This window comes from Thamnophis elegans, chromosome 16, assembly GCF_009769535.1.
Source record: "Thamnophis elegans isolate rThaEle1 chromosome 16, rThaEle1.pri, whole genome shotgun sequence".
In the NCBI taxonomy this organism is placed as follows: Eukaryota; Metazoa; Chordata; class Lepidosauria; order Squamata; family Colubridae; genus Thamnophis; species Thamnophis elegans.
Genome location: NC_045556.1, coordinates 35,103,378 through 35,173,752, shown reverse-complemented (window position 1 = coordinate 35,173,752; position 70,375 = coordinate 35,103,378). Strand labels below are relative to the sequence as shown.

The 70,375-nt window shown below is 46.9% G+C and overlaps 2 protein-coding genes across 3 annotated transcripts in view; one reads left to right on the top strand and one right to left on the bottom strand.

Moving 5' to 3' along the window:
- Positions 1-19,419: 19,419 nt before the first annotated feature.
- Positions 19,420-59,353, bottom strand: GAPVD1 (GTPase activating protein and VPS9 domains 1). 2 transcript variants are annotated; one of them, XM_032232853.1, is made up of 26 exons: positions 59,293-59,353; positions 51,663-51,890; positions 49,090-49,933; positions 47,791-47,880; positions 47,306-47,440; positions 45,469-45,658; positions 42,440-42,600; positions 41,594-41,723; positions 41,213-41,338; positions 39,409-39,582; positions 37,858-37,998; positions 35,915-36,049; positions 34,315-34,434; positions 33,081-33,158; positions 32,612-32,976; positions 31,769-31,856; positions 30,686-30,766; positions 30,222-30,344; positions 30,004-30,118; positions 28,671-28,780; positions 27,862-28,021; positions 27,497-27,684; positions 24,899-25,112; positions 24,075-24,147; positions 22,373-22,570; positions 19,420-20,812 (listed from the first exon to the last, which is right to left on the bottom strand). In XM_032232853.1, the coding sequence occupies exons 2-26, from the start codon at positions 51,845-51,847 to the stop codon at positions 20,672-20,674; spliced, it is 4,365 nt and encodes a 1,454-aa protein (XP_032088744.1). In that variant the 5' UTR covers positions 51,848-51,890; positions 59,293-59,353; the 3' UTR covers positions 19,420-20,671. The 2 variants fall into 2 exon arrangements, with proteins under 2 accessions (XP_032088744.1, XP_032088745.1); XM_032232854.1 differs by having other exon boundaries at positions 41,657-41,723.
- A 7,539-nt stretch (positions 59,354-66,892) lies between these two features.
- HSPA5 (heat shock protein family A (Hsp70) member 5) overlaps positions 66,893-70,375 on the top strand; it is a 6,460-nt gene continuing 2,977 nt past the window's right edge. The window contains exons 1-4 of the mRNA XM_032233045.1: positions 66,893-66,999; positions 68,466-68,623; positions 69,202-69,433; positions 70,338-70,375. The exon at positions 70,338-70,375 is cut by the window's right edge and continues 100 nt beyond it. Coding sequence (XP_032088936.1) covers positions 68,505-68,623; positions 69,202-69,433; positions 70,338-70,375 — 389 coding nt within the window. The 5' untranslated portion in view covers positions 66,893-66,999; positions 68,466-68,504. The remainder of the gene's footprint in view (positions 67,000-68,465; positions 68,624-69,201; positions 69,434-70,337) is intronic.

The following is a 70,375-nucleotide window of genomic DNA, read 5'->3' as shown; positions in this document are numbered from 1 at the left end:
CTAGTGATTCCCCCAAAGTCATACAGCCAGCCTTTATGCCTAAAGCAAGACTAGAAGTCTCCATCGCCTGGGGATTGGCCCAAAGACATCCAACCAGCTTTAGGGCCTAAGGAAGAACTAGAACCATCTCCTGGTGATTGGCCCAAAGCCACCCAGCTGGCTCTGGACTCACTCTCTCCTGGTTCCTCAAACATCTGCATAACCTGCTAGAGTTTGACACAGTGGCCATAGCGTATTCGTTGTTTGGCGGGGACTTTTCGTTACGTTATGTGGGTTTTTTTTTAAAGAGGTGGTAAGAATTAAGGGATTGTCTAGATATTAAGGGGATGCTGTTCCTTTCAGATGGATCCAGAAGAAGACCTTAATTCACTCTACTGCTTTTGTGGTGTAAGGCAGGGGTCGGCAACCTTAAACACTCATAGAGCCACAAAGGTCCTAACCGGAAGCCCCCCACTCAATTCTGGAGACAACTGGAAGTCTGGTTCCCCCACCATAGAGTCTCCTCCTAGTGCGACATCCTTTTTGCTGACTGGAAGTCCGGTTCCCCCACCATGGAGTCTCCTCCTAGTGCGGCATCCTTTTTGCTGACTGGAAATCTGGTTCCCCCACCATAGAGTCTCCTCCTAGCACGGCATCCTTTTTCCTCTACCTGCCCTAACCGAAAGCCTTATCCATTGTGGAGCTGACCAGAAAACCCGCTCCTTGCCATAGGGTCTCCTCCTGGTGCGCTGTGCTCCCCCCCCCCATCACCAAACCGGAAGCTCCATTCAAAATTGCAGCACTGACCGGCGACAGGGAGCCACAGCAGAGGGATGAAAGAGCCACATGCAGCTCCAGAGCCGTGGGTTGCTCACCCCTGCTCTAAGGTCAAGAAGTGAGGTGTTTTTCAGCACCATGGAGAGCAGCACCCTCCGAGATTAGGAAATTTGGATGCAACAAAATTGGCTGGCCCTTCCCAGAGGGAGACTAGCAGCCACAGAACAGTCCTCAAATACAAAACACCCCCCCTAAAATATCAAAAGCATGCTTCCCACTCCTCAAAAATAAAAATTCCCTTCAGCTCTCCACATTTTCCTTCTTCTAAAGCTTGTCTGCGAAGGCCGCTTCAGCACCGAATTATATTTTGCATCTCTGTTCTCTCCCGCATGCGCAGACATCGTCATCAGCCACGAGGACTAGCGTCTTGCTGAATCCAATGAACGCAAATGCGAGCAGCAAAACCGACCTCTTGTTTTGAAGGTGGGGACGCCCAGATAACCATAACGGAAAGGACTGTTTCTAAGTCACTTGTTCTCAGCCCCTTTGTAACATTGAAACCGTCGCTAAATGAATGGTGGTGAGGACCACCTGTATATCTCTCTTTTTTAAAAAATGCATTCAGCAATTCCCAAGTCTTGTTTATTTTCTCATCCCTCTCTCTCTCTCTCTCCCACTCTTTCGCTTAATTAAGTGGTGGGGGGGAGAGAAAGACAGAACCCAAAGTGCTGTTGGGAAGACGAGAGACGTCCAGCTCCTTGTCAATCTGGGCTTTTTCCAATTGATAGCCTAACACCTTCATTTGGAGAAGAGCCTGCCACTCCCGTTCAAATTAATCGCAACTCTTCCCTTTCATTATTATGATTAAAAGGACCTCGGCGAAGGTTGAAGCCTACGTGATTCGTGGCTTAAAAGCTTGCCGTCGTCAGGCGAAGATGGCTTCGCTTTCCCCTGTCTGGTTTGTGATGACAGCTCAGGAAAAACACAGGATGAAACATTTAAGAGGGACGGTTGCAGGAATTGGGTAGGTCTAGTCCATTGCAAAAAAAGGACCAAATTTGTCATGGCAGTCTTCCAATATTTGAGGGGATGCCCCGAACAACGGGGCCAATCCATTCTCCAAAGCACCTGAAGGCAGGACAAGAAACAACAGATAGAAGCTCATCAAGGAGGGGAGCAACCTAGGAGGAATTTCCTAACAGTGAGAACAATTAACCAGTGGAACAACAGGCCTCCACAAGTTATGAGTGCCCCAACACTGGAGGTTTTTAAGAAGAGATTGGACAGCCCCTTGTCCAGAATGGTAGGTCTCCTGGTTGGACTAGAAGACCTCCAAAGTCCCTTCCAACTCTTGTTATTCTGAAAAAGCTACACACCCTTGTTCAGAACAATAAAACAAGTTGCTTATATTACAGTGGTTAAAATAAACCAAGGGGGTGGGGGAGGAAACCAAGAAAGAAAGAAAAAAAGTAAGAATATGATGCATATACTCCGCAATAAAGCTAGAACTTTAGGTACTAAAATACATCCCCAAAACTGGTTTTGGCTTATCGGCAGGTAGGGTTACCTGCAACTATATACAGTAATATTTTTAAGTACTTGTATAAGGATACTAAGGAGCGCGGTGGCTCAGTGGCTAAGATGCTGAGCTGGTCGGCAGTTTGGCGGTTTGAATCCCTAGCGCTGCATAACGGAGTGAGCTCCCGTGACTTGTCCCAGCTTCTGCCAACCTAGTAGTTTGAAAGCATGTAAAAGTAAAAACTGAAGAAGCGGTTAGAAGATTCGAGGCCGTTATAATGAATTTATTGGATACTAGCCGATAACCTGGCATTGTCAGGTATTTATTTATAGGGGGGAAATGTCCGGATCAAACGTAATTTCTAATGTTGGATTTTCCCCCTTACCAGAGGGAGCCCCCTTGTGGAGTACTGTGAAGCTGTTACCATGGCAACTCCACTGTAGAAGCCATTTTACGGCAGTACAGTAGAAGCCATTTGAAGGCACAACAGGTTGCATCTTATCAGAACACACACACCCGGGGAGGGTGTTAGGGGTGTCTTACCCCCCCCCCCCCCAGTATTTGTCTCCAGAGAATACGTCATCTGTGTATGGTTTGGTTAAAATTGCTCGAGGCATTCCAGAGTTATGCTGGAACATGCATATATAATATATGCGTTCTATTCTTAGGTAGGTAGGTAGCAGGGGTGGGTTTCAACCGGTTCGCGGTGGTCCCTGCGAACCGGTTGGTCGGCGAACCCGGAAGTAAGTAACTTCCGGGAATGGCGAAGGGCACGCCCGCCCGCCCGCGGTCCTTACCCGGTTTTGACGAGTTCTGCGCTTCCGCGCATGCGCAGGACGCATACAGTGCCTGCGCGATCCTCCAGGAGCAGCTGGAGCGTCGCGCAGACACTAGTACGCATGCGTGCACCGCGCGCGTGCACGAGGATGCTGCCGGCCCCATTCCAACCGAACCGGTTGGAACGGGGCGAGAAACCCACCCCTGGTAGGTAGGTAGGTAGGTAGGTAGGTAGGTAGGTAGATGATAGATAGATAGATAGATAGATAGATAGATAGATAGATAGATAGATAGATAGATAATAGATTTGTAGATAGATAGATAGATAGATAATAGATTTGTAGATAGATAGATAGATAGATAGATAGATTTGTAGATAGATATAGATAATAGATTTGTAGATATAGATAGATGATAGATAGATAGATAGATAGATAATAGATTTGTAGATAGATAGATAGATAGATAGATAGATAGATAGATAGATTTGTAGATAGATATAGATAATAGATTTATAGATTTGTAGATAGATAGATAATAGATTTGTAGATAGATAGATAGAGATAGATAGATAGATAGATAGATAGATAGATTTGTAGATAGATAGATTTGTAGATAGATAGATAGAAGATTTGTAGATAGATAGATAGATAGATAGATAGATAGATAGATAGATTTGTAGATAGATTTGTAGATAGATAGAAGATTTGTAGATAGATAGATAGATGATAGATAGATAGATAGATAGATAGATAGATAGATAGATAGATAGATAGATAGGATAAGAAGAAGCAGAAGAAGAACAGGAAGAGGAGGAGAAGGAGGAGAATAAGAAGCAGAAGAACAGAAGAAGAATAGGAGGAGGAGGAGGAGGAGGAGGAGAGAAGGGTAAGAGGGAGACTTATCTGCTAAAAAAACCAAACCAACCGGCAGCTCTTCACGCATCCCATCTCTCTAAATTTGCTAAATTCACTTTGAAAGCTATCTCAGCCAGTGGGGTCTCTCGTTCTCTCCTGACAGCAAATTACTGGGGCTGTTCTGTGTGGTGAAAAATGTTTTTTTTTTCCTCCCCTACCTCTCTTTTACATCTGTTTGGAACGAATTGACAATCGAACACAATTGGATCGCTCTGAGCTGGTACCATTTAGAAATAAAGTTCCTCCTTCCCCTTTCTCCATGGGGCTGGATTGCAGTTGTGTCCTTAAGCGGTTACGGTATCCAATTACATAACCAAGCGAACAAACTCACAACCAAAATATCAACGCAGGGGAGGCCTCTTCTCCCAAATAAAGAAAGCTGGAAGTTGTCCCACTGTCACAGGCTTCTAAAGTTACTGAACTTATCCAGATATTAATTTTTTTTCAAGTTTTACGCTGTCCACGGGTCACGGAATAGAGTTTTCCTAACACTGAATTGCATACTGTGTTTATTTTATTTGTCATCCAGCCTTACAGGTAACTCAAGGTGGGTAAGCCTACCTAATGTCCCTTCATCCTCCTATTTTTTCCAAGAACAACAATCCTGTGGGTTGCATTGGGCTGAAAGAGAGGGACTGGCTCAAAATCACTTCGCTGTTTTTTTATGCCTAAGGTGGGACTAGAACTCACTGTCTCCTGGTGATTGGCCCAAAGTCACTCAGATGTCTTTCGTGGCTAAGGCAGGACTAGAACTCACCATCTCCTGTTTTCTAGCCCGGTGCCTTACCCACTAGACCAAACGGGCTCTCTTCCTTTAATCCCAATCTGACACTACTAAGAATTCTGGTTGTTGAAATTCAGATATCTGAAAATTGGCCAGGTTTGATGACTGTGCTGCTCTGGAATGATCCAGCTGTCTGTTTTCTTGGGGAGAAAGTGCAAAAAAATAAAAATAAAAAAACCAGACAAAAATTGGTTTCCATCCGTCTGTCTCTGCCTGTTTTCCAGCTTGGTTTCAATTTTTCTGTAACTGTGAAATCAGTTACATTAAGGAAAGGGTAAGAAATGTGCTTCCTATTAGGCCGAAGGAAGAAATGAAACATGACACAAGGCTACACAAAATCCATACTCACATATACTGTATATCCCCAGACCTAAGAACTGGATTTAAAGGAAAATAGGCAGTCAGGCAGGCAGGCAGGCAGGCAGGCAGACTAGATAGATAGATAGATAGATAGATAGATAGATAGATAGATAGATAGATAGATAGATAGATAGATAGATAGATAGATAGATAGATAGATAGATAGATAGATAGATAGATAGATAGATAGATAGATAGATAGATAGATAGATGAGATTGGAGATAGATGATAGATAGATGATAGATAGATAGATAGATAGATAGATAGATAGATAGATAGATAGAAGATAGATAGATAGATAGATAGATAGATAGATAGATGATAGATAGATAGATAGATAGATAGATAGATAGATAGATAGATAGATAGATAGAAGATAGATAGATAGATAGATAGATAGATAGATGAGATTGGAGATAGATGATAGATAGATGATAGATAGATAGATAGAAGATAGATAGATAGATAGAAGATAGATAGATAGATAGATAGATAGATAGATAGATAGATAGATAGATAGATGAGATTGGAGATAGATGATAGATAGATGATAGATAGATAGATAGATAGATAGATAGATAGATAGATAGATAGATAGATAGATGAGATTGGAGATAGAGGAGATTGGAGATGATAGAGATAGATGGATGGATGGATGGATGGATGGATGGATGGATGGATAGAGATAGATAGTAGCAATAGCAGTAGACTTATATACCGCTTCATAGGGCTTTCAGCCCTCTCTAAGCGGTTTACAGAGAGTCAGCATATTGCCCCCAACAATCTGGGTCCTCATTTTACCCACCTCGGAAGGATGGAAGGCTGAGTCAACCCTGAGCCGGTGAGATTTGAACCGCTGAACTGCTGATCTAGCAGTAGCCTGCAGTGCTGCATTTAACCACTGCGCCACCTTGGCTCTAGAAATAGATGATAGATAGTAGAAATAGATGATAGATAGATAGAGATAGGTAGATAGATAGATGAGATTGGAGATAGATAGATAGATAGATAGATAGATAGATAGATAGATAGATAGATAGATAGATAGACAGACAGACAGACAGACAGACGTGATTGGATGGATGGATGGATGGATGGATGGATGGATGGATGGATGGATGGATGGATGAGATTGGAGATAGATGGGTGGTTGGATGGATGGGTGGGCAGGTAGGTAGGTAGGTAGATATAGATAGACAGACAGACAGATAGATGAGAGAGAGAGAGAGATGATAGAAAGATCTTTGAGAGACACACATAGAGATGGATGAAAGATAGATAGATGAGAGAGAGAGAGTTGGAAAACACAGAAAGACATTCATAGTGAGAAGGTGGTTTCAAGAAACTCTGCTCTATCTTTTCCCTGTTTGGTTTTAATGATTCCTGACATCCTGTCGGCCATATTGCCAAGTGTCTTCCTGAGAAATGGAGGAACAGATTGCCTTCTTGACAGCAAAGAGGAGGAAGGGAGGGGAAGGTGTGAAGCAGAGAAAAAGTGAGGAAGAAAAACTGTACCAACCCCAAAAGCTTCCTCCTCCCTCCCTCCCCCCTCTCTCTCCCTTCTCTTTATCTTGCTCCCTGATTCTCTCTGTCTCTCCTTCTCTCCTCTCTCATCACTCTCTTTCTCTATCTTGCTCCCTGTTTCTTTCTCTCTTGCTCTGTTTCTCTCTCCTCTCTGTCTCTTTCTCTCTGTCTCTCTCTTCTCTCTCGCTCTTCCTGTTTCTCTTTCTCTTGCTCCCTGTCTCTCAGTCTCTTCTATTTCCTCTCTCTTTCTCTCTCTCTCCTTGTCTCTCCTTTCTCTCTCCTCTCTCTGTCTCTTCTCTTTCTCTCCCTTTTTTTTCCTCTCTCTCCCTGTCTTTGGGAATGCATCCATTCAGTTTTTAACAAGTTGGGTTTAAGCAGGACGTATGAACCCGTGTGCTGTAGGAAAAAGAGCAGGCGGACCTGGGCAGGGGAGTTAAGCAAGTCATCAGCCTAAAATCGTTACATTCCCACAAATAGTCCAACTCTAATCCCTCTCGAATTCCATTAAACTCTTGCCTGGCACCAATTCAGTGCTGGCCATTAGTTAACTAGTTTTTGTGTATAGCCTTGAGCAATACATTTTCTGAACTGCACACTTAACCTATGGTCCTTTTTTCAGAGGTGTGGGATTGTTGTTAAAGAGACAGTTTGGTCTAGTGGTTACGGCATCAGGCTAGAAACCAGGCGGCCACGAATCTAGTCCTGCCTTAGGCATGAAAACCGACTGGGTGACTTTGGGCCAAACACTAGGAGATAGTGAGTTCTAGTCCCACCTTTGGCACAAAGCCAGCTCAGGGACCTTGGGCCAGCCATTCCCCACCAGCCCTAAGAAGGAAGCAATGGCAAACCACTTCTGGACAAAAAAATACCTTGCCAAGAAAACAGCAGGGAATAAATAATCCATCTTCGTGAATCGGACCCAATCAAATGGAAGAAAAATAATAATAATAATAATGCAAGTTCAACTTCAATTCTATTATCCTATCAACAAATTCTCTGCCTCCCCTCCACCATTTCAAAACTCCCAAATTTCTCTGTCTGGTGGATGCAGTTCTCTGCCTATTTACATAAGTACCCGAGGCTGTTTTCCCATCTTTATGCATTAGCTTGGCGTAAATATACACGAGAATTATTTCAACACTAATTCTGTTTGAAAACATTCGAACCGTGCCTGTATATTCCTGGCTAAAAGCATGTCCCTTGAGTGGTACGCGTATTTTGTTTCTTTTTTTAAAAAAAAAAATCTGCATTTATAGTTTAACATCACATTTATAAGTAATCTAGGTCTGGGATCTAATGCCTCCTTTTTAAAAAGCTTTAAAAATTTATAGTGTTTATCGCAAACATTTACGCAATCTTACAAAATGATTTGTAGTGAGCAGAAATGCTTTAGGAGGACGATGAGAAATGAGAAAAAAGGGTTTTTTTGAGGGGGGGGGATTCTCCTTCCAACGAATAGGGAAACGTTCTGATTTGGCATACTTTTCTATGGAATTTCCCCCCATAAAGAAATCTGTAGAATAGTTCATCAATGCGTTTCGCTTTATATAAATGCTCCGTATGATTGACTCCTTTGATATATTTTTTTTAAATAATGGAAAGAGTTTTAATAAAGGAGAATATTTGTAGCCCAGCCTTGAAACGAAGGACCCTCGGCAGTTTTTTTTATAGACATCTCATGATCCAACTAGGTAATGTCATCAGTGCCAGAGTGAGGTTTGTTCCCTGTTTATATAGAGAGAGTCGCTCTGAGTTGGTTGTTTCCTCGCAGAGGCTTCATGATCCAAAACTAGGTAACCTCATTGGTTATTTCCTCCACTTGATTTTCCTTTCTTAACCTCACTTGACTGACTCTCAATCTCCTTTTCGAGACTATCCTTTGCATGGAACTTTTAATACTATGCCTTTCCTGGTCGTTTCGAGGATAACAGAATAGAAAGTTGGAAGGCACTTCAGAGGTCATGTAGTCCAACCTCCTTCTCAAGCAGGAGATCCTATACTGTCCAGTCTCTTCTTCAAAACCTCCATTGATGGAGCGCCCACAACTTCTAGAGCAAGGAGTTCCACCGATTCATTGTTCTCACTGTCGGGAAATTATTTCTATGTTGCTTCTCTCCTTGGTTAGTTTCCACCCATTGCTCCTTGTCCTGCTTTCAGGTGTTTTGGAGAATAGCTTGACTCCCTCTTCTTTGGGGCAGCCCCTGAGAGATTGGAAGACTGCTATCAAGTCAGCCCTGGTCCTTCTCTTCGTTAGGGGAGACATATCCAATTCCTGCAACCATTCTTCTTCGTATGCTTTAGCCTCCTAAATCATCGAAACGAACGCTAGGTGGCTCAGTGGCTAAGACGCTGAGCTTGCCGATCAGAAAGGTTGGCGTTTCGGCGGTTCAAATCCCTACTACAGGTCTATTTGCGTGAGCAGGGGGTTGGACTAGATGACCTCTTCCAACTCTGTTGCTGTTATTTATTATCTCTGTTGCTCTTCTCTGCCCTCTTTCCCGAAAAGGAGCAGGCGTTGGTCTTTGAAAAAACAAGTCACTGATCTGTACGCACCACGGAAAAACCCAATTGGGAGAAGAATGGCCTCTTATTTTTCTCCCCTTACAAAATCTGGGGCAGGATGGGGTGGGGGGGTCTTTTCTATGTGAATAGCTGGCACCAGGTCGGAGTCCTTTTTATTAAATTCACCAGCCTGTTCACTGGCATTATTCCGCAGCAGGGACCCTCTCCAAGCCATTACTGATTCTCCAGGAGGGGATCTTAAGTGCAATTCTGCCTTGCTTTCTCAATCTCCGTTCTGGCTTGCCTCTCTATTGTATCAAAAGCTTCCCCCCCCCCAACTCTCTCTCTTTTGCATTTGCTTTCTAGACCCCCCTCCCCAAATATCCAACATCTTAACTTTGGAAACGGAGGTGAATTCTCCTCCCGGCTCCCAACGCTGAAGGCCTCCTCCTCGCCATGTCGAAAGTTTCTCTCTCGTTCCCTCCCCGTGTCTGAAATCCTGATTATTTGCCACTAAAGTCTCAATCTCTCTCTCTCTCTCTCCCCACATCTCTGGAAAGGCTGCCCTCCCGCTGGGAAACAGAAGGCATCCCCTGCCCTTTCTGATTGGAATTGCATTGCCCCCGGGGTTGCAACCCAGCCTGAGAAGGAGACCTACTGATGGAAATCTAATCTAATTACTGCAATGGCAAGGAATGGGTTTGTGGTAATGACACTTGGAGTGGGGTTTTTTTTTTCCCCCCCCTGGCAAAACTTCCCTTCACTTCCGCCCCCCCCAATCCGCCCTTTTCTTCTTCTCTTCCTTCCAACGTTAAAAATCTTTCGAGAATGGAAGAAAGCTTTCTATTTGAATCAGAGAAAAGAATGTCTCTGGAATATATCTAGGGGTACAGAGCCAGTTTGGCTTGTCGGTTGAGGCACGAGGCTGGAAAGAGGGAGACTGAGAGTTCTAGTTTTAGGCATAAAACCCAACTGGTTGACTTTGGGCCAATGGCCAGGAGACGGTGAATTCTAGTCCTGCCTTAAGCATAGAACCCAACTGGGTGACTTTGGGCCTATCACCAGGAGACGGTGAATTCTAGTCCTGCCTTAGGCATAAAATCCAACTGGGTGACTTTGGGCCAATGACCAGGAGACGGTGAATTCTAGTCCTGCCTTAGGCATAAAATCCAACTGGGTGACTTTGGGCCAATGACCAGGAGACGGTGAATTCTAGTCCTGCCTTAGGCATAAAAGCCAACTGGTTGACTTTGGGCCAATGACCAGGAGACGGTGAATTCTAGTCCTGCCTTAAGCATAGAACCCAACTGGGTAACTTTGGGCCAATGACCAGGAGACAGTGAATTCTAGTCCTGCCTTAGGCATAAAATCCAACTGGGTGACTTTGGGCCAATGACCAGGGGACGGTGAATTCTAGTCCTGCCTTAGGCATAAAAGCCAACTGGTTGACTTTGGGCCAATCACTAGGAGATGGTGAGTTCTAGTCCTGCCTTAAGCATAAAAGCCAACTGGTTGACTTTGGGCCAATCACCAGGAGACAGTGAATTCTAGTCCTGCCTTAAGCATAGAACCCAACTGGGTAACTTTGGGCCAATCACTAGGAGACAGTGAGTTCTAGTCCTGCCTTAGGCATAAAACCCAACTGGGTGACTTTGGGCGTATCACCAGGAGACGGTGAATTCTAGTCCTGCCTTAAGCATAGAACCCAACTGGGTGACTTTGGGCCAATGACCCGGAGACAGTGAATTCTAGTCCTGCCTTAGGCATAAAAGCCAACTGGTTGACTTTGGGCCAATGGCCAGGAGACGGTGAATTCTAGTCCTGCCTTAAGCATAGAACCCAACTGGGTGACTTTGGGCCAATGACCAGGAGATGGTGAGTTCTAGTCCTGCCTTAGGCATAAAACCCAACTGGCTGACTTTGGGCCTATCACCAGGAGACGGTGAATTCTAGTCCTGCCTTAGGCATAAAATCCAACTGGGTGACTTTGGGCCAATGACCAGGAGATGGTGAATTCTAGTCCTGCCTTAGCCCTGAAAGTCAATTGGGTGACTTTGGGCCAATCACCAGGAGACAGTGAATTCTAGTCCTGCCTTAAGCATGAAAACCGGTTGGGTGACTTTGAGCCAATCAGCAAGAGAGCAGACCTCTCATAGCTGTTCATCATGTTCTCATTCGCCGCAGTGGATGCTGGGGTTTTTCTCTTTGCAACGTTTCGGGGACCACACGCTACCTTGGGAAAACCTTTTGGGGGAAACAGGGCGAAACGTCTAACCAATCGCAAATGAGAGGATGCAGCCCAAGGGTGCACACACACACACACACAAACACACAAACACACACACACACCGTGCCCCCCTTCCCATTTCACCTTCCTTACACCGTCAAGGTCAGTGAGATTGAGCGGCTGCCTCTTCTGCCCCTGGAGGATGCAACCAAGGAAAAGGAAGGAGAAGAAAAGTGTCTTCCGGCATTCAGAATCCGGAGCTGCGATGCCCCCCAGGGAAAGCATCCTCCTTTCCTTCTTGGGCTCAGCCCATTAGTCATAAAGAGGTGAGCTAGAAAAGCAATGGCCAGGTCTCGGGGGGAGCAGGGCAAATGCTGATCTCTTGAAATTCCAGGTAGGAAAAGGAAAGAAAAGAAAAAGAAATAGTGAGAGGAGGAGGGGAGGGAGGAGAAGAGAATATTTTTAACTCAGGATTGAACTGTGGGGTCGGCTTGGTGGTTTTCTTGCAGGGCGCTGAGGATGTTACCTAGCTTGGTAATGAAAGGTCTGCAAGGAAAGCACCAGGTTCAGAGAGCACCAAGGAGAGGGAGGGAGGGAGGGAGGGAAGGAAGGAAGGAAGGAAGGAAGGAAACGGTATAGGGTTTCCTGCCTAGGCAGAGGGTTGGACTACAAGACGTCTAAGGTCCCTTCCAACTCTTGCTATTGTATAGGAAGGAAGGAAGGGAGGGAGGGAGGAAGGAAGGAAGGAAAGAAAAAAGATGAAAAACAGAGGAGGGAGGGAGGAAGAAGGAAGGAGAAGGAGGGAGAGAGGAAGGAAGGAAGGAGGGAGGAAGAAGTAAAGGGAAGGTGCGAGAGAAAGGAAGGAAGGAATGAGGAAAAAAGAGAGAAGGAGGGAGAGAGGAAGGAAGGAAAAAAAGATGAGAAGCAGAGAAGGAGGGAGGGAGGAAGAAGTAAAGGGAAGGTGGGAGGAAGGAAGGAAAAAAGATGAAAAGGAGGGAGGGAGGAAGAAGTAAAGAGAAGGAGGGAGGGAGGAAGGAAGGAAGGAAAAAAGATGAAAAACAGGAGGGAGGGAGGAAGAAGTGAGAAGGAGGGAGAGAGGAAGGAAGGAAAAAAGATGAAAAACAGAGAAGGAGGGAGGGAGGAAGAAGTAAGGAGAAGGAGGGAGAGAGGAAGGAAGGAAGGAAGGAAGGAAGGAAGGAAGGAAGGAAGGAAGGAAGGAAGGAAGGAAGGAAGGAAAAAAGATGAAAAAGAGAAGGAGGGAGGAAGAAGTAAAGGGGTGGGAGAGAAAGGAAGGAAGGAAGGAATGAGGAAAAAAGAGAGAAGGAGGGAGAGAGGAAGGAAGGAAAAAAAGATGAGAAGCAGAGAAGGAGGGAGGGAGGAAGAAGTAAAGGGAAGGAGTGAGAGAGAGGAAGGAAGGAAGGAAGCCCATCATAACTTCAGACGGTCGCTGAGCAAGGACTACCTGTGTACAGCCTTTTATATTTAGCACCTGGCATTGAATGGCCTGCAATAATTTTTGCAATACCTTGAAACCTTTAGAATTTGCTGCCTTTTAAACATCCAGCCTCCCTTTGATCTTCCCGTCTCTTTTTAAAATCTGTCCGTCCCCTCGTCCCCCCACCCACCCAAAAAGCTGGGAAGCCTTTATAAATAGCTCGCTGCTGCCCTCTTGAGGCCCCGGGGCTCAACTCCTACCCTGAGAAAAAAGGGCTGGTCCAAATTTAACCTCTTTGGGGGCTTCTGCTGGATAAGATCATCCCCCCCCCGCCCCCCCGGCAGCAAACTCTACTCCTGGCAAACTCAGTTAGTGAGCCTCTGGTTAGAGAGCTGTAAGCCAAAATCAAGGCTGTGGTTTTCCCAGTTGCAATGGACGGCTGTGAAGGTTGGACCATCAGGAAGGCTGAGCGCCAAAGAATGGAGGCCTTTGGACTCTGGTGCTGGAGAAGACTCCTGCATTGAGTCCCTTGGACTGCAAGGCCATCCAACCGGTCAGTCCTAGAGGAGATCAACCCTGGCTGCTCTCTAGAAGGCCAGATCCTGAAGAGGAAACGCAAAGACTTTGGCCACCTGATGAGAAGGAAGAAGGACTCCCTGGAGAAGAGCCTTATGCTGGGAAGGATGGAGGGCAAAAGAAGGGGACGGCAGAGGAAGAGGGGGCTAGATGGAGTCACCTGACAATTAGAACATGGACAACTCACAGCAACGATCTATCTATCATCTATCTATCTATCTATCTATCTATCTATCTATCTATCTATCTATCTATCTATCTATCTATCTATCTATCTATCTATCTATCATCTATCTATCATCTCCCTCCCTCCAATCCTTTGGCCATCTAATGAGAAGGAAGGACTCCCTGGAGAAGAGCCTCATGCTGGGAACGATGGCAAAAGAAGAAGGGGATGGCAGAGAAGGAGGTGGCTGGATGGAGTCACCAAAGCAGTCGGCGTGAGCTTTAATGGACTCCAGAGGATGGCAGAGGACAGGAAGGCCTGGAGGAACGTTGTCCAGGGGGGTCGCGATGGGTCGGACACGACTTTGCGACTAACAACAAAGCCAAAGCGGATACCTTTGGAGACAGAGATGGATTGGAGCTACGGTGAGGTGTGCAAAAAATAAATGAGGAAAATTCTTTTAAAAAAGATATTTGCCTTCTCAAAAGTCGTAAGGAAACTCCACTTTCGAAGGATGTCAACTTTTCTTGAATGAACAGCGACTAAGGATTGTCAGGATTAAGGAGTTAAGGATTAAGTCCTTACACACTACAATCCAGGGGCTGTGCAGGCACAGAGATGGGCTTCCTTATGACTTTCTCCCAGCGTTCAAATGTAGGCAGGGTCTGAATGAGGAGGCTCTGCAGATGATTACTGCATCTCCAGCACGGATTCAGCTGCGCCCAGCAGGATGTCCTTTATGGAGCTGGAGCGGGTGGGTGGGTGGGTGGGTGGGGGAGGACTCCCCATTGGCGTTTTCTTCTGCAGATGAAGGATCAGCCCTTGCAATGGGACTCTTGTGGAGAGCAACAAAGAGTATGGGGAGAGGAGGGGAGGAAAGGGAAGGGAAAGAAAGGAGGGGAGGGCAGATGAAAGGGGAAAGAAAGGAAATGACAAATAAAGGGGGAAGGGAAAAAAGATGAAAAGGGAGGGGAAGAAGGAAAGGAAAGGAGGAAAAGGAAGGAAAAGACAGGTGAAAGGAAAGGAGATGAAAGAGGAAAGGAAGGGGAAGGAAGGGAAGGAAAGAAGGAAAGGACAGATGAAAGGGAAAGGAAAGGAGGAAAAGAAAGGAAAGGACAGATGAAAGGAAAGGACAGATGAAAGAGGAAAGGAAGGGAAAGGAAGGGAAGGAAAGAAGGAAAGGAAAGGACATATAAAAGGGAAAGGAAAGAAAGGAAAGGAGGAAAAAAGGAAAAGACGAAAGAGAAAAGGAAGTGAAAGAAAGGGAAGGAAAGGGCAGATGAAAGGGAAAGGAAAGAAGGAAAAGAAAGGAGGAAAAGAAAGGAAAAGACAGGTGAAAGGAAAGGACAGATGAAAGAGGAAAGGAAGTGAAAGAAAGGAAAGGAAAATGAAGCCTGTTTAGCTTCTGAATCCAAGCAAAGATTGGCTTGATATGAAGCTCCTTCCGTGTCCTCCAAATTATTGGACCCTCCCAACAAAACCAGAAAAATCTCTGATTTGATAGCCCAACTGAGATGGAGCCGATTTCATCCTTCACTTGAAAGTTTGGGTTTGTTTTTTTTTTAATTTCCCTTTCCTTTCTTTTCTTTCTTTCCCCCCTCACAACAGATTTCCTCCAGTCACAAAATGAGATTATGATTGTAAATTAAAGTGTAATTAGGCTTTATGCTTTTATATTCATTAACTCTTCCCTGTTAATGATGCAAAGGCTGACGATGTGGGGGGGGGGGGAGTGGAAGGAAACGGGGCCTGATGAAAATCACATCCAGAAAATAGAAGTGTGATTTAGATAATGGCCGGAATGTATTGTTCCTTGCACGTAATTAAACAAATGCTCCCATTTCAGCTTAGGAAAAAAAGAAGAGGGGGAATGGATGTTGAGTAACCCTGGACAAGGAGATCTGAAACGGATTGGGATGAAACGCTGGTCCGGGGAGATACACACCCGGAAGACAAGCAGGGGGAAGGGGAGATGGAGGGGTACTGAAACCTCACAGGCAGAAGGAAGAGGAGCGGCTTCAGAGAGGATTTTTGGACAGGTCCCAACACATTGGATGCTTCTTCCTTTAAAAAAAAAATTGAGGGGGTCTCGCTGGAGGCGAACTCATGAACGCAGCCCTGTGGCTTCCTTGGCAGCAGCGTGGAAAAGATTGTTAAGCAGAACAACAGAGTTGAAAGGGAGCTGGGAGGTCTTCTAGTCCAACCCCCTGCTTAGGCAGGGAACCCTACACCACTTCAGACAAAGGGTTATCCAACATCTTCTTAAAAACTTCCACTGTTGGTGGTCTGAGCGAGGCTTCCCGGGAGCATGAAAAAACTCCTTGTCCCGACAAAAACCCCTTTTATTAATTTACCGTGAATTCCTCTCATTCACATCCAGCAAAGTCTTTCGAGGGAGGATTTACGGTCACAGACCTTATCTGGCTTGGAGAGCTGCCAGGACAATATCTGCAGAACTTGGCAAGGACCCTTGGAGAGTCACGAACCAATGAAGCAAACTAATTGTCTCTTGCAAACTCCAATCCCCTTTCGCTCCTCTTTTATGCCCTCTGGGAAGGCCATTCATCGTCCACCTGTGGCCTTATTCCCAAGTCGACTCCTGTTCTTTAGCTGTTCCCTTCATCTGGCCACTCTGCGCATTCGCACACTGGAAATAGGCTCCAGCTGTTCTTCTGCCTCATTGATGTCTGACTCTGAAGGCAGCTGATAACTGTCAGACGGCCCTGGCTCCCTCTCTGCCTCCGACACAGAGCCCTCATCCAAGCCTTCCCCAGACTCCAGGACTGGCCCATCTTCCTCCCCAATCTCCTCACTGTCCGAATCTGCTGCCAGCTGTGCTGGCTGCCAGCTGGCCACAACAGTTAGAGCATTCACAACCTCTGGAGGCAAGCCGTTCTATTGATTAGTTCTAGATTGGATTTCTCTTTGATAAGGTTCCATCCATTGCTTCTTGTTCTATTTATAAAATACATTGACTCCTTCCTTCCTTCCTTCCTTCCTTCTCCAGCCTGATAGGCTCTTGAGTTGCTTCTCTGAATGAACAAAAGGAGTATCTGCCATGAAAAATGACGGGAGAATTCAATAACAGTCGGTGGTCCTCCTTCCAGAGTGCATATTTTTCCCTTCTTCCCCCTTCCCCCAAAAGACAAGCGACTCCTGGACATCTCCCTGGGTTTTCTTCCTGAGCTTGTTGGCTCAAGATGCATCTCCCCCTTCCCCAAATTCACCCTTGCAGGTATATGATTTAATGAAAGGCACAATAAGAAGTGAGACAATTAGGATTTCTGCCTCATTATCATGGTAATCTTATCAGTGGGATAATGAGGTATTAATGGAGATTTAATGTGCCTCTCATAACACAATCCCTTGGAGACAACTCATAAGGAAATTGCCGTAAATCCACTTAATGATAGAAAGGTCCCTCAACACCGTCTTCAAGGGGATGAAAAATGTGGGCGGTGGGCCTCAAGGTCATCTGGCAACTAAGACCAGGCCAAGATGTGGCAAAGGGCACTCTGGCTGGTCCCCACTTTCTCACAAAACGGCCTTCCTGGTGGCAAGGAATCCCTTCCCCTTTTATCTATTTAGAATGAGAGAGTTGAAAGGGGCCTTGGAGGTCTTCTAGTCCAACCCCCTGCTCAGGCAGGAGACCCTACACCCTACTACAGACAAATGGATACCCTACATCATCTTAAAATCTTCCAGTGTTGGAGCATTCACAGCTTCTGGAGGCAAATCATTCCATTGATTAATTGTTCTGTCAGGAAATTTCTCCTCAGTTCTAGGTTGCTTCTCTCCTTGATTAGTTTCCATCCATTGCTTCTTGTTTTGCCTTCAAGTGCTTGGGGGAATAGCTTGACTCCTTCTTCTTTGGGGCAGCCCCTGAGATATTGGAAGACTGCTATCCTGTCTCCCCTGGTCCTTCTTTTCATTAAACTACACATGCCCGGTTCCTGCAACCATTGTTTGTATGTTCCAATCCCCTAATCCTCTTTGTTGCTCTTCTCTGCACTCTTTCTCAGCATCCTTCAACCGCTCTTCATACTTCTTCTTCCCCTTCTGTCTTCCTTCCCTTCCCCCTCTTTCCTTCCTTTCTGCCTTTCTTCCTCTCCCTCCTTTCCAACTTTCTTTCCCTTTCCTATCCTCCTCCCTCTTCCTTCCTTCCTTTCCTTCTTCCTTTTCATTTCCCTTCCCTCCTCCCTCCCTCCATTCATGGATGGAGTACTTGTCTTGAAATTTCCTCCGAATTTTTCCAAGAAGAAAAGCACGTAGCCTTGTAGAGAAGGAACTTTTAAATGAAGAGGAAAATCGTTTTTTTGTATTGTACTTTTTCTATTTTCTATTTCTTGCTCGTGTTTCCATTGGATTCCCTGCTATTCTGACATTCAGGTGGGAAAATGCAGGCCAGGCGAGGATCGTTTCAGAGCAAAATGTCCTTACTGACGTATAATAAAGTTCTAAATGGAATCAGTCGATAAAATTTAAAAAAAAAACAGATTGCATTGTACCCCTTCTAATAGATATATAAAAAAAATCATAGACTAAACCATGGCGAATGTAGAATCTTAGGACTTTTTACAGGGAAAAAATTGAAATCATGAATTGGTGTTATTTATAGATCTTTTTAAAATGGAATTTAGTTTGTCTCTGTAGAGGAAGAGCTGAGCTTAGGTTTTATATGTATTTGCTGTAAAAGAAATTTGATTATTTTGTGTGTGTGTGAGAGAGAGTGTGTGCACCTTTGTTTCTCTCTTTATTTTTATTTTATTTGCACTTGTCAGCCGTTTTCCTTCTCTATTCCATCTTCTATTTTCTCTCTTGACTCTTAAGTTTGTATTATAAAATACAATACAAAGTTATATGAAAAAAGAGCAGAAACTAACCGAGGCGTAGTAAGAGGATATGGCCACTAGGTGGTGCTCTAAACCCACCAACCTAACCCAGAGGACTTGATAGCCAGGGATTAAACTGATTTCAATGGTTAAGCAGACATTTAACCAGGATTCCTGAGCTGGGTGCAAGGGTGACATCATCATGCCCTTCCCATTGCATTGTCTTGGCTCCCAAGCAGCCCAATGTAGCCTGGCTCCTGCCAATCAAGCCCAAAATCTCTGATGCTAAGCGAGACCGTTGTTAAGTGAATCAATGCGGTCGTTAAAGCTAGCAATACGGCTTGTTAAGTGAAACTGGCTTCCCAACTGACTCTGCTTGTCAGAAAGTCGCAAAAGGGGATCGCGTGGGACACTGCCACCGTCATAAATACGAGTCAGTGGCCAAAACATCCGAATATCGAGTGCATTGACCGTTGGGATTTTGCAACGATGGCTCACTTTTTTCAGCGCCGTTAACTTCAAATTGTCGCTAATTGAATTGTTGTAAGTTAAAAGTCAGGGACGCGGTGGCTCAGTGGCTAAGACACTGAGCTTGTCAATCAGAAAGGCCGACAGTTCAGCGGTTCGAATCCCCAGTGCCGCGTAACGGAGGGAGCTCCCGTGACTTGTCCCAGAATCTGCCAACCTAGCAGTTCGAAAGCAGGTAAAAAAATGCAAGTAGAAAAATAGGAACCACCTTTGGTGGGAAGGGAACAGTGTTCTGTGCGCCTTCGCCATTGAGTCATGCCGGCCACATGACCACGGAGACGTCTTCGGACAGCGCTGGCTCTTCGGCTTTGAAACGGAGATGAGCACCGCCCCCTAGAGTCGGTAACGACTAGCACAGATGTGCAAGGGAAAGCTTTACCTTTAAGTTAAAGTCTTGAGAGACTCAAAATGAAACGTACACGAAGCAACCAGATTATTAAAGACTTCGCCCAAACGCCTGCAGTATGTTTTGTTTTTTTTAATAGGAATAATCAAAATATATATTACAGTTTCTGGTTTTCGTCGGGGAGGGGAAAAAAGTTCATTTGGGATTTGTACAGTATACACAGTCTTCCAGAAGGAAAAAGCAAAGGTATCGAGACTTTTTTTATATATATAGATATATATAGATATAGATATATATGTATATATAAATATATATATATATATATTACCATTTCTTTGCCACAATCCCTTTTGTTTCTAACTTCCTGCCTTGTGCAACAGACAAATACTGAAAGGCTCTGTCGAATTTCGTTTGGAAAAAGAAAAAAAAAAATACCCCCAAAAAGAAAAAAAAACCTAGACCGATGAGAACTGAGAAAACGAAACAACCCTCCCCCCCCCAAAAAAAAAACCCCACCCCACTTCGGGTGACTTCCAGTGTTAGTAAATTTTCACATTTTAAAAATAAATACGTGGGCTTTGATCTCCCCTCTCCCTCCAAAAGGGAGAAAGGGAGGGGGGGAAAAATCAGCTTTAAATTCAGTAGGCAGTCATAAGCATTGATCTGGAGAAATTGTGTCCCGACTCGAATCCGTGGGCCGCCCGAGATATCCGGCCGTTCGCACAACCACCGGACAGCAAAGAGTTTCCCATTCGTGCGATTTGATCATGATTGAAACGTTTCCCTTTTCGGCTTTTTTTTTTTTTTTTTGCTTCCTGCAAGCTCTTCCCTTCCGGCTTTGGAGGGGAGGGGGCTCTCTTCTTTTCACCACCCCACCCCCCCCACCCCCACCAGAAGATGCAGGCGAATGAAAAAGATGGTTAAGAAACCTCCGTCTTCGCTCCCAGCCCAGATTGACAAATAAAAAATATTGTGGCTTTATTACTATTCTTATTACTGGAGAAAGGAAAGGGAAATCATCCCGGGGAAAGGAAGAAACTTCTCCGTCCGTTGAGATTCCCAGGGACAACAAAAAAAAAAAGAGAGAGTCAGAGACTTCGGGGAGATTCCAAGATTCCTTATAAAATATGGTCCCTTTTGGAATCTCACGCTAGTTCCTAAACGAAAAAGCAGGAAGAGGGGCGGAAAAGAAACCTTTTCTTTTGGATACAAAAATAATAATAATGAGAAACGCATCCCAGCACTCCTATTAGTCGGATTAATACCGTATTTACACAGAGGGAAGGCGAGGGGTTTCCCTTTCCAATGCTGGCATCTCTCCGGTGGGGACCAGGAGAAATACATTCGTGAGGAGCTTCTACGTGGCCTCAGGGTGTCTCCCCCACCACCCCACCCCCCGGAGCAGGAAAGGCCGGCTGGGCTCACTTGCGTTCATCGATGGTCTTGATGAACTCCACGGCTGCGGTGAACTGCATCCACCAATACGATTCCTCCCCGGTTAAAGAGTTGGCGTAGAAGCTGCTAATGTACTGGACGGTGGAGAGGAGGCAAGGAGGGTTGGCCTGGGCAGGAAATCAGGAGAGAGTCCCATGGATTAATCAATAAACGGGCTTGTCTCCATCTCTGGAAGGCCACTGGCTCTTCAGGGAACGGTGGGAGGAGGTTAAAGTTCCAGCGGAAGGTATCTCCACGGTCGGGAAGGGGGGAGAGAGGGGGGGGCAACAACAACAACCCCGTGACCCGTCAAAACCGCGCTCGACTAAGCCGCGCCCGATTAAACCACGTCGCTGACGTCATCAACAGGGCGACAACAGCCAGCGTGGAGAAAGAAGGGCGCTTTAAATAGCGCTTTGAAAGCAAGCCGATTCAAGTTAAGGTAAGGGTTAGCTTTAGGGTTAGCTTTAGGGTTAGGTTAAGGGTTAGGGTTAGGTTTAGGTTTAGGGGGGTTAGGTTTAGGTTTAGGGGTTAATTTTAGGTTTAGGGTTTACAGCGTGCTTCTGTCTCCGCGCTGTTGTCGCCCTTTTGATGACATCAGTGTCGGGCGCGGTTTAGTCGAGCGCAGTTTTGTGGTGGAACCCAACAACCCGCCCGCTAACTGTGACTCTATTCGGGAGTGGACAACACTCAAAACAGAAAGGGGGAGGGGGGTTCTGCCCTTTCTCTCTTGCAACTTTTGCGGGGGGGGGAGGGGACAGAGCAGGATGTCGGGGGTGGGATCATGATTTCTCAATAATGTACAGAGGAGGGAGGAAGGAGGGAGAAAAGGAAGGAAGGAATCTAGTTATAAGTGAGGAAGGAAGGAAGGAAGGAAGGAAGGAAGGAATCTAGTTATGTGAGGAAGGAAGAAAGGAAGGAAGGAAGATGAGAAAGAGAGAAGGAGACAGAGAGAGAAAGGAAAGAAGGGTTAAGAGAGAAAAATATGGAAGAGAATGAGAAAGATTCCAGCACAAAGAGAAGGAGGGAGAGAGGAACCTAGTTATAAAGGAAGGAAGGAAGGAAGGAAGGAAGGAAGGAATATGAGAAAGAGGGAAGGAGACAGAGAGAGAAAGGAAAGAAGGGTTAGAGAAAAATATGGAAGAGAATGAGAAAGATTCCAGCAGCAAGGGAAGGAGGGAACCTAGTTGTAAAGTGAGGAAGAAAGGAAGGAATATGAGAAAGGGGGAAGGAGACAGGGAGAGAAAGAAAGAAAAGAAGGGCTATGAGAGAAAAATATGGAAGAGAAAGATTCCAGCAGCAAGGGAGGGAGGGAGGAAGGAAGGAATAAAAAAGAAAAGATGAATAGGAAAAGATTTGGAGAGTGAATTAGACCAGGGATGGAGGATGGGACGAAGGAAGGCTGATCTGACACAAAAGCTTCGTCTAATTAAATGCGACAAAGGACAAAAAAATTAAGTCCACTTTTGCAAAACCCTTCCGGGTGAAGAGAAACGCTCCCTTCTCTACCAACGCAAACATCAATTAAACCAACCCAGTTTGAATCTTGCGCTGCTGGTTTGGGAGATGGTTCAATTCTCCCTCCCACTCCCCCTGCACCCCCCCCCCAAAAAAAAGACAACCTCTAGGGACGACACCTTGGAAGTTACCCCTGGAGGAAGAAACCCCTTATGGTAGCTTCTCCTTACCTTGATGAGGACAAAAACGAGCACTGGAACGAAATCGTCCGCTCCGGGCACCGAGTCCTCGTTGGCCAAACTCAAGAGGTTCATGATGGTCGAACACATCCGCAAGACGCACTGGAGTTTGTCTCGGGGAGTCTTGTAGGCACTGATGGTGCAGATCTCGGCCTGGGCCGATGGCCAGGGGGCTTCCCGCAGGTAGACCTGGGAGGGAAGGAGGCGTTTGGCTCTTGAGGGACCTCATCCAAGTTGGGTGGAGAAGGTTCCAGATGGACGACTTCAATTCCCAGCATTCTCCGCAACGCGTGTTGGGGGAATACTGGGATTTGGAGCCCCCAGGTTTGAAGGACACCCAGGTTGTCTCGAGATAGAAAACTGTTCTGACCTCGGCTTCCCCAGCAGCACGAACCTGAGTTCCCGTCCTGAGAAATCCCTGTTATTGAACTGACAGTGAATTCCTCTCCAGCAAAGTCTTTCCTCTCCCACAGCCTTTCAAGGTAGTTCACCATTACTGACCTTGATCGGGCTTGGAGAGTGGCCAGGCCGGTATCTTTCAGACGCCGCAATACTTGGCCAGAATGCAGGAATGAACTAATGGTCTCCTGCAAACTCCCCTCCCCTTTCTCCCCTCTTTTTTTCCCTCTGGGAGAGGCCAGAGGAGAAAACCCCCTTTTATTAATTGACTGTGAATTCTGCTCATTCACCTCCAGCAAAGTCTTTCAAGGGAGGATTTACAGTCACAGACCTTATCTGGCTTGGAGAGCTGCCAGGCGGATCTCTGCAAAACTTGGCAAGGAGTCTCGGAGAGTCACGAACCAATTGAGTGAACTCATGGTCTCCTGCAAACTCCACTCCCCTTTCGCTCCTCTTTCATTTCCTCTGGGAGGGGCCATTCACCGTCCACCTGTGGCCTTCCTCCCAAGTCGACCCCTGTTCTTTAGCTGTTCCCTTAATCTGGCAACTCTGTGCATGTGCACACTGGGAACAGGCTCCAGCTGTTCGTCTGTCTCACTGATGTCTGACTCTGAAGGCAGCTGATAACTGGCATACGGCCCTGGCCCCCTCTCTGCCTCCGACACAGAGCCCTCATCAGAGCCTCCCCCAGACTCCAGGACTGGCCCATCTTCCTCCCCAACCTCCTCACTGTCCAAATCTGCCACCAGCTCTGCTGGCGGGCCACAATCAAAAAATCAAGCCACAGGTATCCACCTCCATAGTCATGTCTTCCCCCCACTACAGACTGTCCTCAACTTATGGCCCCAAGGGAGCCGGAAATTTCTAACTGCTAAAGAGATAGTTGTCCTGTGAGTTTCATGCCCCATTTTATGCCCATTCTGGCCACTGTTGTTTTAAGTGGATCCCTGTGGTTGTTAAGTTAGCAATGAGGCCCGGGTCCAGCGAATCGGGCTTCTTCCATTTACTTTGGTCAGAAGGTCGCAAAAGGGGACCGTGTGGCCCCTTGCGACCATCGTAAATAGGAGCCAGCTGCCAAGCGCCCGAATTGCGAAACATGGGCAAGGTTGTATTGCCGAAACACCAGTCGTAAGTCACCAAAAAGTCACTAACTATTGGGTTACAACCTGCCAGCCTTCCCCTCTTCCCTGCTCCCCAACTGGCTGGCTCATTTTTGCACAGGTTTTAATCACGCTTCCCCTTGTAGCATGCCGGATTCTGCAACCGGAAGGGATCTTTTGAGATGAGGGATTACCTCTGGGATCTGGAGAGCTTTATGGTTGGCAGTCACCACTTTGGACAATCTCTGGATGTGGTCATGAAGAAGCCTGGCAATAAACGAAAGGAGGAGGAGGAGGAGTGTCACTTCCTTTTCTCTTTGTTACGTCTCTCCCCAAATCTCTTGGGCAACGCAGGCGAGCCTCATCTTACGACCATAACTTAGAATTTCCACTCCTAAGGTGGTTGCTAAGGGAGCCACGTCCGATTTTACGACCTTTCCCTCCCCTTGCTGTGAAAGTGAAGCAAACCACCGCAGTTCGGTGAATGATAAGGTCGTTAAGCGAAACCGGCTTCCCTGGTTTCATTTTGCTTGTCGGAAGCCAGCTGAGATAGGAGTGGGTGCGGCGGCCTAGGGGTGGCGCTCTCGCCTCACAATCAGGAGGCTGTGAGTTGGATCCTAGGTAGAGGGTGATAGTTCCTCTCTCTGGGGACGATGAGAATGGAGCTGCTGAACAAAACTCCGCCCTGGCGACAGGAAGAGCATCCGGCCAATAAACCAAATCCCACCCTGCAAGTGATTATGGGCTCATTAAAGGTGATGATAATGATTTCGTTACCCAACTAGGTAACATCATCAGGGCTAGAAATGTCTACAAGAGAACCACCAAGCACGGAGAGCACCGAGGACCCCTTCGTTTCGACCCCGAGCTGCAGATATCCCCCTCGACTGAAACTCAGGAGGGTAGGGTGAGACCACATAGAGTCTCCCCTGAAAAGAGCCGCCCCCCTCCCAACCTCCGTGTGGGCTGAAGACCCCGAGGACGGCAAGGAGGAGACTCGGCCGGCGAGCAGACTCACTGATCCCGCAGGATGTCCCCATCCTGGTTGGGGTAGAAGGCGAGCTTGAAGATGCGGTTCATGACGCTGCGTTCGATCACCAGCTGGGCGTCCTGCATCTGCTCCTCGCTGGCGTTCTGCCAGATGACGTCCTGGGCCATCGCCCCGTAGAGGAACTGCAGGAAGTCTTCCACCTGGGCCGTTTTGTCGTCCGCCGCCGTCAGCTTCTGGAAATCTTTGGGCAAGGAACAGCGAGGGTCAGCGCTAGCAACAGCCCTTACACTTACAGTAGGTCACAGAAGTACCCCCCACTTCACATTTTGTCAATATTATAGATATAGATATAGATACTTTATTTGTATGCCGCCCTTTTCCCTGAGGGGACTCAGGGCGGCTCACAATTCAGGGGGAGGGAAGGACAAACAAGTTACAAACACGAAAACAATACATCATTAAAAGAGCACAACAGTCATACTATTCGAGTGGGGTTGAAATCTTTAGCCCCAGGCCTGTCGGGACAGCCAGGACTTAAGGGCTACGCGGAAGGCCTGGAGGGTGGTGAGGGTTCGAATCTCCACGGGGAGTTCGTTCCAGAGGGTCGGAGCAGCCACAGAGAAGGCTCTCCTCCGGGTAGTTGCCAGCCGACATTGGCCGGCTGATGGAATTCGGAGGAGGCCTAATCTATGGGATCTAATTGGCCTAGTGGAGGTGATTGGCAGTAGGCGGTCTCTCAAGTACCCAGATCCAATACCATGCAGGGCTTTGTAGGTGACAAGTAGTACCTTGAAGCGCAACCGGAGATCAACAGGCAGCCAGTGCAGCTCGCGGAGGATAGGTGTTACGTGGGTGAAACGAGGTGCGCCCACGATCACTCGCGCGGCTGCATTCTGGACCAGCTGAAGTCACCGAATACTCTTCAAGGGCAGCCCCATGTAGAGCACATTGCAGTATTCCAGCCTAGAGGATATTTAATATTTAATATTTAACTCTATCTGGCTGTGTGCTACGTTATTTTGAGGGGACAGCACATTTACACTGTTATACCAGCTGCCTACTCACTACTTGACATTGTAGCTAAGTGTCACTTCTTCAGTGTTGTCCCATGAAAAGATATCCTTAAATATTGACAAAATGTGAGGGGGTGTGCTCTTGATATACTGTATATTTGCTGGAACTGGGTATGTCTAGCCTGATGAAAAGAAGGACCAGAGGAGACATGATAGCAGTCTTCCAATATCTCAGGGGCTGCCACAAAGAAGAGGGAGTCGAGCTATTCTCCAAAGCAGTGGTCACCAACCAGGGGTCTGCAGAAAAATTATTTTGCTTTTTTTAAATATTGTAGTAAATACAATTCATCTTTTTAAAAAAAAACTTGTAAGTGTGGTCCGCGGGATTTAAAATTATGAATTGAGTGAGGCAGAGGAACAGCTGGAGCCTTTTCCCGGTGTGCGCATGCGCAGAGCTGCTAGAAGAAAAGAACAGCTCAGAAATCAGGGTCGACTTGGGAGTAAAGCCACTTGGGAGGGTGAATGGCCCCTCCCCATAGGGAATAAGAGAGGAGCGAAAAGGGAGGGGGCTTTTGCAGGAAACAATTCGTTAGTTCGTTTCAGGAGTGTGAAGATCTGTCCATGAATCTCGGGAGACTCTGTGCCCAGCCTTTCCTTGCACAGCGCCTCAATTGGAAAATATTTACATGGCAGCTTTCCAAGATAGATGAGGTCTGTGGTCATAAAAATTCCTTTGAAAGACTGTTTGCCAGGCGTTTGCCTGAATGTGCATGAGAGGAATTCACATTCGTTTAATAAAAGGGGTTTTGTTGGGACCAGGACTCTGCCTCCTGCTTTTTGGGGAAACCTAGATCAGAACACTCACTGCCAAAATTTCATTAACAGAAGAGAGAAGTCCGTTCTTCCCCATCTCCCCCACCTTCCCTTCCTCAGAGACCCCAACCCTTGAGCCTTTTCCAAGTATATAAAACTGGAGTTTTGAGTGGAAAGGGGGGTGGTTTCCTCTACGTCTTGGCCCTGCCCAATTTCTTAATTCAAATTTAATTCAATGAGACCAATCATCATTTTCCCATCCTTAGGCTGTCAAGTATAAGTATAATCATTATTTGTCATTGTACTTAAATACAATGAAATTGGTCAAACCTTCCGGCCGAGCCAATTAGACAAAGAGGATTAGGGGACTGGAGGCTAAAACATATGAAGAACGGTTGTAGAAACTGAGAAGGTCTAGTTTGATGAAAAGAAGAACTAGGGGAGACATGATAGCAGCCTTCCAACATCTCAGGGGCTGCCCCAAAGAAGAGGGAGTCAAGCTATTCTCCAAGGCACCTGAGGGCAGGACAAGAAGCAATGGGTGGAAACTAATTAAGGAGAGAAGCAACTTAGAACTGAGGAGGAATTTCCTGACAGTGAGAACAATTAATCGGTGGAACAGAAGTTGCCTCCAGAAGTTGTGAATGCCCCAACACTGGAAATCTTTAAGAAGATGTTGGATAGCCATTTGTCTGAAGTGTTGTAGGGTTTCCTGCCTAGGCAGGGGGGTTGGACTAGAAGACCTCCAAGGTCCCTTCCAACTCTGCTCTTGTATCTGTATTGCATTGAAACTCCTCACCCTGAATGAACGCTCGGATCTTGGATTCTTTGCTCTCCAGGAGCAACCGGACGCAGACGGTGGTGAAGTAGTGGTTGGCCACTTCCTTGTCCCGCAGGACTCGCTGCAGCAGCCGTTCCAGGTGGGCTTGGGTGGTCTGGAGGCCCTGGCGACAACGGGTCAGGTAGGTGAAGTAAGGGGCCCGTTTCCTGCAACAGACCAAGACGGCAGGCCGACTTTAGCAGAAGGTCCCACCCTTGACATTCAGAGATGGGTCGTTTTGACCAGAAGGGACAACACACTATGCCCCCCCTCCTCCAGGATGCCCCCATGAGCCTCTGCCCCAAATATCCGTTTTGAAAAGGGGAGACGGAGGGATTTTGAACCTGTAATCCTCAGCGATCGAGGCCAGCAATTTCCGGCACGTCTGGTTGTCAAACCGCCCGACGCAGCGCATGGTCTCCTGGAGCTGGGCCATCAGGTTCTTGTCCTGGAGGTTGATGGCTTCAGCCAGCTGGACTTTGAGGAAGCAGACGATTTCGTTGTCTGAAAGAAAGAAGGGAGGGAGGAGATGGAGGGAAGAGAGAGGAGGAAGGAAAAAAGGAGCAAGGGGAGGAGAAGAGAGAGAGAGAGAGGAGGAGGAGAAAGAAAAAAGGAAGGAAGGGGAGGAGAGGAGAGGAGAAGAGAAGAGAGGGAAAGGGGGAGAGGAGAAAGAAAAAAGGAGCAAAGGAAGAAGAGAGAGAAAAGGAGAGAGGAGAGGAAAGAAAACATGAAGGAAGGGGAGGGGAGGAGAGGAGAAGAGAGAAAGGGAAAAGGGGAGAGGAGAAGAGGAAGAAAAAAGGAGCAAAAGGAGGAGAAGAGAGAAAAAGGGAAAGGGAGAGAGGAGAAAGAAAAAATGAAGGAAGGGGAGGAGAGGAGAAGAGAAAGAGAGAGAGAGAGAGAGAGAAGAAAGAAAAAAGGAAGGAAGGGGAGGAGAGGAGAGAGAAAAGGAAAGGGGGAGAGGAGAGAAAATAACAGAGGAGAGGAGAAGAATGAATTGGGGGGAAATGAGGAGTTTCTTTGCAATTGCCCCCCAAATGGAGCGGGTGAGGGGTGGGCAGATCAGAAGTCTTTGCAGCCTCCCTTTCCATGGGGAGGGGAAGGGAGTGAGCCTCCGTGGGGGGAGGGGGCCAGGGCGGGGCCACCGGGGCTTCACCTTCGGGGTCCGTGTGATCGGGGAGGCCGTTCCGCGTGGAGTGGGGCAAGACGGGGAAAGCGATGGAGTCGGCGGAGCAGAGGGCCAGGCGCAGCTTCTTCTTGGCGTCCCTGTCGGGAGCAAAAGATGGGCGTGAGTAGAGGGCAGGGGGAGGAGGAGGAGGAGGAGGAGTGGTGCTACAAAAGTATTCTTTGCCAAAGCAATAGCAGTGAAGAAAAGCTTTGGTGAGTAATTAGTATTTCCTTCCTTCTTTCCCCACCATCTCTTTCTCCTTCCTTCCTTCCCTTAATTACTACTTCCCTTCCACCTCTCCCTCCTTAGCTCCTTTCCTTCCTTCCTTTTTTCTCCTCCTCTCCCTCCCTCCTTTTCTTCCCTTCTACCACTCCCTCTTCCCCCCTTTCCTTGTTTCCTTCCTTCATTACTTACTACTTCCATTCCACCTCTCCCTCCTTCCATTTATCTCCCTCCCTCTTTTCTTCTCTTCCATCTCTCCCTCCCTACTTTCCTTCCTTCCTTCATTATTTACTACATCCATTCCACCTCTCCCTCCTCCCATTTACCCTCTCCATCTTCCCTTCCACCTCTCCCTTCCTCCCTTCCTACTTCCCTTCCATCTCTCCTTCCTTCCATTTTCCCCCTCCATCTCTCTCCCTCCCTCTTTCCTTCATTTCCACCTCTCCCTCCTTCCCTCCCTTCCTTTTTTCCCCATCTCTCCCTCCCTCTTCCCTTCCCTTTTCCCTTTCCTTCCTTCCTACTTCCCTTTCACCTCTCCCTTTTTCCTACCCTTCCACCTCTCCTGCACTCCCTCCTTCCATTTTCCCCTCCATCTCTCCCTCCCTCTTTCCTTCCTTTCCACCTCTCCCTCCTTCCCTCCCTTACTTCCCCCCCTCCATCTCTCCCTCCCTCTTCCCGTCATTTCCTTCTTTCCTACTTCCCTTTCACCTCTTCCTTTTTCCGTCCTTCCATTCCTTCCTTTTTTCCCCTCCATCTCTCTCCCTCTTTCCTACCCTTCCACCTCTCCCGCCCTCCATCCTTTCCTTCCTACTTCCCTTCCACTTCTCCCTTCCTTCCAGATTTCCATGTGCACACACACACAGACACACAAAGCCCCCACCACCACCACTTTATCAGTTTTCATTCATCCCAAGGTCCTTAAGCCTGCAAAGACCAGCCAAGGAAAGAAATGACCAATGAATCTGACGCAAGAAGAAGAATCAGACCTGCTCCTCTGCCAGGGGCCCCCTATCCACTAAAAAGAAAGCTGGGGGCATCTTCTCCCCCAACCCCCTCCATGCAATCTCCCCAGGCTGGTGCTTGAGCCCCCCGGAGGCACCTGTAGGAGAAAGTGGAGTCCTGCGGTTGAGCTGCCTGGCTGGCCGAATCCGGCATGTCATCGGCCGAGATGTTCTGCAAGGCGTCGTGGAGGCTCTCGTTGTCCCCAATGGCTTCTGGGGGGGGGGGGGGAAGGCATTTGACAGGGTAAGCGTGTCTTTATCTTTCTCCCGCCCGCCTGCCGAAGGGAAGGGGTGAACGGCGAGAGGGGAGACTCACCGGTGCTGTCATAATTCACGGCGGCCCCCTCGCAAGGGCTGGCGCGCTTGATGGCGTTCCTGTACTTGTCCAGAATGTCTTCAGCCGCCTGGGCTTGAGTGCTCAGCCGAGGGCTGGAGTCGTCTGACGGATCAAACCAAACAGTCAAATGTTTTGGGCACCTGGAATCGTTCCAAGGCCTGAATGACCCTGGATAAAGTCTCCTTCCTCCTTCCTTTGGCTCTCAAAATTAGTAACCAGCTAAACCCACCGTGGAGGGGAAAAAAAGAGGATGGCTGGAGATCTAAACACGACACTGAATTATGTTCCCCCAAAATATGAGAAATGTAAGAGAAGGAGAAGCAGAGACTGTCAGAATATTCATGAACGAACCCGCAATGGGTAGGCTCGTAATTCAAGGGTTATTTGCGAAGTGATAGGAAGGTTAGCAAGAACGGGCTAGAAGGACTGAAACCCCTACAAACCTTGGAGAGAGGGAAATCGGTCGGGCACAAAGTCATCCTTCTCCTTGTCTTGTTTTTCTTTTTTTCTAAACGGAATTTGAGCTGGGAAGTAAGCAGGTAATATGTTTTAGTTGGTACTAGATCCCTTTTTTGCATGGAAAGAAAGAGAAAGGAAGGAGAAAGAAAGAAAGAAAGAAAGAAAGGAAAGAAGGAAAGGAAGGGAGGGAGGAGAAGGAGGAAGGGGAAGGAGAGAGAAGTTGAGACAGAATGGAGGGAAGGGGAAGGAAGGGAAGAAAGGAGAAGGGAATGAGGGAAGAAAGGAGGAGGGAAGGAAAGGAGGAGGGAGCTACAGAGAAGGAAGGAAATGGAGGGAGGGAGGGAGGAGGGAGGAAGAAAGAAAAAGAAAAAAGAAAGGAAGGCAGGAAGGAAGGAGAAAGAAAGAAAGAAAGAAAGAAAGAAGGAAAGGAAGGGAGGGAGGGGAGGGAGGAAGGGGAAGGAGAGAGAAGAAAGATGAGACAGAATGGAGGGAAGGAAGGGAAGAAAGGAGAAGGGAATGAGGGAAGAAAGAAGGAGGGAGATGGGAATGAAGGAGGAGGGAAGGAACGGAGGAGGGAACTACCGAGAAGGAAGGAAATGGAGGGAGGCGGAAGGAAGAAATAAAAAGAAAAAAGGAAGGAAGGAAGGAAGGAAGGAAGGAAAAAGAAAGAAAGAAAGAAAGAAGGAAGGAAAGACGGACAATGAAAGAGAGAAGGAAGATGAGAGAAGGGAGGGAAGGGGAAGGAAAGGAAGAAAGGAGAAGGGAATGAGGGAAGAAAGGAGGAGGGAGATGGGAATGAAGGAGGAGGGAAGGAAAGGAAGAGGGAGCTACAGAGAAGGAAGGGAATGGAGGGAGGGAGGAAGAAGAAAAAAAAGAAAAAAGAAAGAAATGACAGCAGGAAGGAAAAAGAAAGAAAGAAAGAAAGAAAGAAGGAAGGAAAATGAAAGAGAGAGAAGGAAGATGAGAGAAGGGAGGGAAGGAGATGGAAATGAGTTGAATGTTTCTCTTTGTTGAAAATGGAAGATTTAAAAAAAATAAAAGTCATAACAACTGAAGTATGGCTTCACCTTTGGGCATGGCTGAAACGAAACGCTTCCTCCACCAGGGTTTGTTTCGGTCTGATTTTTCGTCATCGCTGTCCTTCCGGTCTTCAATCTATGGGTAGGGAGAAATTAGGCTGAGCTGGGTTACAACGGGTAGGAAGATCTACCTTCCCCCGGGCAGTTGTGAAAACAGGAAGGGACTGAATAGTACATTGCCAAGAGATTCAGACATGGTAGCATAAAAGTCAGAAAGAAGGCAAACAAGCAGAGAGGGAGGGAACGAAAGAAAGAAGGAAGGAAGCAAAAGTGAAAGGAAGGAAAGTGTTGTGGCCTGCCAGCAGAGCTGGCGGCAGATTCAGACAGTGAGGAGGTTGAGGAGGAAGATGAGCCAGTCCTGGAGTCTGGGGAAGGGTCTGAGGAGGGATCTGTGTCGGAGGCAGAGAGGGGGCCAGGGCCGTCTGACAGTTATCAGCTGCCTTCGGAGTCAGACATCAGTGAGGCAGAAGAACAGCTGGAGCCTGTTCCCAGTGTGCGCATGCACAGAGCAGCCAGACGAAAGGAAGAGCTAAAGAACAGGGCCCTCCCAGAGGGAATAAAAGAGGAGCGAAAGGGGAGTGGAGTTTGCAGGAGACAATTAGTTCATTCCTGCATTCTTGCCAAGTATTGCGGCATCTGAAAGATATCGGCCTGGCCACTCTCCAAGCCTGATAAAGATCGGTAATTGTGAACTACCTTGAAAGACTGTGTGAGAGGAAAGACTTTGCTGGAGAGGAATTCACTGTCATTTAAATAAAAGGGGTTTATCGGGACGAGGACTCGGCTTTGTGCTGCTGGGGAAGCCGAGGTCAAAGCAGACAGACCCCCTACCTCTCCCCTGCAGGAATCTTTGCTCGGAGACGAAAACGAAGACTGTGGTCCGGCGATCATCGCCACCCCTCCGATGTTGATCCCGGGCTGCCCCGAAAGCTCCCGCTCCTCGTTCCCCGCTCGCCTGTTCCAGCCAGGATCACTCATGGGCCTCCGGGCGGACGAGACGATATCGGAGCTCCTGCTGCGCACGAGTCTTTCCGGGTAGGAGTAGCGCTGCTTGAAGGCCTCCGAGTCGAAGAGCATGGCCATGTGGGAGGTGAAGTTGGGGAGCCTGGCGTCGCTGCTGCCCAGGCTCCCTTCCAAGATGGGGGGGTCCGGAGGCGGGTGAGATGGCCGGGCATAGTGGACCTTGGGCCTGACCACTGCAGGGGGAAAAAGCCACGGGATGGAGGAAGGTCGCAAGTAGAGCTTGGGGAAAGGGGCGGAGGAGCTGCTCGCGAGGGCTTCCCGCTTGGGAGAGAATTACCTTCGTGAGCCACCAAGGGGTCGAACATGGCGAGGAGGGAATCCGCTGGACAAGGAGGAGAGGTCAAGTGGCTGGCGCCTGAAATGCGAAGATCGGAACAAATTGGGAGAAATTGTTCGGCAAAATTCTTCCAGGGCTGAGAGACGGCCCAGCCACCGAATGCATGGAGCACAGGTTCACAGAAGGACAGATCTGGGAAGGGACCTCGGAGGTCTTCTAGTCCAACCCCCTGCTGAGGAAGGAGACCCTGTACCGTTTAAGACCAGTGACCCAGTGATGGGAAAGCCAGGGGGAATCATCAAACCCGCATCTGGACAAACTGGTGCAACACCCAGAAAAATACAGCCTCCTTCACTAAATCCTCCAGGGGGGAATTGAAGGCAAAGGAGGTCCAGGCAGAAGAACAACATCATGGCTTTATCGGGGAAGGGAAAGGAGAAGGGAGAGGAGGAGGAAGAAGAAGAGGGATGAGGGGAGGAGGGGGAGGAAGAGGAGAAGAAGAAGAATGAGGAGGAGGAGGAGGAGGAGGAGGAAGGAGGAGGAGGAGAAGGAGAAGAAGAAGAGAGGGAGGAGAAAGAGAAGAAGAAGAGAGGGAGGAGGAGGAAGAAGAAGAAGAGGAGGAGGAGGAAGAGGAGAAGAAGGAAGGAGAAGGATAAGAGAAGGAGGAGGAGGGAGAAGGAGAAGAAGAGGAGGGAGAAGAGGAGGAGGAGGAAGAGGAGGAGAAGAAGAAAAAAGACAGAGAAAAAGAGAAGGAGAAGAGGAGGAGGAGGAGGAGGAAGAGAGGGAGAAGAGGAAGGGAAAGGAGAAGGGAGAGGAAGAAAAAGAAGAGGGATGAGGGGAGGAGGAGGAGGAGAAAGAGGAAGAGAGGGATTAGAAGAAGAAGAATGAGGAGGAGGAAGAGGAGGAGGAGGAGAAGAAGAAGAAGGAAGGAGGAGGAGGAGGAGGAGGAGAAGAAGAAGAGAAGGAGAAAAAGAGAAGGAGAAGGAGAAGAGGAGGAGGGGGAGGAGATGAAGCACCCACAACTTCTGAAGGCAACTTCCATTCCACCAATTAATTATTCTCACTGTCAGGAAATTTCACCTCGTTTCTAGGTTGGTTCTCTCCTTGATTAGTTTTCATCCACTTGTTTGAACTGGCATAGAGTTTCCTGCTCTGATCGGGGGGGGGGGTGTGGTTGGACTAGAAGACCTCCGAGCTCCCTTCCAGCTGCGTTGCTATTCTGCTATGCTCTTACCGTGCACCGCTTCATCCATGTCGGGGCTGGTGACTGAATCTTTCCCACCGAAGTCGGAGCTGCACTCGGACCGGAGATCCTCAATCTTGTTGGGGATATCTTCGGACGTTGCGCTAATACCTTTGAAGAGGACGACAAAGAGCTCTCGTCAGCTTGAAGTGTAAAAAATTGCAAAACGACTTGAGGGCAAAACTGGAAGCTATCCTGCTGGTTGAGTCCACAGATCTTCCGGGGACGTGACGTAAATTCCCAGAATTCCCCTGGACCAGCCTAGTCACGGCTGAGGATCGTTGAAACAATGGATGGACACCCTCTGGGTCTATGGTCGGACTTCAACTCCCACAATTCCAAGGCACGCAGCCAAGGCGTAAAATTCTGGCCTCTAATGCATGGATGTCTTTTTTTTTCTCCAAAAGGCAACTAACTGGGTTTTTTTTTCCCTTGAGGTTTCACTCCTCATCCAAGGAGCTTCTTCTATTCCTGAAGAACTAAGTAAGAACTGAAGAAGCTTCTTCAAAAGCCCAGTTAGCCTTTTGGAAAAGAAAACTTTGGGAAAACCATGCCCCTGGTGATGGAGAATCTCTGTAGACTTTTAATGCATGGAGACTTCGATTCCCAACTCCAGCCTGGGTGCTGCTTAGAATTCTGGGAATTGAAGTCTCCCAGAATTCTCTGTGCAAAGGGGAGAAGGTTAATCTAAGCTCCTAGGTAAGAGATGTGGTTCAAAATACCCAGATAAATTTCTGCTTTGCTGCTTCCTCTAAATCAGGGGTGACCAACCTTTTGGAACTCAGAGACCACTAAATTCATAATTTTAAATCCCACGGATCACTAATATGATCTGCCTAATGACCGGCTGGGTGGGTGTGGCGAGGTGGTCATGTGACTGGGTGGGTGTGGCCAAATCAATGTCGGTCATGTCGAGAAGCGCCTCGCCAGCCTCTACTCGCCCCTCCTCTGCCAACCTCGCCTGCCGGGCTCCTTAGGGCCCCAACAGGAAGCCGTTGCTGGAGCTAAGTAGCCACCAGGAGAAAGAGTTGGCAAAACAGCTCAGTTCAAATTGGATCGGACCGAGGAGGAGGAGACTCAGCAGAAGCACCTCACTGAGGACTAGGAGCATAGGCTTTCGAAGCAGAGGGAAGATCTGCGGGAGTGCAAGGCCAGGTGCCGGCGCCTGGAGGCTCAGCGGGTTGAGATGGTCAGCCAGTTCCAGGCCATGATGCAGTCCTACGGGAACGAGGCCCTCCGGCTCTTCGCCACCAGCGGCTCTTCCCTCCAGCCTTCGCCCAAAGCCCCCCACCAGGAGGCTGAAGCAGACCCCAAGTGGGAATTTCTGCCCCCCTCCGACCCACACAAAAAGACCCCAAAGGGGGAGACTCTCTGCAGCCACACAAGCGTTCATTGCACGTATCCGTCCCAGGGGCCGTAGTTTGAGGACCCCGGATTTAGTGCCATATAAAAAAATGCAAATAATTTTTCTGCGGACCGCCAACATTTTCTCACGGACCACCAGTAGGTGACCGCTGATCTAAAACATAAGCAATTTGACCCAGGCTAAGGAATCTTCTATTTTTCTGGGGGAGGGGGGGTATTTCCTCACCTGACACCACACTGAGGCCTGGTGTGCTAGGCCGGGAACTGACTTCCCTCACGTCGGTATCATCGGAGGCACTTCCTACCCCCGAGCAGCTCTCCAATTCTTGCAGCCTTTCTTCCTGCTTGAGGTCTGGAGCCTCTAAAGAGGAGAGGGAAGAATCAGATTCACAACACGTGCAGTCCTCACCATCCTTCATTTAACGACCAGACAGTGTTGGGGGTGGGGGGAAACAAACAGTCCTCACACTTACGACTGGGACAACATGCCCAGAGTCACGTGATCAAAATTTGGAGGGCACGGCAAACCAGCATATGGAATTTATGACAGTTGTGGGGCCCTGGAGAACTTCCAAAATAAATAAAGGAATAAAGAGGAATCGGTGTACTTCCAAGACTTGGGGAAGATTTTGTGACTGGTTAGAGAAAGAATATGAATAAGATAGAAAAGAAAGGAAGAGAGAGAAAAAGAAACCCAGGTGATACACTATTAAATGAAAATGGAGGGTGGGTGGAAGAAGGGGGAGCTATAAATGTAGTAAAGTACAAATACATAAGTATATGTTCAAAGAATGAGACATAGGTAAAAAAAAACAGGTTGGAAAATGTGACGAGGAAAAGGGAATGCAAAATGGCAAATATGAAGTCAGAAGCTGGGTTTGCTGGAAGGCCATCCCGTAAAATACACCCGACGGAAAAAGGAAAATAGGCAACCACAAAAATAGAAGAGGAAAGTAAGAGGAGAGGAGAAGAGAGGGAAGGAGAGGGAAAGAAGGAAGAGGAAAGGAGAGGAAGATTAAGAGGGATAGGAAGAGGGAGAGCGAGGGAAGGAGAGGGAAAGAAGAAAGAGGAAAGAAGAGGAAGATGGGGAGGGATAGGGAAGAGGAGAGAGGGAAGAAAGAAGAAAGAGGAAAGGAGAGGAAGATTAAGAGGGATAGGGAAGAGGGAGGGAAGGAGAAGGAAAGAAGAAAGAGGAAAGGAGAGGAAGATGGGGAGGGATAGGAAGAGGAGGAGAGAGGGAAGGAGAGGGAAAGAAGAAAGAGGAAAGGAGAGGAAGATGGGGAGGGATTGGGAGGAGAGAGGGGAGGAGAGGGAAAGAAGAAAGGAGGAAGGTGGGGAGGGGTAGGAAGAGGGAGAGGGAAGGAGAGGGAAAGAAGAAAGAGGAAAGGAGAGGAAGATTAAGAGGGATAGGAGGAGAGAGGAAAGGAGAAGGAAAGAAGAAAGAGGAAAGGAGAGGAAGATGGGGAGGGATAGGAAGAGGAGGAGAGAGGGAAGGAGAGGGAAAGAAGAAAGAGGAAAGGAGAGGAAGATGGGGAGGGATTGGGAGGAGAGAGGGGAGGAGAGGGAAAGAAGAAAGGAGGAAGGTGGGGAGGGGTAGGAAGAGGGAGAGGGAAGGAGAGGGAAAGAAGAAAGAGGAAAGGAGAGGAAGATTAAGAGGGATAGGAGGAGAGAGGAAAGGAGAAGGAAAGAAGAAAGAGGAAAGGAGAGGGAGATGGGGAGGGATAGGAAGAGAGGGTATGAAGGGGAAGAGGTAGAGCAGAGTTGGGGAGAGGGAAGAGAAGAGGGAAAGGGAAAAGAGGAGGGAGGGAGGAAGAAAGTAGAGATGGAGGGAGGGAGGGAGAAAAGGAAAGGAAAGGAGGGTGCAGGTAAAACCACATAGGTGTATGGGATGGTAAGCAAAGCAATCCTGATCATATATTTTAATATTTTATATGGAAAAACGAATGTTTTAAAAGTGTTAAAATTAAAATAATAGTTAATTAAAGTAACTATGAGAATGTAGACTTGTAAATGTGTGCGTGAGACTAAAAAATGAAAAGAGAGAAGGAACCGTTTACAGGTTGCGGAAGGCAGAGAAGAGGGAGCCATTGGCTCCTCGCGCCCTTTTCCCTCCGTTTCTCTGTCCTTTTGCATGCTGTGGAAAAACGTTACCGATGGAGGATTCTTCACCTGAGTCACTCGGGAGGACCTCCACACTCCAAGCTTCGCTGGTGGTTTCGGAGATGGTGGAACCCGTGCAGGGGTCAAAGAGCACCGAGCCGGAACCAGGCAAACACAGCAGGCTGCCCAGGACGTTTTCAGCCGCAGCCCCTGGGGGAGAGAAGTCACTGTGAACAGGTCACAAGGATGGATGGATGGATGGATGGATGGATGGATGGATGGATGGCACAGAAGGATAGATAGATGATTGATAGATAAGTTGATGATAGATGAATAGATGGATGGATGGATAGATGGCACGGGATGATAGATAGATAGATAGATAGATAGATAGATAGATAGATAGATAGATAGATAGATAGATAGATAGATAGATAGATAGATAGATGGAAAATAGAGAGAGACAGATAGACAGACAACACAGAAGGATAGAGATAGATAGATAGATAGATAGATAGATAGATAGATAGATAGATAGATAGATAGATAGATAGATAGATAGATGGAAAATAGAGAGAGACAGATAGACAGACAACACAGAAGGATAGAGATAGATAGATAGATAGATAGATAGATAGATAGATAGATAGATAGATAGATAGATAGATAGACAGACAGACAGACAGACAGAAAATAAGGAGAGAGACAGACAACACAGGAGAGAGAGAGAGATATGGAAAATAGAGACAGACAGACAGACAATACAGAAGGATAGGATGGATGGACGGATAGATGACACAGAAGGAGAGAGAGAGAGAGAGAGAGAGAGAGAGAGAGAGATGGAAAATAGAGACAGACAAACAGACAGACAATACAGAAGGACAGGATGGATGGATGGATGGATGGATGGATGGATGGATGGCTAGATAGATGACACAGAAGGATAGGATGGTTGGACGGATGGATAGACAGACAGACTGACAGTCAGATAGATAGATGATAGATGACAGAAGGCTAGATTGATGACAGACAGACAGACAACACAGAAGGATAGGATAGATGGATGGATGATAGATGACAGGATAGATTGATGATAGATAATAGATCAGTGGTAGTCAACCTGGTCACTACCGCCCACTAGTGGGCGTTCCAGCTTTCATGGTGGGTGGTAGGGGTTTGCTGTAACTCTGCTTTATAAATTTTATAAAGTAAAGTTACTTCCCTACTTTATAAATCACCATTTACTGTGGAACCGGTGGGCGGTTAGAAAATTTTACTACTAACAGAGATATAAAAGTGGGTGGTAGGTATAAAAAGGTTGACTACCCCTGCAATAGATAGATGACAGAAGGATAGATTGAGGATAGATGAGAGGGGGGGGGGAGAGAGAGAGAAAGGTGAGAGGGAGGGAGGAGGCAGAAAGAGACAGAGAAAGAGAGAGGGAGAGGGACGCACACACAGAGAGATGAGAAAGAGAGACAGAGACAGAGAGATGAGAGGGAGGAGGAGGAAGAAAGACTATCTACTATGGACAGGCAAGGTTCACTTTCATTCGCAGGACCATTTATGAATCAAAGGTTCCCTTTCACCTCCTTGCTCAACAGCCCCCAAATACGTTACCTGTGATCTCCTGCAAACGGTCTTCGTCAATATTCGGGTCGAAGTCACTTCCCAGCACATCCGTGCTCCAGGTCTCGCTCACGGTTTCCGAGATGTCCCGGTCTTCGGTCAAGCCCATCATGTCGCGAATCTCAAATTTGCGGAGCTTATCGTCCAGGTTGTCCTGGGTGGTAGCTGTTTGCCAAAAAAGAAAAAGGACAGAGAGAAAGAGAGAGATTGACCGAAAAGCTTTGTTTAAAAAATAATTCTAAGTCGACCCTTGTTCTTTAGCTGTTCCCTTCGCCTGGCAACTCTGCGCATGCGCACACTGGGAACAGGCTCCAGCTGTTCCTCTGCCTCACTGATGTCTGACTCTGAAGGCAGCTGATAACTGGCATACGGCCCTGGCCCCCTCTCTGCCTCCGACACAGAGCCCTCATCAGAGCCTTCCCCAGACTCCAGGACTGGCCCATCTTCCTCCCCAACCCTCCCCACTCTCTGACTCTGCTGCCAACTCCACTGGCGGCCCACAATAGTCCAGTTGTGTCCAACTCTGAGGTTCATCCCCGTTTCTTATCCAAGAGAGCCATGGGGTTGTCAGAAGACACTGCCGTGGTCATGTGGCCAGCGTGAGCAGATGCCAAGGAGCACAGAACGCTGTGGTGGTACCTATTTATCTACTCTCATTTGCATGCTTTCGAACTGTTAGATGGGCAGGAGCTGGAGCAAGGGAAGGGATCTCACCCTGTGTGCTGCGCCCAGGGCTCGAACCTGGGCTGTCAGTTGACAAGCTCAACATCTTTTTTAAAAAATTTTTAAAAAGATTTTTATTAACAAACATGTAAAATACACACACACAAAACTTAGACGTACACCACATTTATACAATACAGTGCGAACAGGAACTTCCTGTTCTTTATAATAGCAATTAGCAATCGATACCGCTCACCTTATATTATTTCCCCTTCTATTGTATTTCATTTGGGTTTCACCTTTCTTAACCCTCTTATTTTACTCATAACTATTATTTTTTGAGTTTTGTTGTATTCCTTCATTGATTTTTGTTTCTTTCCTCCATCCACCTATACCATTTATCCCATATCTGGTAGAATTCTGATTCTTCCTTTCCCTGTATTTCTTTAATTAGTTTATCCATTTCGGCACAGTCCATAACCTTTCTTATTATTTCATCTTCGCTTGGGATAAATTTGTTTTCCCATTTCTGGACAAAGGCAATCCTTGCCGCCGTAATTATATGTAGTATTATGTAACGTTCCCGTGGTTCGCCCATGAGGCCAATGTTGAGAAAAGACAGGACACAACCTTTCTCGGGATGGAGCGACCCAGATTGGGGGTCTGAGAGCCCCTTTTATTGAGATAGGACAAAGGCAGGAGGAGCAATAGCATGTGGTTAAAAACAGCCTGTAAAAGTACAATTTCTAATCTACTGCTCAGTCAAATCCTGGACGTCAATGGTAGGGCACATATCAGAATGTTATGTTATGCACTATCAGGATGTTATGGGGTTTTAGGAGTTTGTTTTCTCCTGTGTGGTTCAGCGTGACTCTGCATGCCCTGGTATGAACTGGGCCACGGGTGACCACTACGCCTACACAAGGAATTATATTACAACAGTATTAAATACTGGATTTCTTTTTTGGATTTCACAGACATTAGTCCTAATTAAAAAAAACTATTCTATTTTAACCCCTGTTATTTCCTCTAAGCTCAACATCTTTAACCACTGAGCCATTACATGCCACCACCACCACCCCAACCTCTTGGGAGATATTTCTGCTAGGTAACTTTGCGGGTCGCTTCTTACCTTGCTCACGTTCCAGAAGCTGCAAGGCCTCGACTCCGTTACTTCCCGACGGGCCAGCCCCCGATTCGGAAACGGATTCTCCTTCTAAATCCAGGGAGGATACCGAATTGGAGCGATTGGAAGGGCCTGTTTGGAAGGAGGAGGAGAAGAAGGGGGGGGGAGAACGGGCCAATTAAGAGTTGCACCCCAGCCCCAAAAAGAGACGCCCAATAAATGCAACAGAAGGAAGCCGAGGCAGAACAAAAAAGGAAAAAGGGCTACTAAACGCGCAAAATAATAATGATAATGGAGTTTTGCAACAGCGGGTTCGGAGATAGCAATGCACGAAAGCTCCGTTTAAACACGTTTCTGATGGACAAGGAACAAAAGTGAGCCCTTCACCTTCGGATATGCCTTCCAGATTATCACTGCAGAGGGAAAACCTCAGGGTTTTATCAGGTTTACCGTGGAGTTTGGAATCGTCAACAGGAACATCGCCTTGGCTCCCATCGGCCAGCTGCATGTTTAAAACCTGGGAAGGAAGCAGAGAGAAAAGGAGGTGGGGGTGATGTTGGGGGTGGTGGTGGTGGTATTTGAAACATATGAACGCCTGCATTCCTCTCCCAATTGGTCCCTGAGAAGCATTGTTGCAGGATTCAGAAGCAAGGAGCTGGGATTTCTCTTTCTGCCCTCCCTGGACGTAGTGAGGAATTTCCTTGGAAAGCAGCAGGGAACTCCTGTGCTTCCTTGGAAGTAGGTGTTGGGGCCCGCCAGCAGATTCAGACAATGAGGAGGTTGGGGAGGCACCTGGGCCAGTCCTGGAGTCTGGGGAAGGCTCTGATGAGGGCTCTGTGTTGGAGGCAGAGAGGGGGCCAGGGCCATCTGACAGTTATCAAGTGCCTTCAGAGTCAGACTTCAGTGAGGCAGAAGAACAGCTGGAGCCTGTTCCCAGTGTGCGCATACGCAGAGTTGCCAGAGGAAAGGAACAGCTGAAGAACACGGGTCAATTTGGGAGAGACAGAGAGAGAGACAGAGACAGAGAGGGAAGGAGGGAGACACACACAGAGAGACAGGGAGAGAGACAGACAGACAAAGAGGGAGAGGGGGAGAGACAGGGAGAGAGACAGAGAGGGAGAGGGGGAGAGAGAGGGGGAGAGACACACACAGAGAGACAGAGAGAGGGATGGGGGGGAAGCATTGGGAACTGAATCGCTTGAATAGACGCCTATTTCACCTTCGCTTACGTACCTCATTTTCTGACATCATTCCAGGGGTGATTTGTGGACCAGTCCCTAGAGAAATGACCAACACCTCTTCCGGCTGGACTTCCTGTATGGTCTCTTGGGAGAACCCATCGTAATCTGGATGTTGGTCCATCTGAATATGGGAACGGCTCCTGCTGCGCGTGGCTGGAACAACCACAAATTCATACATAAATATCCCTTTTTGGGGGGGAGAGGAGGACTCAAGAACATCTTACAATTTAAGACAAGAGGGCAGCAGAGGCCAAGACTTGTGAGAGGCGAGGTGTATGAGGCAGTCGGACGCCGATCAATACAGGGAATTAATACTGGCTAGAGCTACACCAAAGCTACACCACAGAGTAAGTCTGCTCTTTGGGAAGTGTTGCTGAGATCTCAACGTTGCACGAAGCTTTGAAATTTTCAGTGGCACTACCGCTTACTACCCCTCAGCAGAGAATTCCCTACTATAAGCTTGATAGGATTTAAAATATGGAAAGATCCAAGGATTTGAGCTGTCTCACCTTCCCTGTAATACCCAGGACAGGTTGTCTGAATTCTCTCCTACGGCCCAAAAGTTCGTGTTTCCCCTATATACGAATCTTTCTATAGCCTCCACTACGTTTCACGATTTAAATCATATTAAAGCCTCCTCGGTGCATGCCAGCTTCGAAACATCATAAACCACCATCATCATTTAAAACAGCCCCATAACCCCGTGGGGTGGAATCTGGGCAACTGAATGGGGCGAGTAGAGTGTTTTGCTGGCCCGATGCCCTTCCTGTCGCCAATGCGGAGTTTTGTTCAGTAGATATATTCTCATTGTGCCCAGAGAGAGAGAAATATCTTCAGCTACTTACCGTGATTCCCTGAAAATAAGACAGGGTCTTATTTTCTTTTGACCCCTGAAATAAGCGCTTGGCCTTATTTTCGGGGAGGTCTTATTTTTGAGGTGCAGGAAGCCTGTCCCCCCCCCCCGCCCTTTCCGCCCCCAGGAAAATGGCAGGGACCGGCTCCGCATGTGTGGAGGAAGGCTTATTTTAGCGCATGAGCTCAAAATCCTAATTGGGCTTATTATCCAGGAAGGTCTTATTTTTGGGGAAACAGGGCATCACAGTAGATTTCTTGGGTTGACCTCAACTGGTTGAGATATGTTATCCTGCAAAGCTTGGTTTAGAAACTTGAGGAACGAGTCTGCACAACTTTGGCCAAAGGGAAACCCAAGCATGTCTCGGGATGGCTTAGAATAATGTGTGAACCTTGATAATTCTGATTTTAATAAGCCTCAGTGGAGAGGGAGTATTGCAGTGTATGTGGAGCCCGATTCCAGTTGGAATAGAAGTTAAGGCAACAGGCTAAAAAGCAGGAGACCATGAGTTCAAGTCCTTAGCTATGAAAGCTGGGTGACTTTGGGCCAATCACTAGGAGACGGTGAGTTCTAGTCCTGCTTTAGCCCTGAAAATTGGTTGGATAACTTTGGGCCAATAAGCATGAGATGGAGAATTTGAATCCTACCTTAGCTATGAAAACCGGCTGGGTGACTTTGAGCCAATCACCAGGAGATGGAGAATTCTAGTTCAGCCTTGGCCATGAAAGCCAGCTGGGTGATTGTGGGCTAATCACCAGGGGACAGTGAGTTCTAGTCCTGCTTTAGCCTTGAAAGCTGCCTGGGTGACTTTGGCCCAATCCCCAAGAGCTGGAGAATTCTAGTCCTGCTTCATCTCAGAAAACCAGCTGACTGACTCTGAGCCAATCACTCAAAGACGGAGAGTTCTACTCCCGCTTTTGCCATGAAAGCCAGCTGGGTAACTTTGGGCCAGTCTCTCTCAGCCCAACCAACCTCACAGTGTTGTCGTTTCGGGAGAAAATCGGCGGAGAGAGCTGTGTTGGATTATAGGTGCATCCCCGCCTTGAGTAATTTGTAAAAATGATGATGGCAGGATGCTAAATAAATGAATAAATAAATAACTAAATAAGCAAAGCTGCCCAGCAAAAAATGTTTCTTCACATGCGTTCAGAGAGGGAAGCCAGCATGGAAAGTTCCAGCTTTAAAGGTCAAGGTTACCCTCGCATATATGTGCTAGTCATTCCCGACTCTAGGGGGCGGTGCTCATCCCCGGTTCAAACCCGAAGAGCCAGCAATGTCCGAAGACGTCTCCGTGGTCATGTGGCCGGCATGACTCAACGCTGAAGGCGCACGGAACGCTGTTCCCTTCCCACCAAAGGTGGCCCCTATTTTTCTCCTTGCATTTTTAACGTGCTTTCGAACTGCTAGGTTAGCAGAAGCTGGGACAAGTCACGGGAACTCCCTCCATTACGCGGCGCTAGGGATTCAAACTGCCAAACTGGCGACCTTTCTGATTGACAAGCTCAGCGTCTTAAGCCCCGAGCCACTGCGTCCCTACCAAGATCAGCTTTGCAGAGACCCTAATCAACAGGAAGAAGCAGAGAGAAAGGACCACTACCCACCAAAAGGGGTTACGAGATTTATATGAGCGGTGAGGTTGGTAGCAGAGGTATCCCAGGCTGTGATGGTAGCCAATTGTTGTCCTGGATTGGCCGCATTGAAGAGAAACAAAAGAAAAATCGTTGAGAGGATACAAAAGACCCCAGGACAGTTGTAAATTGCAAACATTTGTCAAAGGAGCAACGAGGAATTATTCAAAAGGAAAGCATTCTAAAAACTGAAGCCCGGCAAATTGGATTTTTAAACGCAGGTAGTCCTCCACTTACGGCAATCCACTTAGTGACCGTTTGAAGTTACGACGACACTTAAGAAAGGGACTTTGGACCATGTTTTTTTCCCTTTTCAACAGGGAAGCCCGAATCAATCACTGTGTGACTAACTTCACACAACGGCAGTGACTCGTTTAACAACGAGGGGAGGGGCAAGAAAGATTGTAAAATGGGGGGGGCAGAGATTCACGATTCGTCTTGCTTAGCAAGGTAGAATTTGGGGGTCAATTGTGGTCGTAAAAGTCAAGGACTGCCTGTGTTTTCTTTCCCCACCCCAACTGGTCAGCCTCCTGTTTTTACCGAGGGCCAGTCGATTTTTTTTGCTGGCTGGAGTTGTTGCAGGCGAGAGCTGCGGGGTGTTGTAAGGGGTCAGCTCCTGGCTCCCGCTCTTCCCCGGCTTGTTCTGGGGTAGATTTAAAAGCAGGTTTTCGAGAGACACTCGATCCTCCTTCAGCTGATCGCCGGACATGACGTTCCGCATAAAGCTCACCTGGTTAAAAAAAAAGATACGTATCAGCCATCAACAGGCACATAGAGATGAACAACGTCTTTTTTTAAATACGTTTTTATATATTTTTTTCAGTATAAACAATCCATCTTCCATTAAACAGTGTGGGTGCAAATATTTAGTGCAATAATAATTAAAGTTTACAATCATATTCATTACCTCCACTAGGCCAATAAGATCCCATAGATTAGGCCTCCTCCGAATCCCATCAGCCGGTCAATGTCGACTGGCAACTACCCAGAGGAGAGCCTTCTCGGTGGCTGCTCCAACCCTTTGGAACGAACTCCCCGTGGAGATTCGTACCCTCACCACCCTCTAGACCTTCCGCGTAGCCCTTAAAACCTGGCTGTCCCGACAGGCCTGGGGCTAAAGACTTCAACCCCACTCGAATAGTATGACTGTTGCGCTTTTTAACGATGTATTGTCTTCATGTTTGTAACTTGTTTGTCCTTCCCTCCCCTTGAATTGTGAGCCGCCCTGAGTCCCCTCAGGGAAAAGGGCGGCATACAAATAAAGTAATCTAATTATCTGAGCTATTCCTAAACCTTAAATGTCTAATACTGTAATACTGTAACAATCCTCTTCTTGATTTATTTAACTCTATTAATTTTATTTATTGATACATTTTCTATACGTTACACCAACACTTTTACTGCTAATTCTCCTATTTATTCTCTAACCATCGATAAAATGATTCCCATATAATATAATAATCAGTTTGTTCTTTCTTTTTAATTGCCAGTGTCAATCTGTTCATTTCTGCCCATTCTAATATTTTCATAATCAGTAGGGATCTCTTCGCTTTTCCAATTTTGTGCAAATACAATCCTAGCTGCTGTTATAACATGAATAATCAAATATACATTGTTTTTACTATAAGTTTCTGATAAAATCCCCAATAGGAATATTTCAGGTTTTAAGTCAATAGGTTATGTCATCTTTTCCAGCCACATATGTATTTTAGTCTATTTTTTTTCTTTCTACGCAGGTCCACTACATATGATAGTACAAGCCAGGTGACATTTCCAACATTTAGCTGATTTAATGATAAATATTGTCTACACACCGCTCAAAAGAGACAACCCAAAAGCTTAAAGGGAAACCAAAACACCAAAGCAATGAAATTAACATTAGACCAACAATCAAGGAATCAACATACCAATCCAGGAACTAACCAAGCTAACATTAAACAGCAGCCCAATCAAGGAAGACCAAAGTTAGGAATATAATCTAATGGTTCGGTTGGCAATACATAAATCATGTAACAATGCTATACCTGTTTCTTTAAATCATACTGTAAAATGTGATTGGTTGCTGTTTTCCTCAATTGACCATAAGAGAGAGCCAGAATGACGGTTAGCTCTCTGTTCGTTAGATTGTAAGTTTTGCAATTGCTAGCAAACTTTGAGTACCGGACTGTTTGTGTGTTTATGGACTATGTTATTTGGATTATCCCTTAACTGAAAGACGTTGATGACTGACTGTCTTATCCGTGTATGACTTGGGCTGTTTGATGGACTCTGATATCTCTATTTCCATGAAAGTAAAAGCCTATTGAAACTGCAGTGTCTCTGTATGCTGGTTTGTGTGTTCTCCAACACAATGCCTTTGGGTTCTGGGGACACTTACCAGCGTAGTAAGTTGGCTATAGGTCATATAAACCATTGTTCGACTCAGACCTTCCAGGAGGTTGATGGACGACATAGGCGGGGTTTCTACCGCCCGCCCGCCGATGACCACATCCAGGAACGAAGCCACACAGCCCTGTCAGGGGGGATATAAGCCATGTCGATCAGAGATTCTTAACAGCATCTCTCTCTGTGCCGTTTTACCTGCACGGCCTGGTTTTAGTGCTACACGAATTGCGTCTTAGCTGGCTTTCGTTGTGTAAAAACAAAGAATGGGGAATCAAAGACTCTTCGTTTAGCATGTTGTGCAAACCTCAATCGTTATTTTATTATTTGTTAAATTTTTAGCCACTCTACATGCGGTTCCTGCCATTTTATGGCTTAAGGAACTGCTGGCCACTTCAAACCCAATGGCTAAGTGGCTCCTCGGGAGGGTAAAACTTGAAGGCGGATGGCAGAAATTTCAAAGATCCTCTGGATTTTTACCTTGTCAAATTTCCCCAGGTTGGCCTTGGGGAGGCGAGGATCTCCGTCTTCAGAGCCAATCATAGCCAGTTGCTGCAGGAGCCTCCCCACCTACAACAGAAAGACCGCTGAGGACTTTTTTCAATTGGCATGACGCCTAAAAGGTTTCATTAACAGCTGTATCTTAAAGCGGGAGGAAGGGAGGGAGAAGATAGGAAGGGGGGGGCGGAAGGGAGGAAAGAGACCGAGAGAAGGAAGGAATAGGAAGGAAGGAAGGAAGGAAGGAAGGAAGGAAGGAAGGCAATTAAGAGAAGATAGGAGACTAAGGGAAAGAAGGAATAGGAAGGAAGGAAGGAAGGAAGGAAGGAAGGAGACAAAGGGAAGGAAGGCAATTAAGAGAAGATAGGAGACTAAGGGAAAGAAGGAATAGGAAGGAAGGAAGGAAGGAAGGAAGGAAGGAAGGAGATTCAGAGAAGGAAGGAGACTAAGGGAAGGAAGGAATAGGAAGGAAGGAAGGAAGGAAGAAAGGAAGGAAGGAAGGAGACTAAGGGAAGGAAGGAAGGAAGAAAAGAGATTAAGAAAAGGAAGGAGACTAAGGGAAGGAAGGAAGGAAGGAAGGAAGGAAGGAAGAAGACTGAGGGAAGGAAGGAATAGGAAGGAAGGAAGGAAGGAAGGCAATTAAGAGAAGATAGGAGACTAAGGGAAAGAAGGAATAGGAAGGAAGGAAGGAAGGAAGGAAGGAGACAAAGGGAAGGAAGGCAATTAAGAGAAGATAGGAGACTAAGGGAAAGAAGGAATAGGAAGGAAGGAAGGAAGGAAGGAAGGAAGGAAGGAAGGAGATTCAGAGAAGGAAGGAGACTAAGGGAAGGAAGGAATAGGAAGGAAGGAAGGAAGGAAGAAAGGAAGGAAGGAAGGAGACTAAGGGAAGGAAGGAAGGAAGAAAAGAGATTAAGAAAAGGAAGGAGACTAAGGGAAGGAAGGAAGGAAGGAAGGAAGGAAGGAAGGAAGAAGACTGAGGGAAGGAAGGAATAGGAAGGAAGGAAGGAAGGAAGGAAGGTAGGAGACTAAGGCAAGGAAGGAAGGAGATTAAGAGAAGGAAGGAGACTAAGGTAAGGAAGGAATAGGAAGGAAGGAAGGAAGGAAGGAATAGGAAGGAAGGAAGGAGTCTAAGGGAAGGAAGGAGACTAAGGGAAGGAAGGAATAGGAAGGAAAGAAGGAAGGAAGGAAGGAAGGAAGGAAGGAAGGAGATTAAGAGAAGGAAGAGGGAGATGGGAGGTAGAAGAGTTGGGGGATGGACGGGAAGAGGGAGTGACACTGCACCTGCATCAGATTAAACCTTGCCACTTCGTTGATGGGCGCATCCGAAATAATCCCGTACTGTTCCGGGTTGACCACTGCGGGGCAGATGAAGCAGGCCAAGAGGAGGTCGGTGCACATAGCCCGGACTTCGCCCACCTCCAGCCGCTCCACGCAGGAGAGCGTCTTGTACATCTGGGACATGATCCACCTCAAGCTGTGCGGGAAGCAGTAGGTGTTCTGCTTGAGGTAGCCAATGAAGGTGTTGACCAGGGCCACCAGCTTGGCCTCGTTGGACTCAACCATCTCCTGGACCTTCTGCCGGAACCTCTCTGACCCCTTCTCCCCAAAGAGCTTCTCCTGCTGGGCAGGCGTGAAGCGCTCGATGAGCTTGTTGGGGTCTGTCTCCAGGTGGTCCTCGTCCTCCACCAGGAGCTGCATGATGGGCTCGTGCAAGGTGGCCGTCAGGAAGAGCTTGGCGGAGAAGAGGCCCTCGGAGAAGAGCTTGAAGAAGATGCTGAAGGCGCAGGTGCCTTTCCGGAGCAGCCGCCGCGGGTTCTCGCTCTCCTTCAGCTCGAACTCGATCAGGTAGCGCAGGACCTGGAGGAGCAAGCTCTCGTCCTCCGCCATGATGCAGTTGCCGTAGATGGAGGTGAAGACGGTGTGGATGACATTCTGGATATTCTCCTGCGCCAGCTTCTCCCCGGCCACCAGGCAGGAGGCGATAAGGCGGGGGTTCTCGCGCAACCGGTGAAGGAACTCGCCATAGGCCGTCTCTTGGAAGCCCAGCTGCTTGTAGCCGTCCACAAACTGCGTGTCCTCCAGCACTTTGGCGTGCTGGCAACACTCGGCCGGTGAGGCATCAGCACTGTAACAAGAGGAAGGGGGGGATTTCCTTACGGAAGTCCTAGGCACGGAGGAGGCGGGCCCTCTTTTCCTTTGGGTCTTTGGCCTGCCACACTTTCTATTATCCTACTATGCATTTTCTATGGTGGGAAAATGGGATTGTACGGAGTTAGATGATATGTAGCCATAACAACATTCTTTCTAGAAAGCCAAGGTCATCCTTTGTCTCTGCACCTATGCACCTGACCGGAACGGGATGGGTGGAAGCTGCCAGGGTGGCAGTGGGAGATTGGACCATGGGATGGACTTGTGGGTGCGGGGGCAAGATCTTGAACTTTCAACTGGGTGGGGAAAACTGGGAAGCTTTCAGATTCAGGTTTTCCCAGATGTGCCAACATAGCTCTCTCAATAAATGGGAACTTTGAACAATCCTTTGCCTTGGACCCTGATTTACTCTGGGGTGCTATTTGAAACCAACAGTCCTCATCTTACGGCCGGCCCCTTAGAAATACACTCAAAGTTACAAGGGTCCTCCCCAGAAGAACGTACGACCTGGTTATGAAGAGCCGACGGCTGCCCTGCCTGTATCCCCATGGTCAAAGGAGCTTTTGGGTGCTTGGTGGGCAACCAGCTAGCCCTCATGCCCCTTTGCAACATCCTTTTTTTTTGAGTGACGTTTTATCAACATGCACCAATATCATCAACATCACTGCATGAGGCGGTGTGGCATCTGAGCATCAATCTTTTTGGTACAAGACCAATATTAATACAGATAAACATTAACACTAGATAAAGTCTAGTGTTATTATATGTATTGATATCAGCACGAATTCCTTCCTTTTTCAATTAATCAATGTTTACCACATCCTTCCAATAGCCATAACACTGTTCTTGGGTCTTCCTAATACCATCCTTTTTTTCAAAATCTAATCTGGACCTCTGGCATTCACTTTAAATATGTTATACAAAATCACGAGTAACAATATTCTCCCTAATTCTGTTTGCAGCATCCTGAAGTCATGTGACCTGTTTTTAGGTGCTCCCCCACCCCAAAAGAGCCAACTGGACTTTCTGTTTATTTTTCCTTTTGAAGACATTTTGCTCCTCATCCGAGAAGCTTCTTCGGCTCTGACTTGATGGTGGGGAAACTGAAGAAGCTCCTTGGATGAGAAGAGAAATATCTTCAAAAGGAAAAAAACCTGGGAATGGCCGGGACTGGCTGCACATGCGTTTAAATATTTTAGGGGAGGGCTTATTTTCAGGGGATGGGCTTATTTTAGCGCATGCACTCAAAAGCCCGATTGGGCTTATTATGCGGGGAGGTCTTATTTTCGGGAAAACAGGGTAGGTTCAAACCCACAGCCACTTCTCGGCTGCCGCAACCGCTCTATTCCGAGCCAAGGTGGCGCAATGGTTAGGGTGCAGTACTGCAGGCCACTTCAGCTGACTGTTAACTGCAGTTCAGCGGTTCAAATCTCCCCGGCTCAAGGTTGACTCAGCCTTCCATCCTTCCGAGGTGGGTGAAATGAGGACCCAGACTGTGGAGGCAATATGCTGACTCTGTAAACCGCTTAGAGAGGGCTGAAAGCCCTATGAAGCGGTATATAAGTCGAACTGCTATTGCTATTGCTATTTGAAGCATCATCAAGAAAGATGCTGAAATAATAGACCTTTTTTGCATTTTGGGGGGGGGAGAAACACCCCGTTCTTTCGAAAAAGGGGGAAAGGTTGCGGCTCAGAGGAGTCGTTACCTGGTGATGATTAGCCGGTCCAAATTGATCCTCTGTTGCTTGGAGATCCAAGCGGTGTGATAGAGTTTCTCGGCCGTCTTCAGCACCTCAGCGTTCAGCCTCTGGATCAGCTGCTTTTCGGAGTTCACGTAGAGCCGCTCCTGCTTCAGGTGGTGGGCCAAGGTGTGGATGTCCAGCTTGACCATCTTCAAAAGAGGAGGCAGCAACGGAAGAATCCAGCAAAGATAGCTGCCAGGTGGGGTGGGTGGGGGGTAGAAAACGGGAAGAGATGAGCTTGGAGAGGAAAACCACGATGCCTTCTCTATCCAGTCCCCTTCTTGTGTAACAGATAAGAACCCCATCCAGATGGTTTGTTTAACCAGCAACAGGAGATAGAACGTAAGGATAATTGGAAGGGATCTTGGAAGTTTTCAAGTCCAGCCCCCTGCTCAAGCAGGCTTTATACTATGCCTGCCTGCAATTCGGCAGTTCGAATCTCAGCAGGCTCAAGGTTGACTCGCCCTTCCATCCTTCCGAGGTGGTGGGTAAAATGGGGACCCAGATTGGGGGGGCGGGAAGAGGCTGACTCTGTAAACCGCTTAAAGAGGGCTGTAAAGCACTACGAAGCAGTATATATATATAAGTCTAAGGGGTATTGCCCTTCCTGCCTTTCTTCCATGGTGTGCAGTGGTTAGAATGCAGTATTGAAGGCTAATTCTGCCCGCTGCCAGGAGTTCAATCCTGACCAGCTCAAGGTTGACTCAGCCTTCCATCCTTCTGAGGTGGGTAAAATGAGGACCCAGATTGTTGGGGGCAAGAGGCTGACTCTGTAAACTGCTTAGAGAAGGCTATAAAGCACTGTGAAGTGGTATATGTCTAAGGGCTATTGCTATCCTTCCTTCCTTTCCTCCCTCCATTCCTTCTTTCCTTCCTCCCTCCCTCAGCCTTCCATCCTTCCGAGGTGGGTAAAATGGGGACCTAGATGGTTGAGGGAAAGAGGCAGACTCTATAAACCACTTAGGATGGGCTGTAAAAGCACTGTGAAGTGGGATAGAAGTCTAAGTGCTATTGCTCTTCCTTCCTTCCTTTCCTCCCTCCATTCCTTCTTTCCTCCCTCCTTCCTCCCTCCCTCAGTCTTCCATCCTTCTGAGTTGGGTAAAATGGGGACCCAGGTGGTTGGGGGGCAAGAGGCTGACTCTGTAAACCGCTTAGAGAGGGCTGGAAAGCACTGTGAAGTGGAATATAAGTAGTGGAAGGAAGGAAGATGGAAGAATAAAGAAGGAAAAAAGGAAGATGCCTAGGGTGGAACTAGAACTCTCTGTCTCCTTGGTGATTGGGCCACAGTCAACCAGCCAGCTTTCATGGCTACAGAGGACTAGAACTCACGTTCTCCCGCTTTCTAGCCCAGTGCCTTAATCACTAAACCAAACTGTAAATTACAGTTACTCTTAGAGGGTAACTATTCTTTCAGCTCTTGAAATTCTAAATTTATTGCTGGAATGGATGTCTAACATTATTGCTTCGTTGTGTTTTCCTTTTGACCGTGAGACCTTTTCCTCCATTAAAAGAGGATATATGAGAGGCAGCCCATCCATCTGTCATCCATTTACATATTTTTTTTCCTGGGGAACAGCAATTTTCTCGGTTGGAACGCTTCCTTTTTCAAGACCTGGAATGAACAGACTTGCTGAAAGCAAACTCTTGTTTTATTTCTGACCTCCAGGCCCTGATAAGCTTTACAGAACAAAAGCTTGGTACGAACTTTGATTTTTAAAAAAAGTTCTATCTAGCAATAGCAGAAGCGTACCGAGAATGTGGGGATTTTCACAAAGAAGCACTTTGATCTAAAGGAAGCCATTCAGCATTTCAAGGGAATGTAATCTCAGAACAGGCCCTTGTAAAACCATCTTGTGGGATGACCCGGAAAAAAGGAAGAGAGGGGAGGGAGGGGGGGGGGAAGAGATGAGAGAGAGAGAGAGAGAGAGAAATAAGAGAGAGGGAGAGAGAGAAAGAGAGATGAGAGGGAGAGGAAGGACACCAAGAGAAAGAGAGAGAGATGAGAGAGAGAGAGATGAGAGAGAGAGAGATGAGAGAGAAAGAGGGGGGAGGGAGAGAGAGAGACAGAAAGATGAAAGAGAGAGAGAGGGAGGAGACAAAGAGAGAGAGAGAAAGGGAGAGGGACACACACAGAGAGATGAGAGAGAGATAAGAGAGACAGAGAGAGACAGAGAAATGAGAGGGAGAAGGAGGGAGAGAGAGGAGACACAGAGAGACAGAGAAAGAGAGAGGAGGAGGAGAGATGAGAGAAAGAGGGGGGAGGGAGAGAGACAGAAAGGTGAAAGAGAGAGAGAGGGAGGGAGGAGACAGAGAGAGGGAGGAGACAGAAAGAGAGAGAGATGAGACAGAGAGAAAAAGAGAGAGAGACAGAGAGAGAAGAGAGAGAGAGACAGAGAGAGAAAGAGAGGAGGGAGAGACAGAAAGGTGAGAGAGGGGGAAGGAGGAGAGAGAGGAGAGAGAGGAGAGAAAGAAAGGGGGAGAGAGACGGAAAGGTGAGAGAGAGAGAGAGAGAGAGAGAGAGAGAAAGGGACACACACACAGAGATGAGAGAGAGATAAGAAAGACAGACAGAGACAGAGAGATGAGAGGGAGAAGGAGGGAGAGGGAGGAGACAGAGAGAGAGAGAGAGAGAAACAGAGGGGGGAGAGGGGGAGATGAGATAGAAAGAGGGAGAAATGAGAAAGAGAGAGAGGGGGGGGAGAAATGAGAAAGAGAGAGAGAGAGAGAGAGAGAGAGAGAGAGAGAGAGAGAGAGAGAGAGAAATGGCATCTTGTTCATTCATCCAACTGTGTACATTTCAAGAGAAAGGAGGAAACGACAGAGTGAAAAATATTTTCTTATGTATGGAGACATTGATATCGCTCCCTTCAAGGCTATCCTTCAAAAGGGGCCTCCAGTGTGAAAGCTATTTATCGCTGGTTTAGAAGCTGAATATTCAGCAACGTTAAAAAAAAAATACAGAGAGGGATTGTGGAAGGGACAATCTTCCCTTGAAATACAGCTGGAGAAGGAAACATTCGGCAAGAAAACCCGGAAAAAAATTAAAACTTTTTCAACTGACCTAGGAGCCCCCTATGTTTCCACAAGATAAGAAATTCCGCACAAAGGGGGAAACGCCGAAAAGGCCCCATTTCTCGCCAAACCCCTTTTGTAGCCTTTCTTGCCGTAGTCGTTAAGTGAATCACTGCCACGGTTTAAGTTAGTAACACAACTTAAGTTGTGAAGCTTCCCCATTGACTTTGCTGGTCAGATGGTCGCAAAAGGGGACATTAGAACTGTCGTAAGTATATGCCAGTTGCGAAGCCTCTGGATTTTGGTCATGTGAACACAGGGAAGCTGAGAAGGCGGTAAGCTGCTGTAACTTTGGCCACTAAACAAAGGACCACACATACCAGCCTGTGACTTTTTATTTTTTTAAAAAAATCTCCCTTGCTCTTTCCCCAGTGAAAATCCAGAGAGCTGGATTCAAATCTCACCCCCAAAAAATAAATAAATTAAGAATCAAAGCAAATTGCACAAGGATTTGAAGCAGGTTCTAGAAATCAGTTCTGGATGATGAGTAAGAATGAGGCTTGAGCTCAGGGAAAACAGGAACAGAACAGGGATGGGGGGTGGGGGGTGGAAGACGCAAAAAAATAATGACTGTGCCTCAAATCTCACTTTCATTCTATACACACAAACACTCCCTTTCAAAATGGTGATCAGAAATTATAAATTAACAATGTCAACTGCATATAAAGAGAATTTGCATAAGATGTTTTATAGATGGCACTGACCACCAGCAAGACTGGCGTAGATGTTTAAAGATAAATCAGCTAAATGTTGGAAATGCCACCAGACACCGGGCTCCTACTATCATATGTGGTGGACCTGCGCAGAAGCAAAACGAAAATGGACTAAAATACATATGTGGCTGGAAAAAATGATACATCATCATATTGACTTAAAACCTGAAATATTTCTCCTGGGGATTTTACCAGAAACATAGTATAGTAAAGAAAATCTCCAAATTGGATCTGACCGAGAAGGAGGCTCAGCAGAAGCACCTCACTGAGGACTAGGAGCATGGGCTTTCCAAGCAGAGGGAAGACCCGCGGGAGTGCAAGGCCAGGTGCTGGCGCCTGGAGGCTCAGTGGGCCAAGATGGTCAGCCAGTTCCAGGCCATGATGCCGTCCCACTGGAACGAGGCCTTCAGGCTCTTCCCCACCAGCGGCTCTTCCCTCCAGCCTTCGCCCAAAGCCCCCCACCAGGAGGCTGAAGCAGACCCCAAGCCTGAATTTCTGCCCTCCTCTGACCCACACAAAAAGACCCCGAAGGGGAAGACTCTCTGCAGCAACACAAGCGTCCATTGCACGTATCCGTCCCAGGGGTTGTAGTTTGAGGACCCTGATTTAGTGCAATATAAAAAATGCACATAACTTTTCTGTGGACCACCAAAATTTTCTCACGGACCACCAGTAGGTGACCGCTGATCTATTCTATTTGATTCAAACGTATGGTTCTAAGTCAAGGATACTAGTCTTTGCCTCAGAGTAGAGGAAATTCAATCTTTCTTATGGGTACATTCTGCAATTTTTCACCTTTGTGAATATTTCCACTAGAATTCTTTCAATGGGCCATTTATGGTATGATCCTGAAAGAACCTGTTGGGAACAGATTGTCGTGGTGGGGAAAAAAAATATCTATCAATGAGTTTCCTAAGAGTTGACAGGAACCTGATGGCCACCAAATTAATTAATCCATCACGATAGGAATAGACACAACATGTCCCTTAAGAAAAACGACCAGTTCTACTTCCACTTTTCCTCAGCAAATTAAAACAAAAACAAAACCCCCACAAATTTTTATAGCTAAACCACCGGGACGACTGTGGTAAACGGTTCGGAATTTTATAATGAAACTATCTTGAGTTTGCAGTGGTAAGTTTTACTTCCTCTTCAGACCAGATTTTCAAGTTGTAACTGCATTAACTTATAAAGGTTCCCCTCGCCCATCTGTGCTAGTCATTCCCGACTCTAGGGGGCGATGCTCATCATTTCAAAGCCGAAGAGCCAGCGCTGTCCGAAGACGTTTTCCGTGGTCATGTGGCCGGCATGACTCAACGCCGAAGGCGCACGGAACGCTGTTCCCATCAAAGGTGGTCCCTATTTTTCTACTTGTATTTTTACCTGCTTTCGAACGGCTAGGTTGGCGGAACCTGGGGAAAGTCATGGGAGCTCACTCCGTTACGCGGTGCTAGGGATTCGAACCGCCAAACTGCCGACCTTCTGATCGACAAGCTCAGCCACTGAGCTATTTGATCCTAAAGACCGAAGGGGGTTGGCTGGAAACATTCTGGGTTGCGAAGGAGGCTAAAGCGTGAAACCGAAACGGAGGAAGAGGTTTATCAAAGGAAGAAAGAAACCAAGATTAGTGCACAGAGAAGGCAGACATGGCTAAATTGGGGAAGGAACAGGCAGGTGACGGCGGGCATCCAAGCAAAATAAATTGAGGGGGGGGGGAGGATGTGTCTGTCAAAGGATTTGGGGGTGGGTGGTGACAATAATACCCCGGAGCTTGGAGAGAAACAGAAAGTAGGATGGTCGTGCAAAAATAGAAAGGGTGGGAGGGCTCGGCAACCTGCAAATTGAAAAGAGGGAGGATGTAAGGGACTAGGTTAAAAACTGGGAGACGGTGAGTTCTTGACCCTCCTGAAAGCCAGCTGGGTGACTTTGGGCCAATCACCAGGAGACAGGGAGTTCTAGTCCCGCCTTAGCCATGAAAGCCAGTTGGGTGACTTTGGGCCAATCACCAGGAGATGGGGAGTTCTAGTCCCGCCTTAGCCATGAAAGCCAGTTGGGTGACTTTGGGCCAATCACCAGGAGACGGGGAGTTCTAGTCCCGCCTTAGCCATGAAAGCCAGTTGGATGACTTTGGGCCAATCACCAGGAGACGGGGAGTTCTAGTCTCGCCTTAACCATGAAAGCCAGTTGGGTGACTTTGGGCCAATCACCAGGAGATGGGGAGTTCTAGTCTCGCCTTAGCCATGAAAGCCAGCTGGGTGACTTTGGGCAAATTACCAGGAGACAGTGAGTTCTAGTACCTCTTTAGGGGAAAAAAAAGCCAGTAGGATGACTTTGTGCCAGTCCTTTCTCTCTCAATTCAACCAATCTCACCGGGTTATTGTTATAAGGAGTCAAACAGGAGGAGGGAGGAGTATTAGATCTTTTTGCCCCTTTGAGAACTTTATAACAAAGGTGGGATACAAGTAAATAAATAAATATCCGTTCAGAGTCGCCCTCCAGCCACGAGACAAGCAGCAAATCAACTGAATCCTAATCCAATAAAGGCAAATAGGAAAAGGGCAGAAAACCAAGAAGTGGGGAGGGGGTGATAGATGAGGAGAAGAGATGGAGGAGCAATTAATGAGGAGGGATGGACTAGGGGTGGGGAGGGAAAGGAAGGAAGCCACTGCAAATAAGGGGGAAACAGACAGAAGTGGGGGGAAGAGAAACTTGACTTTGAGTTGAAAAGGGGGAGGGGGAACCCCAAAAGAAGCAGTAAAGAGGGGAGGGATAAGCAAGAAGAGGCTGGAAAGGGGAGGGGGCAAAGGAGGAGGAAGTGTCAAAGGATAATTGAGGAGGGGGAGGGAAGAAAAGGGGTGCAGAGAGGGGGAGTCGGCAGCATTAAGAGGAAGAATGCAAAAGTGGGGGTGGGGCAGCAGGAAGGACAAATTGGGGTTGAAATGGGGGGGGGCAGATAAGCCTGTCCTAAGGGAAGAGGGCTGGGTGTCAATTAAATGTGTGTGTGGGGGGGGAGAGGGACCTAAGATCGATAGGGGAGGGGGGCTGAATTGACAGGGGATTTGGGGGGAGAAGAGAGACCCCGATAAGTCAATAGGATGGGGACAGGGAACTGGGGGGGGACTGAACTGACAGGGGATAGAGGGTGAGGGACCCCAAAAGCCAATTAGAGGAGGGGGGGCATGGAATATGTGTGTGTGTGTGTGTGTGTGTGTGAATTGACAGGGGATAGGGGGTGGGAGAAGAGGCACCCCAAAAGTCAATAGGGAAAGGGTGAGCATGGAATGGGGGAGGGCTGAACTGACAGGACGTTTTGGGGGGAGAATAGACCCCAAAAGTCAACAGAGGAGGAGGGCATGGAATGGGGGTGTGTGTGAAATGACAGATTTGGGGGCAGAGGGACCCCAAACGTCAATAGAGAAGGGGGGCATGGAATGAGGGTGTGTGAATTGACAGGGGATAGGGGGTGGGAGAAGAGGGACCCCAATAGGTCAATAGGGAAAAGGGGGCATGGAGGGGGGGCTGAATTGACAGGACGTTTTTTTGGGGGGTGGGAGAATAGACCCCCCAATGTCAATAGGGCATGGAATGGGGGGGCTGAATTGATAGGGGGCCTGAAGAGGAGCCTCAATGCAAAGACGGGGGGGCTAGAGAGGGGACGGGGGGGCCTTCAAGGGCGACGCAAAGGGCAGGAGGGGGGGCGTGGGGCTCTGCCGCCCCCCCTTCCCACTAGGCCCCGCCACGAGGCCCGGGAGAGGAGCCTGGGCCTCCCGGGCGTCCTCCCCACACCCCCGCCTCCCTGAGGGACCCACCTGAGGGGCAGAACCGCCGCCGCCCGCCTGCCCGCCCGCCTCTCGCCGCCGCCGCTGCTCCGGACCCGCCGCGGACGCCCCTCAGCTCCGCAGCCGCTCGCCGACGCCCGCACTGCGCGTGCGCGCCCGCCCGCGGCACGCCGGGAAACCGAGTCCAGGCGGGGCACAGCCTCTCGGCGGCCGCCCTGCTGAGGCACCGGGAACTACAGCTCCCGTCGTGCCCCGCGCGTGGAGAAGCGGGTTACAGGTGAGAGGCGCCTGCTTTACCTGGCCAGGTGTGAATGGATAGGCGGGGGGAGGGGGAGAGACGGGACTGAGGGGGGGTGGCTTTTTGGAAAGATGCCCCACGATTGGGAAGGCCAGCCACAGGTTGGTCTGGTTTTGCTGAGCTGGGTTGCAAATCAGTGTTTTGTGTGTGTCCCCCCCCCCCCTCCCCACACCACAAAAAAAAAAATCAGGTTTGGAAAGCAAGGTTGAACTTGATTAACCTGGTTAATATTGGGTGGCAACCTAAATCGATCCCTTGTAAAGTTAGATTAGGATGTTGGAATGTCATCCAGGAATAAGGAACAAGGCGCTTCTTTGCCAAGAAAACTATAGGATGGATGGATGGATAACACATTGGTAAGAGAAAGAGAGAGAAGAAAAGAAAAAGAAAGAAGGAAGGATAAAAAGAAGAGATAATAGATTGATGAAAGCTAGATGTAGTTAAAATGGATGAGCTGTATGTGTGTATGTATGTGTGTATGTATGTGTGTGTGTGTATATATATATATATATATATATATATATATATATATATATATATACACATACACATACATACACACATACACATACATACACACACACACATATATATATATATTGAATTAGATAGAATGATATAAAATATAGATAGAAAGAATTAGAGATAGATATATGAGAGAGAGAGAGAGATGGTGGTAGGTAACAATAGCACTTAGAACTTGGACATATACCGCTTTACAGTGCTTTACAGCCCTCTCTAAGCGGTTTACAGAGTCAGCATATTGCCCCCAACAATTTGGGTCCTCATTTTACCTACCTCGGAAAATGGAAGGGTGAGTCAACCTAGATAGATAGGTGGGTGGGTGGGTGGGTAGATGGCTGGCTGGCTGGCTGGCTGGCTGGATAATATATTGATGAAAAAGAGAGAGAGATTCATATAGTCCCCCAGAAATGAAATAGAAATCTGCTATAATAGGATCCTAATCATTACAGGGAGATAGAACTGAGATTTAATACATAAAGGATGGGAAACTACGCCTTAAATCTTCAAAGGGAAGCTGTAAGTTTGCCAAAAAGGTAACTCCCATTGCCAATTTAAAAGCTCTTTTCAACCTTCCTGGCCTTCAGAGGTTAGTTAGCAAATGGATGCTGATCCAACAAGAGTTTTGACATTTAAATTTTCAGTATCTCCTCCAGGGCAAGGAGTTAGATGGTTCTGTTTTGATTTGTTTTTAATTTCAAGTTGGTAAACAGTGCAAAGAACCAGTCTGGACACATTTGTTTAAAATGGGATGGGTTAAATGTTAATGCTAAGATTTCATTGGAAATTGTACTGTTTTGTTTCATTCATTTTTGTTGTTGTTGGGTTGTTTACTGAAGCTCAGGAAGTGTATTTGCCAGCATCTTAGCTTGGTTATAGGATTTACCCGTGTTATGGGTTTGCACCCAATACTGAACCTTAAACTAATCAAATGGGCTGGGGTTGATTCTAAGCCACAAAGAACCTACCAACATTTTGTTAATGTTCATGTATTGTGTGAATGTGGCTCTCGGTATGTAGTTGACCAGCTTCAGCATGTTAGGACACAGCTGATGACCTAATAAATTGACATTCATGGAACAATGCAAAATATGCTTTGATTAATTTGTTTTGTTATCTTAAATCAAAAGCAGCAAGCTATTGGATCCAATCATTTCAAATATTGTGTGCATAGAAAAGAACTGTTGGTGGGGGCCAGTTTCTATACCCCCCCTCCAGTAAAGACCCTCCTTAAGAAATGGGTAGGTTGACAGTGAACAGAAATTTATGATGAATATAAATTATACCAGATTTTTATGAGGGGTGTGCGGTGGTATTTACTTTTTTGGTGACCCATTGAATTGATTTCTTGATTCTTGCCAGTAACAAGTAGAGGCAATGAAATATAATTGATTCTATGTCATTAAGATTGGTGTTATCAATAACAAGAAACAAAAAAATTATTTCAACTGCAAGGAAAAGAGTAGACTCTTTCCCTTAAAAAGAGATGTATTACAACATGTGTAACATGGCTCTTAATACCTATTTATTTTTGAACAGTTGGAGGAAAAACACTACAGGTAGGCCTCGCCTAACGACCACAATTGAGCCCAACAAATTTCTGTTGCTAAGCAAGACATTGGTGAAATGAGTTTTGCACCCATTTTACGACCTTTCTTGCCACAGTGGTTAAATGAGTCATTGCAGTGGTTAAATTAGTAGCGTGATTGTTAAGTGAATCCGGCTTCCCCCACTAACTTTGCTTGTCTGGTCACATGACCTCGGGACACTGCAACTGTCATAACTATGAGTCAGTTGCCAACTGTCTGAATTTTGATTTGATCTGATCTGTACTGCAATGGTCGTAAATGTGAAAATTTCGTTGTATTTAAGTACAATAACAATAAAGATTACTTTCTCCTAAATATGCTTTCTGTCGATTGTGGCTTTTCAAGAGCCAGCTCAGGAACATTTCCTGCCTGGCTCACTTCTATTTTTGGAATCCTTCGTGTGTAATCCCTTGAATGGCCATTGGCATTTCGGTTAGCAAAGGAGAAACAGTTCCGTTTACAAGCGAACAGAATTTCCCGCACATTCCAAAAATCGTTGGCTTGGTGCCCCATGCCAAAACAAAATATTATTAGGTCATGATGCAACTGAACATGCTTGCATTCAGCCAGCTGTTGGGTTAAAATGTGCATCTTTGAGCACTTTTAAAAAGAAAATGGATTCGAAGAATTGAGCCGCTGATGGTTTATAATCTGAAAGAGATATTACCAGAGGAAATCTGAATGAGGAGGGCAAAGGAAAGCATGAGATCAAAACTCTTGGCTCTTAAAAGTGAAATCTTCCCCAGCTTAGATGCCCAGCCTACTTGTTGGATATTGGCCAAGTCTAATATTATATAATATTTTGTCATATATTCAAATAAAGGAGACTATTACTCAAGAAAGACATGTTTAGAAATTATATCACTGCACCCTCTACCGTCAAAGGCAGAGTATAGACTTGAACGCAAAGGAAGAGAGTTATGATAAGGCTTGTTTGCTTATAGTAATGAATTATAGACATAGAATTTGATATGTGTTATATGTGTGTAATTTGTAGCTGCTGACCCGAATAAAAAAGTAGCAAATTATGAATGCTTGTAAATAGATAATAACAAGAAACAAAAAAAAATATTTCAACTGTAAGGAAAAGAGTAGACTCTTTCCCTTAAAAAGAGATGTATTACAACATGTGTAACATGGCTCTTAATACCTATTTCTTTTTGAACAGTTGGAGGAAAAACACTACAGGTAGGCCTCGCCTAACGACCACAATTGAGCCCAACAAATTTCTGTTGCTAAGCGAGACATTGGTGAAATGAGTTTTGCACCCATTTTACGACCTTCCTCGCCACAGTTGTTAAGTGAGTCATTGCAGTGGTTAAATTAGTAGCGCGGTTGTTAAGTGAATCCAGCTTCCCCCACTAACTTTGCTTGTCAGGTCACATGACCTCGGGACACTGCAACTGTCATAACTATGAGTCAGTTGCCAACTGTCTGAATTTTGATTTGATCTGCTCTGAACTGCAATGGTCGTAAATGTTAAAAACAGACTTAAGTTATTATTATTTTCTCAGTGCCATTGTAAAAGCTCACTAAATGAACTGTTGTAAGTCGAGGACCCATCTATACATGTTTTTGTAACTTTTATTCTGCACAATTGTAGCTGGTGAATAGCAGCTGCAGCATGTGACTCTTTTATAAACAATACTAAGATTTAGTGGGATTTATTAGACCATGCTGGGGTATATTGTCCAAATCCAGTTATACTTGTTTGCAAACCATTGGACTTAATCTTCGTAAATGTCAACGTCCATAAGGCAGTGACCGTTGCATTGTGAAGGCCAGGGGCAGGACGTCACGGATTACAGCACGCCATTGATTCTGATTTAGGGCGGCTTGTTGGGCATCGGTTATCGAGAAATGGAGTGGTTGAAGATTGTGAGCCACTTGAGATATCCACGTTTTCTTTGGGGCATTTCTGCGATTTTCCACCCATCCGGTCGCAGCGAGTTAATCGATCGGTAAGGTAATCGGCTATTGTCCATACGGCAAAATTCCGACTGCACCTAAAGGCACCCAATACTACTAAGCCCACAGCTACCCTCAACTACGCAAATTTATCCGACCCCAACAGCCAAGCCAAATTTCAACTTTTGCTACAGAACAGATTTTCTCCTCTGTTAGCGGACAACATTGACGAAAACTGGAACTCAACAAAAAACTCCATCATTGATTCACTTAATGAAATCTGCCCAAAAAAACGACGGAAAATAAAACCTTTTGCAAACCATGCTTTATAGATGAAGATATTGCGTAAATTTGACCCACTATGGTTTAGTCCATACGTTTAATAAACCATAGTATAATATGACGTGTTTATTATGAAGTGGTTCAGTCATTTTGCTAAGTTGGATTCCTTTGGGCCAAATACATATTGGGATGCTACCAACTGTAGTTTCTTTAATAGCAATAGCAATAGCAGTTAGACTTATATACCGCTTCATAGGGCTTTCAGCCCTCTCTAAGCGGTTTACAGAGTCAGCATATTGCCCCCAACAACAATCCGGGTCCTCATTTTACCCACCTCGGAAGGATGGAAGGCTGAGTCAACCTTGAGCCGGTGAGATTTGAACCGCCGAACTGCAGAAATACAGTCAGCTGAAGTAGCCCGCAGTGCTGCATTTAACCACTGCGCCACTTCGGCTCTTAATGGCTCTTAAAACATGGCTTAATGTGACATATCTAGAATATAAAGATTGACAGGAAATAATCTTTGTAGGCCATTTGGATTGTCATAACGTATCATTTCCATTTTGTTTAAAAGTAATCTAGTGGTTAGGAAGGATTATAATAAAGCCGTTCATTAAATAAGCACAACCTTTTGTTAACAGGATACATTTTGTCATGTTTTATAAATTAGCAGCTTGATTGGACACATTGTCTGATGACTCCCTGAGGGGAGTGTACAGCTCAGTGTGTCGAGAATTATGCCTTAATCCGGAGGAAATTGTAACGCAGAATGTGTTGCAATGTTAAGAAACAACAACATGACTCACAACCCCAACTACAGGGAAGCCCTTGACTCCCAACTACAACTGAGCCCAACATTTCTCTTGCTAAGTGAAACAGTTGTTGTGAGTTTTGCCCCACTTTACGACCTTTCTTGCCACTGTTGTCAAGTGAGTCACTGCAGTTGTCTAGTGAATTACGCTTCCCCATTTTGCTTGTCAAAAGCTCCTAAAAGGGCAACATGAGTTTATGCATTCATGTCAAAATAAAGGATGTTTGAATTTTTTTTTTAAAAAAAAGCTCCCAAAAGGGGATCATATAACTCTGCAACTGGCATAAGTACATGCCAGTTGCCAAGCATCCAAATTTTGATCACGTGACCGCAAAGATGCTGCAGCTGTCTGTGAAAAATGGTCATATTTGGCAAACTGGCCAAGTATCTTGGCTCCCATGTCTAGATTTAATCTGGACATTTCTTAGTGGCTTTACTGTTTTCAGTTATTTTTAATATATATTTTGAATTGTAGGCTGCCCAGAGTCATTGACGGAAATAGAATTTAACTTTAACTTTTAACAAATTTATATGCCGCCCAATCCCGTAGGACTCCGGGCGGCTTACAGAGACAAGTTAAAATAAGGAGTTAAAAAATAAAAAAGAAACAATTTAAAAAAAAAACAATTTAAAAACAATACACCATACACTCAATCTGGGTGGGGCTGGACCTCATTCGTGGAGTCAACAGCCCCAGGCCTGCCGGAATAGCCAGGTTTTAGTGGCTTTTCGGAAGGCCGAGAGAGTGGGAAGGGTCCGGATCTCTACGGGTAGATCGTTCCACAGGGTCGGAGCAGCTACAGAGAAGGCCCTCCTGCGAGGAGCCGCCAGCCAGCATTGTCCGGTCGACGGCACCCGGAGAAGGCCCAGTCTGTGAGTTCTTATCGGCCATTGGGAGATATGTGGCAGGAGGCGGTCTCCCAGATATCCAGGTCCTAGGCCATGTAGGGCTTTAAAGGTGATGACCAGCACCTTGAAGCGCGTTCGGAGACCGATAGGGAGCCAGTGCAGCTCGCGGAGGATAGGTGTAATATGGGTGTATCTAGGTACACCCGATATCGCTCGCGCGGCTGCGTTCTGGGCCAACTGTAGTCTCCAAACACTTTTCAAGGGCAGCCCCATGTAGAGTGCATTACAGTAATCGAGCCTAGAGGTGACGAGAATTTGAATACATAGCTACATAAATACATAAAATCTTAAGTGTACTTTGCAGGGTTGTTGCGGGAATAAGAATCAGGCGAGGGGAGGGGAATCTCGATGCGTCAATTTGTTTGCACCCTTGGAGGAAACGTTATTAAATACATGATGGCTAATAATAAATAACATAATAGTTAATCAATAATACTAAGTAAAGACCCAATGCAAAAGTAAATCGATTTGAATCATAAATCCATGTCCCGTAAATGAGCAGTGCAGGGTAACCCCTTGTACACATACTAGGGAAAGTACAAGGTCAATCAAAGCACATGTTATAAAGCACACACGTGTAAAAGCCACATGTATGACGCTCATCCTTCAAGCCCAACATATGTGGTCCTGCAAGAGAGGGAAAAAAAGGCATTGAAGCATCCCTGAGCTGCTGGAGATCCAAGCTGAGGGACTCCTTGTGGGATTCAAATGCCCATAACCCCTAGGTAGCTTGCTGGCTGTGGATGAGGGTGACTGTAGTACTCCCTTTCATGGAGGCTGCTCCTGGGGAAGAAGCTCTCCATGCAAAGGGGTCATCCAGCTCCTCATTCTTTTTTCATCAATCCCTTTCCCGACCCAGCGCTTTATTTCAACACAACCCCCCTTTTACAACCCTGCTAGCGCCTGCGGAGGCCCGCTAGGCCTCGTAACCATGGTTACTCCCAGAACGACCCCCCCCCCCTCAGCGCCTTGTCGAGTAACGAACGTCTCGCCTGCACGTCGCACGACGTCTGCACCTGACCAATCGGCGCTCTCCGCTTGGCCCGCAGCGCGGCCTACCATTGGTCCCCGATGCCGGTAGGACGGCCCAATGAAGCACGCGGCGGCAAGCTAAGGAGGAGGAAAGTGGGGGGAGAAAGAAGAGTGGGATTAAAAGGAAAAGGCGGAGGTGTGGGGGGGAATACGCGTCACGTTCCTAGCGGGCCAATCGGGCCCGGCCAGCTTGCTAGCCGGCGACCAATAGGGAAGCTCCAGCACGGGGAAACGTACCAATGGCGGAGCTCCACGCGAGGCTGCGGGTGGCTATATAAAGCGCAGATGGGCGCCGGGGCCTGAGTACTCGATCGGAGCGTCGCAAGTTCGAGGGGAGACGGCTATAGGCGTTGACCGGCGGTGGGCAGCCTTTCTCGGCGAGATCGGTGAGGCCTGGCGGGGTTTCAGTGGGTGACGGCCGCATGAATAGGGAGGGGGGTCTGATTTGGTCACCCAAGGCAACAAATCCCATCATCCACAGCCTGCAGGGATCAGGAAGAAATGGGGAGGGGGCGTCTGATCCTGTAGCCCCCATCCATCCAGGGCACCAGGTCCCATCATCCACAGCCTGGAGGATCATGGGATTGGGGGGGCGGAATCAGCGAGTGAAGGGAATGGGGCGTCTGATGGGGGCTCTGATTTGGCCTGTAGCTCCCACCCAAGACAACAGATCCCATCATCCACAGCCTGTAGGATCATGGGATGGGGGAATCACCAAGAGAAAGTGGGGGGCTTCTTGGGTGGGGAGGAATTGGGTTGGGGGCTGCATTTTATTCCAATATTCCATATTGTCATTGGATCTAGCTTTATTTGATGCCTGGTTTTATATATTAAAAAATAACAGCTGGGAATTAATGGGCTTCTCTTTTATTTGTTCCCATTGCAACGTTTTTCATGGTTTTTTTTTTAACACCCTCGTTTCAGTCCTCTTTTCAAACCCCCAAAGATCCCTTTTTCTTTTAAAATGTCATTTTATAATTCTTAAAAAGAGGCTTATTCTATTCTGGCGTCTCTTTTTGGGGGGTGGGGGATTGATGCATTATTACAGGGTGGTAAGAACAGGGAGCTTATAGTCAGCTCTCGAACCTGGATGGATTATATCTAGAAATAAAGTCTTAATACATGAGAAGACCTGAACTCAGGTCTGGGAAACCTGATGCAACATTGGGGGGGGGGGGAGATCTGTTAGCATCCTTAGATGCTATATGGATTTATTTGAGGGGGTTTTTTTGAGCCTTGGTGGCTGGTTTCACCCAGTGTATGCCTACCTGGCATTTTATATAGAATACCAGTTGGAAGGGACCTTGGAGGTCTTCTAGTCCACCCACCTACTTAGCCAAGGAAACCCTACACCAGACAAAGGGTTCTCCAACATCTTCTTAAAAACCTCCAGTGTTGGAGCATTCACAACTTCTGGAGGCAAGTTGTTCCACTGATTAATTGTTCTCACTGTCAGGAAATTTCTCCTTAGTTCTTGGTTGCTTCTTTGAGAATTTTCAGGCTGTCTCTCGATTTAATGGTGTCTGATTGTCCTTCCCATGCACACACCACAGCGGAGACGGCATGCACTTAAAACGGTTCTAGAATAGTTGAGGGCAATCTCTTTAAAAAAAAAAAAGATAGAGTGCCTTTCATTTTTAACAGGGTTTTTGTGTGTCCTGCAAGAACAGAATGGAAGCGCACAATCCAGAGTACGGCTTTTTTTATCCACTGGATTTCTGTAGGCCAGTCTCCATCTTGTGTCGTCACTTCCCGGATTCTTCCATGAATGATGATGCAAAACCCTTGGGGGGGGATGATATGCAACGCCATTTGGTCTTAACGCTGTGCCTCGGGTTTTTTCTTTCTGCAGTGTTTTAACTCCCCTGTTTGGTGCGTGAGCCTAAAAATAATGAAGTATTACGCCGTGTTCTGTCTGCTGCTGGCAGGCAGCGTCTTTGCTGACGATGACGACAAAAAGGAAGAAGTGGGGACGGTGGTCGGCATTGATTTGGGAACCACTTACTCCTGGTATGTCAATGAAAAGAGTTGTTTCGATCAATGATTGGGGATACTTGAATTGGCCCTTGAAGCTCTCGCTGCAGAATGTGGCTGGAAATTGGTACAACGTGGGTTAGCACACCGAATTTAAGCCCAACCTTTATTTTTAGTGGTTTTATGCAAAAATGGAGGCATGCAAACAGATATACTAGCCAGTATATGGAAGAGAATATTTGTAGCCCAGGGTTGAAACAAGGGGTCTTTGGTGCCGTCTGAGCTCCTGGTGGTTTTCTTGCAGAAGTGTCCTGACCCAACTAGGGAACATCATCAATGTTAGGGAGTGGGGTTTGCTCCCCGTTTACCTACAGTAGCTCTGAGCTTGGTTTTCTTTCAGGCATTTCATGACCCAACTAGGTAACCTCATCAGTGCCAGAGTGGAGTTTGCTCTCGTTTTATGTATGACCAATGTTGCAATGCAGGCGAATGAATAACTTGAATGATCTGCATCAAGATAGCTTCCTGCCCTGCCACATCATCTGTGCTCTGTTGAGGCTTCTCCTTTTGTTAATGCCACCATGTGTTGATGGAATGACCATTCTTCTCTCTAGTGTGGGTGTCTTCAAGAACGGGCGTGTGGAGATTATTGCCAACGATCAGGGCAACCGGATCACGCCCTCCTACGTGGCCTTCACTCCGGAAGGCGAGCGTCTCATTGGTGACGCCGCCAAGAACCAGCTGACCTCAAACCCCGAAAATACCGTTTTTGACGCCAAGCGCCTGATTGGGAGGACATGGAACGACCCTTCGGTGCAGCAGGATATCAAATACCTGCCTTTCAAGGTGAGCCAGGCTTTTCCCTCTTTGTTCTTTGATGCATCTGGTAAAAATCTTGTTTGTGTGTGTGTGCAAGGCACCCCGAAGTGGACAGCTAGGCTGGAATATTCATTCTGAATCACTCACAAGAATTGGTTCAATTGATATGGCTGAACAAAGATTCGAATCCAAAGATTCGACTGAGCAAAGATTCGAAACATTAGCTTGGAAATGTAGTAGTGTCCACCCAGCTTTTGTTGCACTTGGGAAAATACTCTCAAATGTGGCTCTTGGAAGCCTTTTGGAGGACTTATTTTACTTATTGAATTTATATTGCTGCCTATTCATACATGGTGACTCACAGAATATAAAACAATTCAAAACAATAAAACCAATAAATCAAATGAATTAATATAATTAAGTCACACACACAGCGACAGATCATACAAGCCATTTAATGGGCTCCATCCTGCTCTGGGTTCCCCAGGCCCGCTGGCAGAACCAGGTCTTCAGCGCCTTCTGAAAGAGTGCTGGAGTGGGGGTCATTCTAATCTTGGGAGGGGAGATGCTCCAGCGAGAGGGAGCCATCATGGAGAAGGCTTTCTCCATGGAAGGACTTCCCTTTATTTTATTTAGTTTGTCAAACGTACAAGATAACAGGTATAAGTATAAACATGGGCATGAACAAAAGAAATGGGGACAGGGACAGAAGGCACACTGATGCGCTTATGCACACACACACTCCCTTTACAGACCTCTTACCAATATTTTATAAGAAACTATAAATGTGTTTGGTTTGGTCATTAATAAGACACGTTTATCTGCATTCTGAAATATAAAGTAGCCTGTTTACTTCCTTCCAGGAAAAAAATTTTCTACGTTGCGAATGCTTTCTGGATTGTCATGCAGTCTTAATCATTGTCCTAAACAGGTTCTTGAAAAGAAGTCCAAGCCATACATTCAGGTTGA

Coding starts and splice junctions, on each gene's coding strand:
- GAPVD1 (XM_032232853.1), bottom strand. CDS start 51,847: ATGGTCAAGCTGGACATCCACACCTTGGCCCACCACCTGAAGCAGGAG. Junction 49,934..51,662: donor GACCGGCTAATCATCACCAG/GTAACGACTCCT, acceptor CTCTTGTTACAG/TGCTGATGCCTCACCGGCCG. Junction 45,659..47,305: donor ATAGCCAACTTACTACGCTG/GTAAGTGTCCCC, acceptor TTTTTTAACCAG/GTGAGCTTTATGCGGAACGT.